General features: G+C 38.8%; 1 long non-coding RNA gene across 1 annotated transcript; it reads left to right on the forward strand.

The window, feature by feature from the left end:
• The first annotated feature begins 9,593 nt into the window (after window positions 1-9,593).
• Window positions 9,594-55,198, forward strand: LOC122451210. Its single transcript, XR_006272337.1, has 4 exons — window positions 9,594-9,801; window positions 28,104-28,327; window positions 38,670-38,778; window positions 55,007-55,198. It is a non-coding gene; the product is annotated as an uncharacterized LOC122451210 (long non-coding RNA).
• The last annotated feature ends 16,891 nt before the right edge of the window (window positions 55,199-72,089 follow it).

The following is a 72,089-nucleotide window of genomic DNA, read 5'->3' on the forward strand; positions in this document are numbered from 1 at the left end:
AATGTGTTATACAACTTTATGAGAAATAGAAAATGTAAGACAAAAACTTGTAACATTATAGTTTACTTCACATTATCAAAGAGCTCCCTGGAATTTTTTAAAGCATATTTTCAACTTAAAACTTTATATCATGGCATGTGTATAATATTTCTTTACCTTATTCCCTTGTGAAAAAGTGGGAGTGTGAGTCACTCAGTCTTGTCTAACTCTTTGTGACCCCATGGTTTGTAGTCCGCCAGGCTCCTCTGTCCATGGGATTCTCCAGACAAGAATGCAGGAGTGGGTAGCCATTCCCCTCTCCACGGGATCTTCTTGACCCAGGGATCGAACCTGGGTCTCTTGCATTGCAGGAAGGTTCTTTACTGTCTGAGTGTAAAGCGTGTTTTAAACTTAAAACCTTGTATTGTAACATGGGTATAATATTCCTTTACCTTATTCACTATTTCCTAATTTACGGATTTAATTATTTCTCTGCATCTTTGATGGTATGTGTATAAATGTGAGGATGTTTATGCATGAAAAGAAGATGCTGGGAATATTTTATTTAAAATTTCATAAAGCTACCTACATGTTTCCACAGGAAAGCTTGTTTTAAAATAAACAGTCTTTGAAACTATGAAAAATATATTGGCCACATACAGCAGTCTGGTTTAAAGAATAACTGATAGATGGTAGAAAAGAGCAGTTCTCTGGGTGAATGTGTTAACAACCAGATCTAAAACAGATTTGGAGACTTCTCAGTTATCATGTTTATAAATGAGTGTATAGTGAGATCTACAAGTTTAGAAGACTGAGGTCTTCTAGACCAAAGAAAGTCATCTTGCTAACCTGCAGGTTGGGTGTGGTGGGTGTGGGGTGGGGTCTTAGATTGTACATTTCTAACCAGTTGATGCAGAGATTGATTATCCCCAGACTATACAATGAAGAGAGGCTTCCCAGGTGGCTCAGTGATAAAGAATCCACTTACAATGCCAGACACATGGGTTCAACCCCCGGGTCAGAAGATCTCTTGGAGGTAGAAACGGCAACCCACTCCAATATTCTTGCCTGAAAATTCCCATGGACAGAGGACCCTCATGTTCTACAGTCCATAGAGTTGCAAAGAGTCAGACCCAACTGAGCAACTGAGCATAGCAATGCGCTTAGGGAAGTATATTCCCAATCACATTGACAAGACGACAGACTCTAGACTATCAATTTTGACTTACGAAAAGGACATCTGCACCCTATGGTTGTGCTACCATAGCATTCACACTGTATCATAATTACATGTTCATCTGTCTCTCTAAGTTCTAGCCCTTTGAGAAGGCAGGAACTGGATCTTGTTGACCACTGAATCCTAGTTCTCAGTAGAGTGCCTAGGACAGGGTAGACACATTGAAGAATTCTTACTATAGTAAGAAGTCAGACAGGATTCTGCTCTAGGGGCATAAGGAAGAAAGAAGCAACAAAGCGCTAAGTAAATAAGCAAGAAGTTACCAGGTATTAAAAAAGTGCTAAGCAGAGAATCCAAATCTGGTGATGAGATAGAAAGTAATCGTGTGGCTACTTTAACTTGACTGAGATCATATTCAAACTGAGAACCAAATGACAAGAAAAAACCCACCCATAGGAGGATCCAGAAAATTCAGTATAAATGCTCATAGACAGGAAGTAGCTTAGTGTTTACTGAATAAAAGTCAATGACTTAGAGAGTAATGACAAAAGATACAGAGTAGAAAATGAGATCAAGGATGTAGGTAGAGAGAGACCCAATCCTGTAGGGTTTTAGAGGATTTTTATTGTAAATGCAATAGAGAACCATTCATTGCAAGGTTTTACTCCAGAGAAGAGCACCATTGATTTATTGAGAAGTCTCATTAGCTGTTGAGGGAGAAATGAATTGAAGAGGAATCCTTATTGGAAGCAAGAGAGCATTTAGGAGACTGTGGCTGCTGTCCAGGTGAGAAGTGGTGTGCCGTTTTCTGAGATGGGAAAACTGGAAGGATAAACCATGTGAGAGAAGGTGAAAAACAAGAATCCTGCTTTAAGTCTGAAAAGTCCATTCAAGAAGCAGAAATACCAAGAAGGAAGTGTCATATACCAGTCTGGTGACCAGGAGACAGCTCAAGGCTGAAGAAAAGTATTGGAGAGAAATTGGCATATATAGGTATTTTATGGGCTTCCCAAGTGGTGCAGTGGTAAAGAATCCACCTGCCAAGCAGGAGAGGCAGAAGACCCCTGGGTAGGGAAGATCCTCTGGAGAAGGGAATGGCAACCCACTCCAGTATTCTTGCCTGGGATATCCCATGGACAAAGGAGCCTGGTGGGCCACAGTCCAGGGGCTCGCATAAGTCAGACGCAACTGAAGTGACTAAGCACACAGGTAATTTATATCATGGGACTGGGTGACAGTGCATAGAGAAGCTATACAGATCAAGAAGAAAAGAGTTCCTAGTGTGATTCTGCTTTGAATATCTGTTGGGCAGAAACGGGAAAGACATGAAAGGATGAACAATAACAAGGAGAAGGGGTTTCATTATAAGCAAAAATTAGCTAAATACTGGGGAAGGGATACAGAATACTGAACAACTTGGGGTATTTTGCTAAATTAAAAGTGTTCCTTACGTGTTCATCACATATTGCTATTTCATCTTTTATTCAAGGTGCCTTTTCATTTATATATAGTTGATACTTTAAATTTTATGAAAGATTCCTTTTGAAACATATTCTCCAAAAATTGCATACACTTGAAAGCAGTTCATATACTTAAACATAAGAAAAGAGGAAACAATTCTAAGAAGAAGCGTGGATGGTTTCCTTTTTTTTTTTTTTTTTACATGAAATGAGAATTGAATCGTGTCCCACTGCACTAATCTTAAAGCAGTCGTTATCTCCTGAGTCAGCAGATGAGTGAAGTACGCAGGATTTTTCCTCTGGAAGCATCTCCAGATCACACAGGAAGTAGATTTCTCTTCCATATGCTTCTCCTACTAAAGACTCAGACACTTCATATCTTGCCCCTCTGCTTATGAACCGCTAAAGTCGCTATTACTCTTTGGAGCATGCCACACCCATCAAGTGGGTTAAGATGGAAAACAGTTGATAACCACTACCTTTAGGCATTAAAAAACAATGAAGCCTCCTTTGGTACCTATTTTTAAATGTACAGAGATGCTCTAGGGGAAATGGATTTAAATTTTTTATAAGAATAACGAAGTTATAATAGAGTCACTATGTTCTTACTTTGTATTTCATTTCAGAATAGAATGTATTTTGAAAACTCTTACCCACCTACTCTGCTTTCGTGGTACACAATATACAACTAAATTTAATAAAGAATCATTGAAATGGAAAATTTTATCTCATGGAAAAAGATATAGCAGAGTGTAGTGTTTAAAATAAACAAACAAATGTGGATGTGGGGGACGTTATGGGTTGAAGGTGTTATGCCCGATGTCTGAATCCCCAAGCGGGAAGAGAGAAGGCCTCCAAGACAATGCAACTCGCAGGAAGGGAAGTTTATTACTGACTCGAGCCAGGACTCTCCGCCCGCAACCAACGCAGTGGTGCGGCTCAGAGAGCCCCGAGCCCAAGCTGTTACACAAATTTATAGGGTGAGAAGCGGATTGGTTGAACGTTCACAAAGCAATTTCATTGGTCAATACTTTCGCGCACGCGGGACTTTCCTGGGGGTTTCCGCCCCGTTCCTAATTTCCTAATTGGCAAACATCGGTCAGTGTTAAGTGAATGCTAATTCGTCCTAATTGGCAAACAGTGGTCACTGTTAAGCGAAAGCTACCTGATAATCTTACCAAGTAGGAAGGCCTACTCCTAATCTAAGTTGCGTTACTTCTGCTCGCCTCACAAAGGGTGTCCCCAAAAAAATGTGTTGAAGTCCGAACTCCCACCATCTCATAAGGAGACCTGATTTGGAAATAGGGTCATTGCAGTTGGAATTAGTCAAGATGAGGTCGTATCAGAGCTGGGTGAGACTTTAATCCAATGTGACTAATGTCCTTATCAAGAAAGAAGAGAGGCAACAGGGAAAAGACAGACATGTGACAATGGAGGCAGGGCTTGAAGTGTTGCCTCCTTAAGCCAAGAAACAACAAGGACTGGAGGCAAACCAGAGGCTAGATGAGATGAGGAAGGATTTTCCCTGCTGGTGTCACAGAGAGCAGGCCCTATAGACACCTTGGTTTTGAACTCCCACCCCTCAGAGCTGTGAGCAATAAATTCATCCTGCTTTACACCATGCAGTTTGTGTTACTTTGTTACAGCAGCCCTGGGCGACTACCACAACCACGGCTCTGGCACTGACTACACTGTGACCCTGGGAAGCCTCTTTACTTCTCTATACCTCAGTCTCTTGTGATGTGGAATGGGGATGATGGAAATGATATTTAATAGGATTGTGCATGCTGAGTCACTCAGTCGTGTCCAACTCTTTGCAACCCCATGGACTGTAGTCTGCCTGGATCTTCTGTCCATGGGGATTCTCCAGACAAGAATACTAGAGTGGGTTGCCATACCCTCCTCCAGGGGATCTTCCCAACACAAGTCTCCTGCATTGCAGGCAGATTCTTTACCATCTGAGCCAACAGGGAAGCCCAAGAATACTGGAGTGGATAGCCTATCCCTTCTCCCGGGGATCTTCCCGACCCGGAAATTGAACTGGGGTCTCCTGCATTGCAGCCAGATTCTTTACCAGCTGAGCTACCAGGGAAGCCCTAATAAGATAGTAGTCAAGATTAAAGAGTGAATACATGTGAAGCAGTTGGAAAAATGTTAGGTGCTTCACCGTGCTACAGTCTATGGGGTCGCAAAGAGTCGGACACAACTGAGCGACTGAACTGAACTGAAAGTTTACATAAACTTTTATTATATGCATGAATATGTAAAAGACCTACCATAGTACCTGACCCATGGATGGCATTCAATACACAGTTATTTCTTTTCTCCTGTTGTAACTTACCAACCATTACTAACATTAAGACTTGTTGTTCAGTCACTTAGTCATGTCCGCTCTTTGTAACCCCATGGACTGCAGCACACCAGGCTTCCCCGTCCTTCACTATCTCCTGGGGTTTGCTCAAACTCATGTCCACTTAGTCGGTGATAAATAATAGATAGGTTTTCATTATATCAGATAAATCTGATCAAAGATGAAAATTTTTTATCTCAGAGAAGTCTTTTGTAAATAAAAGAAATTTTTTTTGCATATTTTGAATCCTGAACTGCCTTCAAGCCCACTCTTTACATCTCAGTTGTTCAGTACAGGGAATTTAAATTTAGCTACTGGACCAAGAAAGCTTTAATTGCTAGATTACTTTTCAGCCCCATGACCACCTCCAAATATTATTATATTAATAACTGAAATCCCTAGAAGCCTGGACATTTGTGTTTTGAATTTTGAGCTCCTGATCCTTTAGTGTAGACATTTGAAAGTTATAGAGTAATTAACTTGAATGAATGCTGACTTAATCTGTGTGACCACATATGAAGAGCTCCATGATTTCTGCAGAAATTAAGTACCTTTTGATAGATTTCAAAAAGTAATTCCATGTTCCACACAATATCAACTACTAGTACATTAACTTTATTTATATGCACTATTTCATGCCCCTAAAATTCATTCATTGTGCATTCATCCAGAAAGTATCTATTGCATTATTTTATACAGATCACTATAGAGGAAAAAGGAAACAGAGAAATGTAAGAAAATAATACATGATATGAGGAAGAATAAAAAGTGTAAAAGGAGCAAATATATGAGCCATCAATTCCTCTTGCGTTGATCAGTGAAGGCCTTACTGTAGATGGAACTCTTGAAGGACATGGATTTTAAAAACCTGAACTTCTCTTTTAACTTTCCAGTTTTCATCATAATTTCACTGGCTTCTAGAACTACAATAAAAAGTGAAAACACTGATAATCTGAAATAGATGAAAATTTGCCCATGGTAAATCTAAAACATTTGTTAGAATCCTATGGAGAGCATTTGACTTCAGAGCACAAAAGCAAAAACCTATTCCTTAAGAGACCAAGTTCCTGAGAATAAAAGATGTGGGGGGCGGGGGAGACATGCTTGCCTGTGCCTGTGACACTGAGGTGGCCACAGAAGAGTCTTCTGACATGTCTTCACACATCACCCAGATGAGTTACAAGATCCAAAGAAATAGGAAAGTTTATCATTCCTGTAATTCTAGCAGTGTTTGAAACCTTGAGGTGACAGACACCATTTTAATACAGTCTTCCTTTTGGAGTTTGGCAGAACAAACCCATAAGAGAGATATTGGGTTTGTTTGCTTTGGCAGAGAGACATGCTCTACACTTCTTTCAACTGAAACTCATTACCATCTTTGGAGGGAGAGTGGCTGAGATCATGGCCCACTTGTGCATTCTCCAAGGGACCCAAAAGGAAGCTGGAACCATCCCTGAAAACACTGATGTTCAGCAGGAAACTCCAAGAGCCATTACTAAAAGAGAAAGAAAGGAAAAAGTATACAAAAATATACATTCAGATGTATTAGTGTATTAATAAAAAGCCTTTTTAGTTCGCAACATCAGTTATCCAAAAATACCCACTCTTGAGTATAAATGGTACCAGGGAGAGCCACTAACCAATTCCAATTAGACACTTCAATTATGAGCTCACAGCTAACCACACACCCTCAAAGACAGCAGAGGCCACTTTCACAGAAACTAAATTTTACACAGGCAGAAATGAGAATGAATTATGATGATTGTATAGATAATTAAACCAACAGAAACCTAGCCACAGAGTCTTCCAATCTGAAAATCCCATCTTGTCTACCTATTTTTATCTAGATATTGATTTCTTTGTTCGATATTCCATCTCATTTGGAGTTTGGGTCAGATAGGAAGCCTTAGAGAAACAAGGTCCTAGAAGAACACAGGCTCCATTACTTAAAGACTGTGGAACCCCAGCTGTGGGTCGCTGGGCCTCAGTTTTCTTGTCTATCAAATGGAGTGTGTGTGGGTGTGTTAAGTTGCTTCCATCATGGCCGACTCTTTGTGACTGTACGGACTGTAGCCTGCCAGGCTCCTCTGTCTATAGGATTCTCCAGGCAAGAATACTGCAGAGGGCTGCCTTAACCTCCTCCAGGTTCAGTCATGTCCGTCTCTGTGCAACCTCTTGGACTGTAATCTGCCAGGCTCCTCGGTCCATGGGATTCTCCAGGCAAGAACACGGGAGTGGGTTGCCATTTCCTCCTCCAAGGGATCTTCCAGATCCAGGGCTGGAACCCGCGTCTCATGTGTCTCCTGCATTGGCAGGCAGGTTCTTTACCACTAGCACCACCTGAGAAGGCCATAAAGTGGAGTAAGCAACACCTAATTCTTTAAGTGCTGGTGAGGAAAAAACAGACTGCTGGACTTAATAGTGAGAGCCTTGATAATCACCACAGGTTTAAGAAGTTTTTCAACTTCTTGATTTAAGTACCACTCAATTGGAGTTGAAATTAATGTCATTTTCTTGTGTTTGAACTGACTTAAATGGGAAACAAAAGAATGTGTTTCAGCTACTTGTCTAATGACCACCTAAAGACCCTTGGAAACGTCTCTCAATTTTAGGTTGAAGAAGGACATTTATGTAAATCATACGAATTGCTTGAAAGGCTATCCCCTTCTCTCAGTCTCACAGGCTTTTGCAGACACTAATGATCCTGGGAATGAACACAAGCTGACACCTGGACTTTGTGCCTTTAGATCCAGCCACTCTCCATCGCTAGCCACAAAGTCTGGGAAGAAATACTCAAGGTCACAGTAAGATAGACACAAGTGCCTTTCAGACATGGTATTTTCTTTGGATGGTACATTAAAAATTGGAGTTCAGCATTTTCATTGGAGAGATTAGAATGCTTGCACAGGTGAAGGTTTTAAATAACCTTCTATACAGATTTTTTACAAGAAAGCTAGACATAGATCTTTCTGTACCAGTTTGAATAAAGTTCCCTGAAAAGATCCAGTAAGAGGACTTCCCTGGTGGTCCAGTGGTTAAGAATCTGCCTTCCAATGCAGGGGACATAGATTCCATCGCTGATCAGGGAACTAAGATCCCACACGCCAAGGGGCAACTAAGCCGGATCACTGCAACTAGAGAAGTTCCACGTGCCACAATGAGACCCAGAGCAGCCAAAATAATTTTTGAAAACTTTTTTTTAATTTAAAAATAAGATTCAGTAAGGACTGTGTTACTCCTTGGTGTCCCCTCCAATACATCACCCCATAAATGTTATCCATGACATCTCCCTTGGCCTGATAGTGCTGCCTTAGATCCCCTATGAATGTCCTTTTCCCAGACCTTTACTGGGCTTCTCTGGTGGTTCAGATGGTAAAGAATCTGCCTGCAAAGCAGGAGACATGGGTTTAATCCCTGGGTCAGGAAGATCCCTTGGAGAAGGAAATGGCAGCCCACTCCAGTATTCTTGCCTGGAAAATTCCATGGACAGAGGAGCCTGGCGGGCTACAGTCCATGGGGTTGCAAAGAGCCAGACACTACTGAGCGACTAACACTTACTGGGAACAGCTAGGGTGTACATAACTGTCTACTCTTCCTTGGTGTTTTTAGACTTAAAAGAACAGTGGGATAGAGACCAATAGAGGGGGCTAGCGTGACACCACCTACCTTGGAGATCATTGTAAATACTGACTTTTGACATTTTCCTACTAATCTTGCAGAAGGTATCAGTTGCCTTTAAATTTCCACATAACCAAGGCATTAGAATAAGCTGTAGGGTTAGAAGAGTGGGCAAAATATTGACCAGCAGACCCAGGTCATGCACTGAAAGAGCAATGAGCCATGCCTAGCTCCACTAGACTAGAGCATGTTCTTGGGTGTTATGGGCACGAGGCTTAGCTTTAATGATGCAACTCTTCATGCATCATTGTGATGGAGAGGGGGAATGTTTGAAAATGAAAATCCTAGCTTCCCCCAACTATGAAAGTTAGACCAAGTGATTACAAGTACTCATATTTCAATACAAAAATACTTTTAAAGTAGGACAGTTCCTAATTAAGATGGATTCTGACTTATGTAGTTAGGCAGTTCTTGATTTGGTTAAGGATGGTGGTTTTCCATTCTACTGTTCTACTATGAAACAAAAAGCAATTCTGCTCAAAAGAAAAAAAGATTTATCAAGTCTTCTTTAATAAGGTTTTATATTCTTACCTCTAAAACCTCTCAGTAAATAAGACAAATAGAAAACAGAATTAGTGATTTCACTGACTTTTTCCCCAGGCTAAGTAATCACAGCAAATGAGATTTCTATATTTCTAAACATCTGCATTTCATTCACATCTTCTCCCAAGTTAAGAGTTTGGGACAGGATAAAGGAATAGCTCTTCATCTACAGAACAAGGGTACCCTGGCTCCAATGGACCAAATGTCTTAGAAAGAATCCATCCACTGAGAGAAAAACTGTATACCACACTTCACATTTGTGTGTAGTCCTGTGTTTCCTCCTGCTCAGCAGATTGTCTCAGGGCATGGCTTAAATTCCTTGGATTTGGTAATAAACAGTTGCCGTTTTGACCACTTCCTTTTGTGTCGACCCACAAACTACAGAATAAATGAATAGCTCCTTTGCTTTGCTAGCCTTGCCCAAGGGCTGTTTTAGCACCCCATAAATCCTGTAATTGTATGGGATCCTTTGGCAGTGTGTGGATTTTTCTGCTAAATCACAGTGGGAAGAAGATCAGGAGGAACCCTGAAAAATAAAGCATTATCGTGGCATTAGAAGATTCACAGTGGGAGTGAATAGCACTGGCACAACCCCAGCCCAGCCTTCATTACTGGTAAGGAGAAAGCAACACTAAGCATTAAGTGTCTTCTGTATTAGCAGCTGAGAGAGAGTAGAACTTCAGCCAGATCCAGTTCTTTTTTGCTCCTACACATTGTGGGTGTCAGTGAGAGTGTGATGAAATTCCAATGTAGGCTTAGCTGTCAATGATATAAACTAAGTGCATGTTCTTTCCTATAGATGTCCTGTAAATAGACTTATTATATGGGGGGGGGGGGGGTGGAACAGGCATAGGAAACAAAGCACTTAACCACTTGGGCATATGTTGTTTTTGTTTTCTGTATGTGTGTGTTTTCCCCCGAGGGTCTCTGTCAAATGAATGTGTGTAAAAGCATTGTAGGATTCTGCCAATTTTTCACAAACTGCATTTTCGTGTCTCAACAAGACATCAGTGCAGGGTTGAGATGGCTAGGGTTTATTAAGTTGCACCGTGCTGGTTCTTGGGTAGATGCTGGTAGTGCTTTGGAAATCCAAGTTATACCTTGTTTTGTTAAACTCTGTGCTATTCTCTGGGTAAAAAACTTCAGTTGCTGTGTTTATAAATGCTTCGAGAACAGGAAAGTGTAAAAAGACATAAAAGTATTTCCCCAATGGTATCCAATTGAAATGTTTTTAGCAAGTTGAAACCAGTATAAAGCTTCAGTAATTAACAGATTAAGATCTATCGACAGACTCTTCACATCAGAAATTAAAAGGAAAATTACAGGTCTCTTAAGAAGTTAAGGCTTCTCATAAAGCAATGGCAAGGAATAACTGCACATCTTAACGGAATTTTTTTTTTGGCGAAATAAGCAGTGCTAAATTATATGGAACACATAATTCTTTTGAACTCTCTGAGAATGGGAATCCTGTAAGACAGAAGCTTTGGGTTTTGGGAAGTGATTACTAATACGAAAAGAAATGCATTGGAAATAACTGATAATAAATACTGCCTGCATTGGAACTTATCCAGGACTAAGTCCTGGACTCTCTCCTCTCTGTCTACACTCTTTCCCCAGGTGAGCTCAAACACACCCAGTCCTCAAAGATCACGTATATGCTAGTGAATTCCAAACCTAATATCCTACCTCTGAGTCGCGAGGAGCTCCAAGTTCAGTTGCCAACTGACATCTCTAATGTCTAATTTATCATGCAGCCCAAGGTTAACTTGTCCAAAACAGAACTTTAAATTTCCAACTTCACTACATGCACGTGCACACACACAAAAATGAAGTAAAATTAGTAAAAAATAAATAAATAAATAAAAACAAAGCTATTTCTATCTCAATCTTCCCTGTCTCACCTTTTTCCCAACTGCTCAGATCAAAACCTAGAAATTCCCCATAATTATTCTCTTTCTCTCACCTCCCATCTATAATCCATTCAGCAAGACCTGTTGGCCCTCCATCTATAACATATACCACTTTGTCCCAGTTCTCTTCCTTCTTATTGCAAAGCATCGTTATTTTTCTTTGGCTCCTTGAAGGATCTCCTGCTTCTGTGCTTGTGCTCAGTGCAAGGAAAAGGACTTGGACAGTATTCCCTAAGACTAAGGAACCAACTGAAGATACTTGAACAGATGTATAAAAATGTATCCATTGTTAAAGTGAATTAGCAGAATAAGAGGATTCCACTTTGATACAGGACAATTTAGAAGGCATGAGGAAAATATGGACGATTGGTAATTCAATCATCGCTAAGGAAGCAAAATAACTTTACTAAAATAAGAGGAGTCAACCAAAGGGAAACAGTCACAGAAATGAAGGCATCTCCCTAACTCTGATTCAGTCTGTCACATGGCAATTGCTTAAAGGGCAGGCTGGGCAAATCCCACTAGAATACTGTGCATTAATATATTCATCGATGTAGTCAGTTAAATTGTCAGTCAACCAATGATTATTGAGCAAGTCTACATCCAGGCACTATGGTCTATCTACCCTAGGTGTACAGAGATGGAAATGGTGGAGGACCCTCTGGAAGCTCCCAGCTTAAAAGATGGAAATGCAAGTCAATAATTACAATTCCACATGACAAGTGCCATGAAAGTGGTAGGAACAAGGATTAGCAGTAGGAATATCCCAGAAGACTTCATTGAGGAAGTGACATTTGAATTGGGATGTGAAGGTTGAATGGGTAGCCAAGGAGGAAAGGAACATTGTGAGCAGAGGGAATAACATTAGAAAACGTAAAAGTCAGAGTCTTGCAAAATTAACTATGACTTAGTGGCCAAAAAGGACTCTTTTAAAACATTTTCTTTTTTAGTGGTAATGGTAGTTTCTGCTTCAAGTTACAGGGGAAAATCAGTCTCTTTCTGAGTGCTCTGAAACTTTTTAGGTCTTGCAGCCCAGGAGCATGGCAATGTAATAACTTCATTATTTGTTGTTGTTTAGTTGCTAAGTCACGTTCAACTCTTTGTAGTCCTGTGGACTGTGGCTGACCAGGCTCCTCTGTCCACAGAATTTTCCAGGCAAGAATACTAGAGAAGGTTGCCGTTTCCTACTGCAGGGGATCTTCCCGACCCAGGGATTAAACCCACATCTCCTGCTTGGTAGGTGGATTCTTCACCACTGAGCCACCTGCGAAGCAGTAACTCCGTAGCTAATTACATATTGCATACTGATTGTCTTATCATGTACAAGACAAGCAGCAGAGATACAAAGACGCATGATACAGCCACTGCCTTCAGTCAAGTCACAATTTAAATAAGCCAGCCACAACCACAAGACAAATTAAAAAGAAACCACCCTTTTCTATGAGAAGTAAAAATATCACCAACTTTTACAGGGGGCTGGTTAATGTGTTAATTTACAATGTTTTTCACAGTGAGTTAGTAAGAAAAACTGATGGATGTTAATATTTTTGCCCCAGGAAAGAAAGATGAACCCTATGATTTTATAGTGGATAAGGGAACAAGATGTCAGTTTTGTAACTCTAACCTGCTGCTTGCAGTTAAGCCTTGTCAGAAGAGACCCCCCACCTACTCAGACAGGCAGGCTGCAGGGAGCACCTAGGAAAGGTTGGTGCAAGGTGTCATGGCCTTTCATCCAAAAACCACCTTTTGCTTAAGCTTTGCATAGCAGAAGCAGACACTCAGGCCCTCAAGAGTCCACATAACCTTGGAAAGTGAACTTAACAGTGGTGATCAGTGTGAACTAATAACACAAGACCAAATGTTTACCAGGTCTTACTATGTTGCAGTATTATTCTAAGCAGTCAACTGACTTATTTATCCTCATTAACCTATGGGGTGAGCACTAATATTATCTTTGTAATATACATGAGGAATAAAATGACACAGAGAAGGTAATTGACTTGCCCAGTTACCCCACTGTGTTAGTTTTCTATGGTTGCTATAATAAATTACCATAGGCTTGGAGGCTTAAAACAACAGAAATTTATTCTCTCACATGGAAACCAGAAGTATGAAATCAAGGTGTTGGCAAGGTCATAATCCCTCTGAAGGTTCTATCAAAGAGTCCTCCTTTGCCTCTCCCAGCTTCTGGGGGCTCCAGGGGTCCCTTGACATGTGGCTGAATTATTCTCAAATCTGCTTTCCAGTATCCAGTATGGCTTTCTCCTCTGTCTGTATCACCCCTCCCCCTTCTTCTAAGGACACCGCCATTGAATTTAGGGCCAGGATGTTCTCATCTCAAGATCCTTCGCTGACTGATACTTGTGAAGATCCTTTTTCCAAATAAGATTACATTCAAAGGGTCAGAGTATTAGGACATGGACAATCCTTTTGCTCCCCAAGAAAAAGAAATGCAAAAAAGCAAAATGGCTGTCTGAGGAGGCCTTACAAATAGCTGAGAAAAGAAGAGAAGTGAAAAGCAAAGAAGAAAAAGATATACCCATTTGAATGCAGAGTTCCAAAGAATAGCAAGGAGAGATAAGAAAGCCTTCCTCAGTGATCAGTGCAAAGAAATAGAGGAAAACAATAGAATGGGAAATACTAGAGATCTCTTCAAGAAAGTTAGAGATACCAAGGGAACACGTCATGCAAAGATGGGGACAATAAAGGACAGAAATGGTATGGATCTAACAAAAGCTGAAGATACTAAGAAGAAGTGGCAAGAATACACAGAAGAACTGTACAAAAAAGATTTTCATGACCCAGATAATCATGATGGTGTGATCATTCACCTAGAGCCAGACATCCTAGAATGCAAAGTCAAGTGGGCCTTAGGACTATGAACATCATTATGAACAAAGCTAGTGGAGGTGATAGAATTCCAGTTGAGCTATTTCAAATCCTACAAGATGATGCTGTGAAAGTTCTGCACTCAATATGCCAGCAAATTTGGAAAACTCAGCAGTGGCCACAGGACTGGAAAAGGTCAGTTTTCATTTCAATCCCAAAGAAAGGCAATGCCAAAGAATCCTCAAACTACCACACAATTGCACTCATCTCACATGCTAGTAAAGTAATGCTCAAAATTCTCCAAGCCAGGCTTCAACAGTACATGAACCACAAACTTCCAGATATTCAAGCTGGATTTAGAAAAGGCAGAGGAACCAGAGATCAAATTGCCAACATCTGTTGAATTATCAAAAAAGCAAGAGAGTTCCAGAAAAACATCTACTTCTGCTTTATTGACTATGCCAAAGCCTTTGACTGTGTGGATCACCACAAACTGTGGAAAATTCTGAAAGAGATGGGAATACCAGACCACCTGAGCTGCCTCTTGAGAAATCTGTATGCAGGTCAGGAAGCAACAGCTAGAACTGAACATGAAACAACAGACTGGTTCCAAATTGGGAAAAGAGTACATCAAGGCTGTATATTGTCACTGTGCTTATTTAACTTATATGCAGAGTACATCATGAGCAATGCTGGGCTGGATGAAGCACAAGCTAGAATCAAGATTGCCAGGAGAAATATCAATGACCTCAGATATGCAGATGACACCACCATCATAAAAGAAAGCGAAGAAGAACTAAAGAGCCTCTTGATGAAAGTGAAAGAAGAGAGTGAAAAACTTGTATTAAAACTCAACATTCAGAAAACTAAGATCACGGCATCTGGTCCCATCACTTCATGGCAAATAGATGGGGAAACAGTGGAAACAGTGACAGACTTTATTTTGGGGGGCACCAAAATCACTCCAGATGGTGAGTGCAACCATGAAATTAAAAGATGCTTACTCCTTGGAAAAAATTATGACCAACCTAGACAGCATATTAAAAAGCAGAGACATTACTTTGCCAACAAATGTTCATCTAGTTAAGGCTGTGGTTTTTCCAGTAGTCATGTATGCATGTGAGAGTTGGACTATAAGGAAAGCTGAGTGCTGAAGATTTGATGCTTTTGAACTATGGTGTTGGAGAAGACTCTTGAGAGTCCCTTGGACCTCAAGAAGATCCAACCAGTCCATCCTAAAGGAAATCAGTCCTGAATATTCACTGGAAGCTGAAGCTGAAACTCCAATACTCTGGCCACCTGATACAAAGAACTGACTCATCTGAAAAGTCCCTGATGCTGTGAAAGATTGAAGGCAGTAGGAGAAGGGGACAACAGAGGATGAGATGGTTGGTTGGCATCATCGACTCAATGGACATGAGTTTGAGTAAACTCTGGGAGTTGGTGATGGACAGGGAAGCCTGGCGTGCTGCAGTCCATGGAGTCGCAAAGAGTTGGACATGACTGAGTGACTGAACTGAACTGACTGAATTGAATCCTTTTGATGGTCACCATTCAACACACTAAAACTATTTTCAAGAAATGCAATTGGAATTCAAGTCCAAGCAGACTGCCTCCAGGATCTTTGGTCTCCAAACCAGCGCAGTATACTGCCTCTCAAAGGCCACGAAGGGGACGGGTTAGTGAGAGGAGTCTTGCAAATTAAGAGAACTTCCATTAACATTCTGCATTACTTAAGATGGTTGAAACCTTCACTTGACGTTGACTATTGGGTAAGTAGCCCAGTAATGACTGATATCTAGTCTTGCCAGCCAAGAGATCAAACCAGTCAATCCTAAAGAAATCAACCCTGAACATTTATTGGAAGGACTGATGCTGAACCTGAAGCCATAATATTTTGACCACCTACTGTGAAAAGCCAACTCATTGGAAAAGACCCTGATCCTGGGAAAGATAGAAGGCAGGAGGGAGAAGGGGGCGAGAGAGGATGAGATGACAGATGGCATCACTGACTCAATGGACATGAGTCTGAGCAAACTCCAGGAGATAGTGAAGGACAGGGAAGCCTGGTTCACTGCAGTTCATGGGGTCTCAAAGTGACTGAACAATAAAAACATACTGAGAGTAAAACACCTCCCCATTTTCTCTGGATACATTCAGAGCTTTAAAACTCAGAGAAATGAGGAAGTATGGGCCAGCAAGAACAGGGAATATTTTCAATCCTAGAAACCACTTCTGAACAAGTGCCTTCATTATGGATGAGAGGGACTTCACCAGCTCAGACTACAAACACTCAGGGTTTCCAACAACAAACAACATTAACAAGGAAAAATAACTTATTTCCCAGGAACAAATTTTTCTATTTATCTCACAAAGAACCTTTATAATTTTATCACCATCCTTTTAAATTTTAATATATTATTTTGTCCAGTGTCTTCCTTGATTGTCCTATGAACTTCCTTCAGGTTAACTTCCTAAAAACCCCTTACCACCCCTTAGGCTCTGCTCCCATCTCCAGAGGAAGCAAGTGGAGTCTTCACTCCCTGTTCACTTTCTTAACAGTTTTGTTGTCTAGCTATACATTCCTACTTACGTCTGCAAAGAGGGAAAAAATAAAATGTTACTCTGATCTATGGTTTAGATACATGATAAAACCTTTGCAGACTGATTCTTGTTTTCTTTTTTTCTTTTTTTTACAGAATATACATCCCCTGGGGTGAGATTCATCTTTTTATGTCTGAAGCAACATCACAAGAATAGGAAGTTAGATCTTATGCCATAACTCAAAGCTTTGTACAGCTATACTTTGAAATGTAATTCTCTGCCTTTGACAACTTACAGTCTCACTGTGGGAGACAGCAAGCCTCCATCCTAAGGAGATGTGCAAGAGTGTGTCTAATACTGGAAGTGAAGGCGACAGAGGGAGCAGAGAGGGTTGGCGTGGTTAGAGAATGCTTCATGCAGAAAAGCAGTGACTCTGGAAGAATAAGTGAGACTCAGATCTGTTCTAGAGAGGTATCTGTCTCTCATGAGACTGGCCAGTAGTGGGGTTTAGTAGGAACAGTATAACCTGTCACACAGATCTAAATTCTAAGCTACCCTTTGCCACTCTCCATGTGACTTTTGCTAAATCACTATATGATTTTTGAGCACCTGTTTCTTCATCTGTCAAGTGTAAAGTACAGTATCAATGCCACCATTTTAAAATATAATGGAATACTACTCGGCCACGATAATGCCATTTGCAGCCACATGGACACAACTAGAAATTATCATACTAAGTGAAGCGGGAAAAAAAAAGACATACCATATGATATCACTTATATATAGAATCTAAAATATGGCAAATATGAAGCTATCTGTAAAACAGAAACAGACTCACAGACATAAACAGAATTGTTGTCACCAAAGCAGAGAGGGAAAGGAGAGGAATGGACTGGGAGTTCGGGGGTGGTAGATGCAAACTATTACTTTTAGAATGGATAAATAACAAAGTCCTACTGTACAGCACAGGGAACTATATCTAATCTGCTGAGATAAGCCATAATGGAAAAGAATATTTTAAAAAAGAATACTTAAAAATAAAACAAAATAAAATCTAGGTGATGCTCTTTATTCCTGGTATTACTTGGTCTTTCTGTGACTTTTGATACTGTTATATCAAAAAGACAAATCTTCTGCTTGAAATATTCTTTACTGTTGGCTTTTGAGAAACCATTGATTTCTTAGTTTCTTTCTGGTTCTTAGATGGTGTCTTCTCTTTCCCTTAAAGGTCAGAGTTTCCCAAAATTATTCTTTTAACTTCCTTTAAAAAAAGAAATTCCCAGAGTAATCTTGTCCTTAACTGTGGATTTAAATAGCATCTCTAGCTATGGTTCCCAGGTTCTTAGCTCTGTCTTAGTCCTCTCTCCTCTACCCACATTTATACATAATTCTTACTGGACATTTCCACCTCTATATTGCCCAAGAACTTTCAGTTCAGTTCAGTTGCTCAGTCATGTCCAACTCTTTGCGACCCCATGGACTGCAGCATGCCAGGCTTCCCTGTCCATCACCAACTCCCAGAGTTTACTCAAACTCATGTCCATTGAGTTGGTGATGCCATCCAACCATCTCATCCTCTGTCATCCCCTTCTCCTCCTGCCTATAATCTTTCCTGGCATCAGGGTGTTTTCCAGTGAGTTAATTCTTTGCATCAGGTGGACAAAGTATTGGAGTTTCAGCTTCAGCATCAGTCCTTCCAATGAACATTCAGGACTGATTTCCTTTAGGATGGACTGGTTGGATCTCCTTGCAGTCCAACGGACTCTCAAGAGTCTTCTCCAACACCACAGTTCAAAAGCATCAATTCTTCCATGCTCATCTTTCTTTATAGTCCAACCCTCCCATCCATACAAGACTACTGGAAAAACCACAGCTTTGACTAGACAGACCTTTGTTGGCAAAGTAATGTCTCTGCTTTTTAATATGCTATCTAGGTTGGTCATAACTTTTCTTCCAAGGAGCAAGCATCTTTTAGTTTCATGGATACAGTCTTTAACTCAATGAGCACTTTAACACAAGCACTTTAACTCAGCATATTCAAAACTGAATTTATATTTTCAAATCTCTTTCTCCTCATGTATTCCTTAACTCTTTAAGTCATGCCATTGTTTATTCAGTTGATTTCATGCTTTCAGATGTGTGCAAAACCACCCTCAGCTTCAACAGTTCTCTAGAATGACTCATAGAACTCAGAAAAGCTGTTAGTTACTTTTACTATTATAGTTTATGGTAGTGAAAGGATATGGATTAAAATCCTCAGAGGTAAAAAACACAGAGCAGAGACCAAGAGAGACCAGGCAACGAGCTTCCTATTGTTCTTTACCAGGGAATTCTTCCAGACAGCACTTAATTCTCCTAGTGATGCTATGTGACAACACACACAAAATATTATCCTCCAGAGAGGCATCCAAGCCTACCTGTCCAGGGTTTTTGTAGGAGATTGGTCACATAGGCATGCTGAACGCCCACATGGCTGATCTTAGTTACTTAATGTCCATTCCTTCCAGAGCTCAAACTGATCCTACCTGCCCCAAGGTTCCCACCATATATCAAGTTGTCATCATACAATACCTAGCATGGCCCAAGGCCTCAGGTAAAGAAAGAGACTCGTAACAGTCAAGATTATCCAAGCGTTTAGAGGTTATCTCCCAGGAGGTGAACAAGAGCCAAGCTTTTGTTTGGAATATACAGTGTTTGAACAATTCAGATCCACTGAGTTAATCCTTTACTTCACACTTGCGCTCATGTTTAGTCACTCAGTCGTGTCTGACTCTTTGCAACCCCATAGACTGTAGCCCACCAGGCTCCTCTGTCCATGGGACTCTCCAGGAGAGAATACTAGAGTGAGTAGCCATTCCTTTTTCTAGTGGATTTTCTCAACCCAGGGATCAAACTCGGGTCTCCTGCATTACAGAAGGATTTTTTACCTTCTGAGCCATCAGGGAAGCCCTTACTGGACATTATTCCAACCCCAAATTTGCTTTCCCTCTTCCCTCCTCCCCAGCACCCATATCCAGTTGGTCTCTAAGTTCTGTTTATTCAATCCAAGTATATACATCCATATCTCCATACAGTTATCTTCATCCCCAAGAGTTTCTACCCCATCCTCAAACTAACCAATTGCCAAAACTTATGCATTTTTTGCACAGAGGTCACTCAGCTTAATCACTTTTTTCTTTCTTGTCTCTATGGCCTTAGTTTTGTATTTCATCATATCTTACATTGCCCCTGCTCAGCATCCTGTCAATCATCTTGCATATTGCTTTCAGAATGATTCCTATAAAATAGAAATTGTGCTGTGTCATACTCAAAGCCCATGAAGTGAGTATTTTGTCCACATTCCTTAGCATAGTTCTGGATAATATAGCTGCCAATTACCTCTCCAGACTCACTGCTTATTGTGTTCTGGACTAACCACAGTGTTTCTTTGTCTGCATACCTTTACATATACTGTTCTCTCCATTGGAATTTGCTTTCCCTCCTACAGTCCACTCAACATCCAGTTAACTATTCTCCAGGAGAAATTGCAGTTTTCTACAGGAATCAACTCAAGTGACAGTTGCTTTAGAATGTCTTCCCTGCCTCCAGTTGGGTCAGGTGTCTTTTCTCTGGACTTTGGAAACATCATTACATATCTCATCTTATTTCATTCATCTATATACCTCTCTGCCTCCCCCACCGGACAGGGAGAACTTCAGCGGCATTGACTGATGTGTGTTTAAGTTAGCATCCCCTAAACTCAGTGGATGACCCTCGTAATCCATGAAAGAGATTTCTGAAGAGCACAAATCAAAACTGGCTTAAAAGCCAAAGTAATCTTAACAAAGGATGACAGATATTTTTATTTCCAGACAAGGTGTCAATAGCCTAAATACAGTTGCCCTACCCTTAAATTTTATAAGTATACAATATTTTAAAGAATTTTTGATTTGGGAGAATTTACATCATTTCAACTTTGCATAAATTGGAAATCGAATATGTGTATCATGGCATTTCAAATTTACATAATTCAAATTCACAGTAAATGCAATGCCCACATCTAGCACCTTATTTATAGTCTGTTCTTAATGTGTATTTCCTTCCCAACCAGTCCTTCCATCATTATATTTTGTTTACTTTCTTAATCATTTTCTTATTCATTGCCATAGTCACCACCAAGTATTATTTCCTGAGATCACATGAAAAATATATCCCTTCTCTCCTCTCTGCCAAGTTATTATATTTTTTTCAAAAAATATAATGGCAGGAATACAGGCAAAAACATTCTGTATTTCACACTTTTAAGAAACCAGGTATGTGTCTCTCATTTTATTCTGTATGGTTTAGTTTGGAATAATAATCAGAGACCACGCTTTCAAATTCTATAATGAGCCATGTTTATCTGGAATATAAGATAGATATGAAATATAAGCTTACTAAGACCACGTGAGTGAGTTATCTAATCCAGATAAAGCCATATCTGAAAAGTGGGTTTAAAGAGCTTTCAGATTCCTGCTAGTACTTGCATTATTTCTACTGGTTGTGGTGCTTAGAGTTGTAGCAATGTCCTGTAGCAATGTTAGTATTTTAAAAACAACCTTTTATCATCAGGAACCTAAAAATGTAAAGATCTCTTCAGCCAAAGTCTGAAAACTTTCATTTGCAATATAACTTCTTTTTAAAAAATGAAGGATTCTGTTTTAACTTTTCTAGCAGTGCAGCAGTAGAAAAATTGGAACAAAGGAAAAAGGTTTGGGTTTTTTCTTTTTTTTTTAACTTTTTTTTAGCATATAGATTAGTATTAATTACCACGTAATGAGCTGAAAATTCCTGCCAAGAAGCTGAGGTTTGCGGTTCTTTAATGAGTATTTTCTTCCCACTGGGTGAAGTGAAATTTTTTAAGTGTTAGGGATTTGCACTTGGAAAACATCTCTAAGCTATTTATACAAGCAAGTCAATAGGAAAAGCACATTTTCTACTTTTAGCCTTTGTAATACATTCATGGGCCTGACGTTTCTGGCAGTGTGTTCCTATAAGTGGTGGCTCTGCACTGTGGCACTGAATGGACTTTAATGCAGCAAGAGACCGGGGTCCTCCACCATCCAGATTCAAGCTTCCCCCGCCAGTCGTGGGCTGGCTGTGTCCTCATCTAGGTGAAGAGTTCTCAGATCTCATTTGTTTTCCAAACTGGGAGAAACCACCAATGTCTGCTTTGATACTCTCCCCTCAGAAATGGATTCAGCCCCAAGATGTACACCAACCATCAAGGGACACTAGAAACAAGATACCACCAAGGACATTGTTCTTGGTTTTGTTGTTCGTTGCTGTTCAGATGCTAATTTGTGTCCAGCTCTTTTCGACCCCATGGACTGCAGCATGCCAGGCTTCCCTGTCCTTCATTATCTCCCAGAGCTTGCTCAAACTCATGCCATTCAACCATCTCATCCTCTGTCACCCTCTTCTCCTCCTGCCTTCCATCTTTAACAGCATCAGCATCTTTTCCAATGAGTCAGCTCTTCACATCAGGTGGTCACAGTATTGGAGCCTCAGCTTCAGCATCAATCCTTCCAGTGAATATTCAAGGTTGATCTCATTTAGAATTGAATGATGTGTTCTCAGTGCAGTACAAGGGGCTCTCTAGAGTCTTCTCCAGCATCACAATTCAAAAGATCTCAGTGTTTAAAGGGAAATAAAAGTTTACACGATCCAGTCAACTTGGTGTAGTAGCGAAAGCACTGACATTAGTTCCATCTCTACAATCCTGAGTTAATTATTAAATGGTTTTAGATTTCTGGTTTCTCATCTGTCACAAGAAAGTGATGTTTAATGACATGAAAAGTTGATTTATTCAGTTAGAATAAACTTAGCAGGGAAAAAAGAATTTTCTGAATCTTTCCATAAATTACAATGGCACTGTCTCACTAAAACTAAAGATGAGTATGGGCTGGACCTCTGGTCTGTGGCCCACGTGAAGAACTGTAACAAGAATGAAGCCCTGGTTTATTTTTAATGGAATAGGACTCCACTGAAAGACAAGTTAGTGTTGTCGGCTTCTCAGCATCAAATTCTCCTGCTGAGAGCAGTCTTCCTTTTGAAAGAGCAGGAAAGCAAACCAAAGCAGAGTACAGAACTAAACCTGGGAAGACAAGGCCATTATATGCACAGATCTGCTACTTCTGGGTATAGGAACACATTAACATCTATCAAAATGTAAATGTCATCCCTCTTAGATAACTTCTGGGTTAAAAGGATCTCATGTGGAGGGTGGGATTTTAGATTTTTGTCCACTCTTCCTTGATTTTCCAATGATCTTTTTGTAGTTTTTACGAAATTGATGTTTTCTGTAGCCATTGTTTCTGTAGACAGGAGTCACCAATAGTAAATGCAGTACAAAATGTTGGTTTATATATAACAGTGAAACTACTATTTTTCAATCAGCTAGGCTTCTAAATGGCATTTTAATATAAGAATATTGTCATCAACTAATGCAGGGTGATTTCTTTCTACTTAGGTGCCCTTTGCAATCATGAGAATTTAACCCATCTTGAAAATTGCCAGGTAATAGAAAATAGTCTCATTCACCAGCTTAATAAGGCAAATGCCTTTACTTAAGATTTCAACAACATTCACTGATCACCTTATCTATCCTCTGCCCTAGGTTAGAGAAGAGAAATACAAAGATAACTACTACATAGATTGTGATTTCAAGAATCCTGAAGTCTATTAGGAAAAAAGTAAAAATAAGTAAAATAACAATAATCACTATCACTGTTATTATTATTATGCAAGGGAAAGCTGCTATCATAATAGTATCTATGCAATGCAAAGATAGCTCATGAATAGAGACAGGGAAATACAAGGGTGTGAGGAAAGGTTCATAGAAGTGGGCATTTATATAAGTAAGTTGCAGAGCATAGGACACAACTGAGTGAGCGTGAGTGCAAGACAGTGAAAGGGGTGATGTCTGGGGAGCTCTGATGGGAACACAACGCTAGCTGCCCTTGGTAAAGTCCTCCCAAAGTCCCTGGTCTCTAGACCAAGTAATTTCCAGCAAAAACTGAGCCCATACATGGAAGCCTGAATAAATATGCATTGGAAAAAAAGCTTGGGTAAATAGGCATTATTAAGTTTATAGCTAAATAGTCTCTTGCATTCTTCTACACCAGAAAGCAAGGAACAAACGCACATTCTGTTATGTTTCTTAGCATCTGTATTCCTCCTAGGTTGCCCTGCTTCTCATAGAATAGCAATAACTTCCAGCTCAACTATGAAAACAAATCCCCAATTCAAAACTGAGAAAATGCTTACTTCATATCCAATTTTTAAATATAAAGCACAATTTTATCCAAGCTTATTTTTATAAACAAAAATATGCATAGAAAAGCATTCTGAAACTAAATTAATTTATATATGTAAACCCTGCAATATATTAAACATATTTAATCAACCAAGCTGAATTCATTCTAAGAGGAAAAGATACAGTACCTGGCTTTGATAGTCAACAGATGGCAGGATATTTTCATGATAGCATTTTCATAAAGCCCAAGTATGAATGACTAATCTATTTGCCTTGGAGGGAAATGGATGAATAGTTGAGTATGTTATAAGGGTTGACAGGGCTCTGGTCTAAGCATACTTATCATATAAAGAGCAAGATGGAAATAATTCTATATTGGAAGATCTGCTTTGTATTGGGTAGTTACATGAATTACTCTCTGCATTATATATCAGCTTCTTAATTACCATGCTGAATTCCTGGCAACCCAAGATATTTTGTCTTTTTTATGTTATCTAGAACAATAATTATATGGTGAACTTTTTCACTTTTTTTTTTTTTTTTTTAACTTTTTCACTTTTTTAATGTACTACATTGGTGTTATTTTACAAAATTAATCTAAGTCCTATTTTTCCTAGAATGTTCCATCTTTTTATTGATATCTTTCTTCTCACTAACCAAGATTTTTTTCAAGTTTAAATCTGTCTTTCTAAGAGGTAAACAATTAATGTCACTTTAGTAACAACATACACATTCACATACATACACAACTTCCTTAGGTATTTTTATCCAGAAATGTTTCATTTTCTTAACTAGATCAATGCTTATAACATAAAATTTGCTCTAGGAACCATGCAAAAGAAGAAACAGATTGAGAGCATTATGTCAGTTTGGACTAAGAAAAGAGATACTTGTTTTACAATGTGGTGCCCAATCAATACTTTATAACTTCATTTAGTTACAAGGTAAGTATCAAATGTAGTCTCCTTTGAGGAGAAAAAAAGTCAAGATCTCTCAAAGTTATTTTTGGTTTAGAAAATGTCAGCTTCAAAAAGAACAACCCAGGGAAATCAGAGCTGCTCTTAGACCCAAATGAGAGAAATGGGAGTATTTTAGAGGACCCTGTATATCACAAACTGAGGCACAAAATAAATTTATTAATGGGCACATGCACATCTCTGTCACTCACAAACCAGTGTTCAGAGCTAACATAACCAGTTCTGTAAGATATTTAAGAACCAGCTCACGGTGGTAGGAAGAACCTTATCTGTAGTATGCTCTGATCCCCAAGGTGTAAATTCTCCAACCACGGCAGGTTTCAGACTCCCAACGTGATGTCACCGATTTCAGAACTGGGAAAGATGCAGTGAATGGATTCTCTCAAATCATATGTGCTGGCTCTAGCCCAGCAGTGGCTGTGCCTCTGACCATACCCTCTTGTGACTAATAAAATACAGCCAGGTTATCTCCATATCTCTTGCCCTCTGTCTGCTAAACAAAAGATGACTGTGTCCAAATGCCATGAAGTTTTCTGTGTTGGGTTTCTGATGGCATCAGAGATAGACCTTGACTTTAGACTGTGGGCAAGATTTGAGAGGCAGAAACTTTTAGGAAAGAAAAAGGACAAGTTAATTCGTTTCTCAAATTCTTCCTCTCTGATAACTTAAATGTAATAGATTCTTGCATAAGGGAATTTCATAGTTGGAGCAAAAAATAAAATAAATCAGTGATTTTGCTCAAAAAATAAATCATGGATTAAATTTTAAAACTTTATGAATTGTGTATCTTTTTATTTGATCACTGAGCCAGAAACCACTAGCCTATCAATAGAATATTTAGTCAAGTATAAGAATAAATGTCATCATTTACAACATGACAAAATAAGTGTATTTTGCCAAATTTCATATTAATAAGGTAACATCCCACATAGTTTATTTTGTCATGTTAAGTCCTATTTGTCAAGGTAGAAAGGTAGAATATACTTAACAGCTTAACAACTTGATTTATAACTCTAAGTATTTGGACATTACTAATTAATTATGTTATTTGTGAAAATTGCTTTTCAGTATTATCACATTCAATATTATACTTGCTATGCAAATGGACAAGTTAATTCTTACCAAGTAGTGTGGAAATATGAGTTAAAATTTTGGATTTGAATTTTTAAAGCAAGCTTCCCCCCACACACAAAAAGTAAGCACAGTTATTGACTATAAATGCAGTTATTTAAGCATTTACATGGATAACATTCTGCTGCCTGTGCTGTGCTTAGTCGTTCAGTCGTGTCCAATTCTTTGAGACCCCATGGACTATAACCCGCCAGGCTCCTCTGTCCATGGGGATTCTCCAGGCAAGACTACTGGAGTGGGTTGACATGCCTTCCTCCAGGGGATTTTCCCAATCCAGGGATCGAACCCAGGTCTCCCACATAGCAGGCAGATTCTTTACCATCTGAACCACCAGGGAAGTCCAAGAATACTGAAGTGGGTAGCCCGTCTCTTCTCCAGGGGATCTTTCTAACCCAGGAATCAAACCAGGGTCTCCTGCATTGCAGGTGGATTCTTTACCAGCTGAGCTCCCAGGGAAGCCCTCTGCTTTCTGGAACCAGATTAAAAATTTTGAAGGCAGTAAGCAGTATTTTTATTTTCTTCAAAAGTTTTCTGAAAGCCCAACATTTTTTTGCCCAAAGACTATGGATTTTCTTATTTGAACCTAAGTAATTCTTGAAAGTGAAAGTCACTCAGTCGTGTCCGACTCTTTGTGACCCCATGGACTATACAGTCCATGGAATTCTCCAGGCCAAAATACTGGAGCGGGTAGCCTTTCCCTTCTCCAGGGTATCTTCCCAACCCAGGGATCAAGCCCAGGTCTCCTGCATTGCAGGCAGATTCTTTACCAGTAGAGCCACAAGGGAAGCCCAAGTCATTCATGAGTGTGCTATAAAACTCTAACTAAAAATCAAATTTCCTTGAGTCTTAAGTATCTCAAGTAAGAATTAAGGACAGTACATACATATCATATGTACCTTGCAGTTTTGGGTGTTTTGCAAGAAGACACACTGCAGAATGTAACACAAGCTGAACTGTCACTAAATGTTTCTTGCATTCCCCTCTCTAAAATATAGTTTCTATGGCAATCATTTAACATGTTTATAGTCCCATGTTACTATTTAATTAGATTTTGATCCTTGGAAGACAGAGACTATGCCTCATTCATTTTTAAATCTCTAACCCTGGGCTTGGGACCAGGTACATTTCTCAGCACTGGACAATGTCAACAACTTAAACATAAATGCTATGCTACATGCTTTTGGTGTGGAACTTGAAACACCTGAACTACGTGCAGCGAGAATAAATGTTTACCCATGTGATGTGATGTGATTGAAGTAATCCAGTTTTTTACAGAATCCCAGTTCCACAATGTCTCACATTTTATCAGTAGAATTTAATTACTTTGAGATTTTCTCTCTATGGTCTTCTTTTATTACAAAAGTAATCCTAAGATCTTTGCAAAACAAAAAACTTTTTCTTTGTGGGGATCTGAGGGCAGTAGTACCAGAGGCTGGTAGAAACTAAAATTGAGGCAAAGAAAAGATTTTTGCTAACATTTTGGGAAAACTAGCTCTATGATATTTATACACAACAACTGCAAATAACTTATTGTACAGAATTTGCACATTTGGTAACATTGAAATTTTTTTTTTTTAATTGCACTTTGGAAGTCATAGTATTTACCAGTGAGTGTGTGTTCAGTCATGTACAACAATTTGGGACCCTAAGGACTGTAGCTTCAGGCTCTTCTGTCCATGGGATTCTCCAGGTAAGAATACTGGAGTGGTTTCCCATGCCCTTCTCGAGAGGATCTGACCCAGATATCAAACATGGGCCTCCAGCATTGCAGACAGATTCTTTACCTCTGAGCCACCAGGAAGCCCAGTATTTACCTGTATCCCAAACCCAAATGACTCTCTCGTACTCTTTATTTTTTTGTCTCATGCTACAAACACTACAACTCAGTTCCTTCCTTCCAGAGTCATAAAAAGAAGTTATAGGAAATAAGTCTTCATCCTCACTCATCACACTCACTCTCATTCTGGAATGAAATGCAAATCAAACAGGAAAATGACAAATATGAGCTATAGAATATCTGCGAGGATCTGGAAAATCACAAAAGTGGAAAATGATAAAAATAAATGAGGTCAAGGCAAAGCATCTTTGTCTTGGTGAGGAAGATGTGGGCGGAACGGAAAGCAGGGAAGCTGTGGTGTGGGGGAGGCTCCGTCCATTAGACACATATGTTACAGAAAAAGCCAACATGTTTAAAATCAGTTAATTTAAACTCAAATATTAAATCCTGCTTTGTATTTTCTTTTATGTAGCTTTTTCAAGTTATTTAAGGAAGTCATTGAAGACAATCTCTGGTTTACTCTGCACAAGTAGCCACAAAATTTTGGCAAGGAATTGACCCATTAATGTCATGGGGAGTAGAGCGTCTTCTAACAGAACCACACTGAGTCCTCTGAATAGAGCTCTCATCTGGAATGAAAATACTGTGTTCGCCATCTAGACTGTGGCTCGTCTGTACACACAACCGATTTACCAGGTTAGTGGTCTGCCCCAGGAACAATTCTTTGTTTGGCTTCCCTGTTATAGCCTAGTTTTTAGAGACTGCTTCAAATCCCTAGGCACAGAAAACTTTTAAAAAGTTCCCCTCTGGTGATAACCAGGAACAGAAATGGGAACTTGGTGGAATACTTACTCTCAACCTCCTTGCTTCACTTATAAAAATAAATAATCTAGAAGGACCTCTAGGGAATCCTCAGAGGTGGTCATGTCATTACTTCATGTAAAATGTTAGATAAAATTGCAACTACTGATGTTGCACCTATGTGCAACAATGCATTTCCACCTACATTGCTTATTCAGTCCTCACAACAACCCTATGAGCTATCAAGGTTCTACTTCACAGAGAAGAAAAGAGAGGCTTGAAGAAGTGATTTGGCTAAAGCAGTGCAACTAATAGAATTCAAGCCTAGTTTCTGGGTTTCCCAGTTTGCACACTTTCTGCCATATTGTGATACCACATGTAAAAAACCCAAGTCATCCTTTAATTTGGGCACTCCCGAGAGCTTTGGCTCCTAGCACTGTTTTCCATTTTTTAAATCAACTTTAAAACTTCTCTTTTTTACAAATGAACTTATCTATGAAACAGAAACAGAACCACAGACGTAGAGAGCAGACCTGTGGTTGCCAAGGAGGAATGGGGGCGGTGTGAGGGGGATAGATTGGAAGTTTGGAATTAACATATGCAAACTGCTATTTATAGAATGGATAAACAACAAAGTCCTACTGTATAGCCCAAGGAACTCTTATTCAATATCCTGAGATAAACCATCATGGAAAATAATATTTTAAAAGAATGTATGTGCTTGGTGGCTCAGTTGTATGTGTATAACTGGATCACTTTGTTGTAGAGCAGAAATAAGTACAGCATTGAAAATGAACTATACATCCATTAGTTTAAAAAAAAAAAAAAAACTTCTGCTTTATTATTCCAGTAGTTGTTCATCTTTTCACTTTCCTGTTCTCATTCCACGTTCACATTCTTCATCTAAAATGTTGTCACTGTATCAAAGAAATCTCTGTGGAAACTATAAATTTTAGTGAACTGAGAAGGGGCAGGCAATTGTAAATGTTCCTTTCATAGTTTATTCTTTGACTTTTCTTTCATTAATACACTTACAGAACTAAAGAACAGGAGCATCTTGAATCTTTTAATTGCCTGAGGGGACCAGGAAAGGGGTGGTCCTTCTATGTAGCCCACATGTACAGAGAGGAGTGTGGCTATGCTTGCATTGGGCAGTCCTGGGTCTGTGCAAATAGTAACAGTGCTCCTCTCCCTCTCCAAACTGCCCATTTGATCTCTAAATTGTTCCCTCAAGACCAAGCATATGCTAAGTTGCTTCAGAATCTGACTCTTTGGACTGTAGCCTGCCAGGCTTCTCTGTCCATGGGATTCTCCAGGCAAGCATAGCAAAACACCTTCTGGATAGACATTCTCAGTCATTTACAAAATCCCGCAAAGAACTTTCCTTTGGTAGGGTTCTACCAGCCTCCTGTAATACAGATACCTACTCCTTGGTCTGAAGTTACAGTACTTTTTCCTGAAATGAGCTTCTTTAAATTTGATTAACTGCAACCATGAAGGGCAGGAGTGCCCATATGACAGAATGACATGTTAGCCAAAGGTCATTTATATTTGACTTTGCAGCACAGCTGTTTTTGTACTGATTTTCTTTTCCAAGAGTATCTGGATTCTATTCCACAAAAGCTTAGAGTCCAATAATACTTTAATAGCTGTTCTTTGAAAGCTGTTTCTTTATTAAGCTTGGGAAACCCCAAGCTAAACAAGTTTTTGAAGTAAATATTTATAAAAGCATTTAATATTTTAACATGCACTGCACATCTTCAGGGCTGGAGAGATAGGTTATGGAGGATGTTTACCAGTTGACTTGACAGTGGAAGACAGTTGAGAAACCAGTGGAGTAGGTTTAGGCTAGGACAATGTGAAAATTGTCTTAATAGTGCTTGGCATATCAAAGTAATTCATAAACAGTTTAAATGATTTTAATTTCCCAACCACCACTAGCTTAGTGATGAGGAATAACAAATTAGGTTGAGTAATAGTGCACTCAACTAAAGTAGAAAACCTGCCCTCTGAATCCCACCTAGAAAATCTTAGGAAATATTAAGAAATCTTCCCAGAAAGAGAACTCATCTGTAGTTACCACATGAAGAATTAATTGTTTAGCTTTGTATTTAAAAAGATTCTCCTCACAAATTATTCTGCTAATATTAACACCTATATGTAGGACAGTAATTGACCGAAAGTATTAAGATGTGAAATTCACAAAGGAAGTCAGAGTCAGACCTGATATTATTTATCGTATGTATATGCACGTGTGTGTGTGTGTGTGTGTGTGTGAGCTGCCTGTAACTGGTTTAGTTTTGTAGCACTTACCACACTGATTGTTCCTATTTTGTTTCCAACAAATCTAGGATATATTTTTTTTTCATCTTGGCATCCCACAGAACTTGCAACAGCATCTTCTGAAAAAGCACATATAGTTGTTTCTCTGTATCCATGAAGAATTGGTTCCAAGACCCCCCACAGTCACCAGAATCTGAGGATGCTCAAGTCCCTTATATAAAATGGCTAGCATTTGCATATAGCCTAGCCCATCCTCCTTTATACTTTAAATTATCTCTAGATTACTTCTGATACAATGCAAATGATATGCATATAGTCATAAGTATAATGTTTTTTTAACTATTTTTGGCAGCACTGTGTGGCATGTGGGATCTCAGTTCCCCCACCAGGAATGGAACGGTGCCAGAAGTGTGAGTCTCAACCACTGGATAGCCAGCGAAGTCCAATAAGTACAATGCAAATACAATGTAATCAGTTGCCAGCATGTGGCAAATTCAGATTCTGCTTTCTGGAATTTTTTTCCAATATTTTCCCACCACAGTTGGTTGAATCCACAGATTTGGAACGCTTGAGTACAAAGCCTGGCTGTACATTAGATGGATATGCCTAGAATCTCATGAACATTTCCTTTCTTCTTCTTTTTTTTTTCATTTATTTTTATTAGTTGGAGGCTAATTACTTTACAATATTGTAGTGGTTTTTGCCATACATTGACATGAATCAGCAACAGAAAAATAAAATGAACCAAAATCTGGCAACAATCTAAATATGTAACAAGTACATGGACATGTGATACATCTATATTATATAAAAGAAAAAAATACTAATGTACATAAAACAAGAATGAAGCTCAAAAATATGCTGAGCAAAGGAGACAAGAAACTAAAGATGGCATGCTGCATCATTCATTTGATACTCAAAGAAGACAAATCTTATCTATAGAACAGAAAGCATATCAAAGTTCAAAAGGGTGTACCCATAAATTATACCTAATAAAGGTGATTCTTTTTTTTCTCATTTATTTTTATTAGTTGGAGGCTAATTACTTTACAATATTGTAGTGGTTTTTGCCATACATTGACATGAATCAGCCATGGATTTACTTGTGTTCCCCATCCGGATCACCCCTCCCACCTCCCTCCCCATCCCATCCCTCTGGGTCTTCCCAGTGCACCAGCCCTGAGCACTTGTCTCATGCGTCCAACCTGGGCTGGTGATCTGTTTCACCCTTGATAGTATACTTGTTTCAATTGCTGTTCTCTCAGAACATCCCACCCTCGCCTTCTCCCACAGAGTCCAAAAGTCTGTTCTGTACATCTGTGTCTCTTTTCTGTTTTGCATATTAGGGTTATCGTTACCATCTTTCTAAATTCCATATATATGCATTAGTATACTGTATTGTTCTTTATCTTTCTGGCTTACTTCACTCTGTATAGTGGGCTCCAGTTTCATCCATCTCATTAGAACTGATTCAAATGAATTCTTTTTAATGGCTGAGTAATATTCCATGGTGTATATGTACACAGCTTCCTTATCCATTCATCTGCTGATGGGCATCTAGGTTGCTTCCATGTCCTGGCTATTATAAACAGTGCTGCGATGAACATTGGGGTGCACGTGTCTCTTTCAGATCTGGTTTCCTCGGTGTGTATGCCCAGAAGTGGGATTGCTGGGTCATATGGCAGTTCTATTTCCAGTTTTTTTAAGGAATCTCCACACTGTTCTCCATAGTGGCTGTACTAGTTTGCATTCCCACCAACAGTGTAAGAGGGTTCCCTTTTCTCCACACCCTCTCCAGCATTTATTGCTTGTAGACTTTTGGATAGCAGCCATCCTGACTGGCATGTAATGGTACGTCATTGTGGTTTTGATTTGCATTTCTCTGATAATGAGTGATGTTGAGCATCTTTTCATGTGTTTGTTAGCCATCTGTATGTCTTCTTTGGAGAAATGTCTGTTTAGTTCTTTGGCCCATTTTTTGATTGGGTCATTTATTTTTCTGGAATTGAACTGCAGGAGTTTCTTGTATATTTTTGAGATTAATCCTTTGTCTGTTTCTTCATTTGCTATTATTTTCTCCAATTCTGAGGGCTGTCTTTTCAACTTGCTTATAGTTTCCTTTGTTGTGCGAAAGCTTTTAAGTTTAATTAGGTCCCATTTGTTTGTTTTTGCTTTTATTTCCAGTATTCTGAGAGGTGGGTCATAGAGGATCCTGCTGTGATTTATGTCGGAGAGTGTTTTGCCTATGTTCTCCTCTAGCAGTATTATAGTTTCTGGTCTTACATTTAGATCTTTAATCCATTTGAGTTTATTTTTGTGTATGGTGTTAGAAGGTGTTCTAGTTTCATTCTTTTACAAGTGGTTGACCAGTGTTCCCAGCACCACTTGTTAAAGAGGTTGTCTTTTTTCCATTGTATATCCTTGCCTCCTTTGTTGAAGATAAGGTGTCCATAGGTTCATGGATTTATCTCTGGGCTTTCTATTCTGTTCCTTTGATCTGTATTTCTGTCTTTGTGCCAGTACCATACTGTCTTGATGACTGTCTCACGAGCATATTTAAGGCAAATAAAGTCCTTAATCCTTATTGGTTGGTTGTTTTTTAAAAAATAGTACCATTTGGTACAGTTAAAGATGACACAAATCTTCACTAAATATACAACTAAGTTTGCCTTCTTGTTAGATCTGTTTTTAGTCATCTGGTAAGGAAAACTTGTTTTTCAGAAATATTTATCATATTGCCATCTCACTTATCAGAGGGTCTTTGCTATTGTGCACTTTATAGGGAGGTATTTTGCTGAATTTCCTTGGTACCCAGAAAAACTGTCTTGTTTCAAATTAATCTTTATAGCTGCAAAGCTAAGAGAACTTTAGTAAGACATATTCTTCAGATTTTAAGTTTTGTTTTTCCATAGAGTAATTCAACATATTTTATCCTAAGTAATTTAGAACTCTTCATGTGTAAATGTATATTTTATTTTCCCTATATAATTTTTTGGAGCAACATCTAATTTCTATTTCCATTGGTTATTAAGTTTAACTAGCCAAATTTTAATCTTCTAATGACTACCTCACATTATTTTTAGAATGAGGCTAGACATAAATAGGTATATAAATAAATAGAAGAACAGGTACATATTCTTAAATATTTTCTTATTAAAACATTTCCCAACCAATTATGAAACCACACTTGTTTCTCTAGCCAAGATATGTGATACATCTTTTCAAATGTTCTCTAGAAATTCACAAGAATATAGTGACAAATATAATAAGAAATTTAAAAGTGAAACATTTATTCATCTGTGACCATTCCAGATATTTTAAAAGGAAAAAAAAGCAAACAAACTACTGTGTCTAGTGTATGTTCAATTCAGTTTGAAGAGATTGTTTTGAGTTTTGACTTTCTGGATTTTATAATGTTCCTTATTAATTTTCTGCTTATGTAAGATAGTATTAATAGTAACAATTTCATGAGAGTATCACTAGAGAGGTATTTTTATGCCAATTGCATACATGTATTCTGTTAACTTCACTTTCACTTTTTTTTTCATTTATTTTTATTAGTTGGAAGCTAATTACTTTACAATATTGTAGTGGGTTTTGTCACACATTGACATGAATCAGCCATGGATTTACATGTATTCCCCATCCCGATCCCCCCTCCCACCTCCCTCTCTACCCGATCCCTCTGGGTCTTCCCAGTGCACCAGGCCCGAGCACTTGTCTCATGCATCCAACCTGGGCTGGTGATCTGTTTCACCACAGATAATATACATGTTTCAATTCTGTTCTCTCGAATCATCCCACCCTCGCCTTCTCCCACAGAGTCCAAAAGACTGTTCTGTACATCTGTGTCTCTTTTTCTGTTTTGCATATAGGGTTATCGATACCATCTTTCTAAATTCCATATCACTTTTCACCTTCATGCATTGGAGAAGGAAATGGCAACTCAGTCCAGTGTTCTTGCCTGGAGAATCCCAGGGACGGGGGAGCCTGGTGGGCTGCCGTCTACGGGGTCGCACAGAGTCGGACATGACTGAAGTGACTTAGCAGCAGCAGCAACAGCATTCTGTCAACAAGCTGATGAGATAGATGCTATTTTTCTTATTTTATACACAGGAAAAATGGGACCATGAGAATTTAAGTAACTTTCCCTGTCACCCAACTTTAAAGTTCCTGGAGCCAGGATTTGAATCTCTGACTCCAAAGTACATAATAATAACATTAAAAGAAGGGTTGGGATAAATTAGGAGCTTGGGACTAGCAGCTACAAATTACTATATATAAAATAGATAAATAATGCTATATAGAAAGCATACTGTACTGTAGTGTTTACTACTGTGTAGCACAGGAAATTATATTCATTATCCCGTAATAAATCATAATGGAAAACAATATGGAAAATAATACATTTGTGTGCAATTGAATCACTTTGATGTACATCAGAAACTAATACAACTTTGTAAATCAAGTATACTTCAATTAAAAAATTTTTCCCACAAAAAAGGAATATTTTATATAGATTCAGGCTATACTTTTCAAATAGTGCTTTAAAGGAGAATCTGATAAGTTTAATTTTTACTGTCTCAAAAGTAGGACTCTTGTCTCCTAAAAAAAATGAATAAAACCATTTAATATTTAAAAATGTTAAGGAAACCAACTGCTTTAATTAGCAAGATTCTTTCACTAAACAGAGAAACCAAAGTCAAATTTCTCTTCACAAATAAAAAAGTAACTAAATTGAAAAATTACCCTTCCATGAAAGATTAAAAATAAAATGACTCTTAAGAACTTTATTAATACATTGTTAAATAGGGTGCTAGCAAGACTTTTTTTTTCATTCAGCTGAGGAAAAAATTCATTTTTCCGTCAAACACCAATGTTAAGTAGGTTTGAATTTCTTTCCTTTGGTAAGGGAATTGGATTAATGTGTCAGAGCCCTAGGCTTAGGGAGTAGGTAGATTCAGTGTTATGTTTACACACTAGGCCTTTGAATATCATTTTGAAACAGAGGGAAAAAAGCCAGAGCACTTAGATCTGGAAAACTCCTGCAAACAGAGACAGTCTAGCAAAATCAAATCCATTCATATGAAAATAAAATCCTCTAGAGTCAAAAGACATTAAGTTTTCAACGGTACTATTGTGACAAACTGCCTCCCACCTACAACCTTCTGCGATATCTCCAAGTGGGGACAGTACTCTATATACAGAAAAGATGTCTTCCTTCTTTATTTTTGCACTTGGAAAATTATGTCTGCCCATCTGAGACTTAGGCATCTTAAAGTTGGGAAGCAAATGACAGAAGAAAAATTTACCAGACTATAAAACTTAATTGTTTCATTCAATTCTAATGGAGCATACCACATTATTTGTTATGCAGATACTTTTAGTGACAAGATCATCAGTGTTTTTATGGTACTCTAATTTTGAAGTGTGGGGAGTGGATGGATAGAATGTCTGTATTTGACAATTTTTAAAAAAATTTTTGACTGTGCTGGGTCTCCACTGTGACTGTGGGCTTTTCTTGAGCTGTGACACAGAGGCTTAGTTGCCCCAAAGCATGTGGGACCTTAGTTCCCCAAACAAGGATCAAACCTGTGTCCTCTGCATTGGCAGGCAGATTTTCAACCACTGGACCATGAGGGAAATCCTTGTATTTGACAATTGTAACCAATATTTTATTCTTGAAACTCTCCCACACTTTCTAACTGGGAACATCAAATCTTCACGCCCTAAGAGAATGAGAATTCCTCATGTCCAGCTCCATGGACTTGGGAGAAAATTTCCTAATGATAGCCTAAGAGAACTGCCCAAAAAAGGGCAGAATCGGGATTAACCCAAAATCCAATCCTCTTTTCACTATGCTGTCTTTCTCTGATTACTCTATTTCTTTTTCCATCGTTGGCTTCTCTTGATCATTATAGCATCTGAGGCTGGCCAAGCAATTCTGTTTCCAAGTCTTTTCTTCAAAGATGATTAGATAAGGCTGGGTGTTTTCATGCACCACAAACCTGTATTTATCATGCTTTTTTGCACCTGCATCACACTTTAAATGAATGGTATATACCAATATATGGAGCCCAGCAGGTGGAAAACTCAAAACACCATTATACTTCCCTAGTCAGCATTCTTTCTCACCACTATTTACTGCTGATTTTTTCACTTAAATTCATAATTTGGAGATCTTGAAAAAAATATGCTCAATATTGCTACTAATTTGGGAAAAGAAAACCAAAACCACTTGAGGTATCACTTCAAACCAGTCAGAATGGCTATCATCAAAAGGTGCACCAATAACAAATGTTGGCAAGGATGTAGTGAAAAGGGAACCCTCATACAGTGTTGGTGGGAATGTAATTGGTATAGCCACTGTGGAAAACAGCTCAGAGGTTTCTCAAAAATCTGAAAAAAGAACTACCATATGACCCGCAATTCCACTTCTGGGTGTATATCTGAAAAAATACCAAAAACGCTATTTCAAAAAGATATAGGCACCCCAAGGTTCACAGCAGCATTATTACAGTTGTCAAGGTAAGGAAGCAAACTAAGTGTCCATCAACAGACAAATGAATGATGAAGATATGGTATGTATATATATATACAATTGAATATTACTTAGTCATAAAAAGAATGAGATTCTGCATTGGCAATGACATGAATGAACATGGAAGGTATTATGCTAAGTGACATTAGACAGAGAAAATGATATCACAAAAATACTGCATGATATCACTTATATCTGAAATCTAAAATAATACAACAAACTACTGAATGCAACAGCAGCAAAAAAAAGCAGACTGACATATAGAGAACAAACCAGTGGTTACCAATGGGGAGAGGGGATGCGGGTAGCAAGGAAAAAAAGAGTTATTACTGGATTGTTTGAAATCTTGTGTGTGAAACTTGAAATTTGTAAAGCACCATAGAATTTAAAGGATCTTTCATTCAAGTTAAAAAAAAAAGAAAAAAGTGATACTATTTGGGGAATCATAGCACAAGTTAATTTTCAAAGAGAAGCAAAAATATAACCTTTAAAACGTTATGTTAGAGATAGTATCACAGTAAAATTGAAAATGGTTTCCCACATACTTCCAAATCATTCTGTAATAAAGTCTTTTCAAGTATTTTTCCATAAGGTTTCTCAAATTCAACCAAAATGTTCCGTTTTTTTTTTTTTTCCCATTCTCAGTCATTTCCCTTCCCTTTTCAGATTTTCAAGCCTAGTTTATGACAAAAACTCAGCTGTTTTTCTTTCCGTCAGAGATAACTATCCTTAAAACCTTCCACTTCATCACTTCTTCATTCAAGAACTTCCCCTTACTACATCGTGTCCACCAGCTCAAACCTAAATTTTTAAACTTCCCAATTATATACAAAATAGATAAGCAACATGATCCTACTATATAGCACAAGAAACTATTCAATATCTTGTAATAGCCTATACCATTATAGGTATCTGAAGAATAAGAATCTGAAAAATAATATATATATATAAACTGAATCACTTTGCTATATACCTGAATCTAATACATTTTAAATCAACTATACTTCAATTTTTTAAAAATTACAGGTGAATTATTTTATCTCTTTTTTTCAAAGAAACCACAACTAATAGCAGTTCTGCGCTGCTCTAATTAAGCATGACCTTTTATTGCTAGAAGTCCCCTGTGGTGCAATTTATGGTACCTAGGAGAAATTTAAAACATGTTTACTCACACTTTGAAGCAGGAAAGGCGCATTAGGATAGAATCCCCTGAGTTACAAGAGGAGCTATGTGATTTTCCTCTGAAGAACTCTTCAAATAGAGTTCCAGCTGGTCCATGGGTCACATATGGTCCTGAGAGGATAGGTTATCCAATTTTCCTTCTTGCTCCTAAAATGATTTGAACATAATATGTTCTCTGGAGACAACTTGCATAATATCTGCTCCCTTCATAATTTTTTTTTTATCCTTTAGGAAACCAACTACCCAAAAAGAAAAAATAAAGAATTAAAGCAAGAGTGTTTATTTTGACCATTCAAGTGCCCAAGGAGTAACCTCTTTCTCAATTTTCGAGAGACTCCAGGTAAAAATTAACTATATCTCTCTCTTTTATATTTTAATGCCAGGTTGAAAAGTTTACCTGCAATACAGGAGACCCTGGGTTCAACCCCTGGGTTGGGAAGATCCCCTGGAAAAGGGAATGGCAACCCACTCCCAGTGCCTGGGAAATTCCATGGACAGAGGAGCTTGTCAGGCTACAGTCCATGGGGTTGTAAGAGAGTCGGACACAACTTAGTGACTAAACCACTACCACCACCATAGAGGACAGGAAGGCACCAAAGTGTTTTAGGTAAAGATGACATAATCTAATTTCTCTTTTAAAAAGTTATTCTCATGGGATGGGGAGAGGCAAGAGTGGAAGAGGAAAACCAGAGCTGAGAATTTCAGTTTCTCAGTTAAGGGATGATAGTGGCTTTAATTAAAATGGTGACAGTGAAAATGGAAAGAAAGGGGAGGATTTTTAAAACAACAAATGAGAGGAAAAAGAAAGAGGAAAGCTAGATCTGTAGCCACCATTAGTTTTTGTGAAGACCACTGGAAGAGAGGGTGTGGGCTTCCCATGTGGCATTTGTGATAAAGAACTCGCCTCCCAGTGCAAGAGACATAAATACAGGGATTTGATCCCTGGGTTGGGAAGATCCCCTGGAGGAGGGCATGGCAACCTACTCCAGTATTCTTGCCTGGAGAATCCCAGGGCCTGGAAGGCTATGGTCCATAAGTTCACACAGAGTCAGACACAGCTTAAGAGACTTAGCACACATGCACGGGAAGAGAGAGAGATGAGGACAGGGATGGAAGGCAGAGTGACACACAAGCGGCTCACCCATTATCAGTCAGATATCAGGGATGGAGCCCACGCTGTAGATACAGAACTTGGAGGTCATCAGCTTTAGATGTCATTCAAAGCCCTTGTACTATCTGAAACCATCTAGAGGAGGAAACCAAAAGGGGAAGAAAGGAGAGGGGAAGAGAGCAGGGGGAGAGGAGGGAAGATGAGAGGGCTCAGGACCAGAAGCCTTAAACTTTAAAGGCCAGTAGAGGAGAACAAGCCACCATCAAAGGATACTGATAAGGGATGCTGGGTCAAGAGAGGACTTTCTTTGTTTGTCTTGAGTTTGTGTCTGCTTTCTGAAATGGAAGCACTAGAATGTATATACATGCTTATGGGAATGATCCAGTATAAAGAACACCATTGATGACTTAGAAGAGAAGGTTAAATCAATCAACATACTTAGAAAGGCAAGAGAGTTTGGATCCAGAGTGAAAGAGGTAAGATTTACTGTTTATCTGAATCAAGTTTGAGAAAAAGTTTCTCTGATAGTCCCAACACAAGAAGAGATGTTAGACCTTTTCTTTTACCTACTCCTTCCATTAACTTCCAAATCTTCATTAATATATGACTTTATACCTAATATTGCAATATTTAACATGATACATATTTGCTTTTAAGGGAGGTTTTTTTTCTATTTACGTTAATTCTTATTGACTAGACCCAAGCCCAAAATAGTTTTAGTTATCATCAATTTTATCTAGACACTGAAGGAAGTATTTTTATATTTACTATCTCATTGAATGCTTAATATTAACAAAACAATGCATGCATGTTATTGTGTATGTGTTAATTAAGGTATTGTTGCTCTACAATGTTGTGTTAATTTCTGCTGTACAAGGAAGTGAATTGGCTGTATGTTTACATATATCCCCTCCATCTTGGACCTCCTCCACCACCCACCCCCGCCACACACACCCATCCCACCACTCCAGGTCACCACGCAGCACTGAGCTGAGCTCCCCGTGCTATAGAGCAGATTCCCACTAGCTATCTATTTTACACACGATAGTGTATATATATCAAAACACTGGAAGTGCAGCACAAAATGACCTCCGCTGTTTTCTTTCACTCTTTGATTCATGCACATTCAACTAGCACTTTCTCCTTTTGACTTCTCAATGAGTTAAAAAGAACTTAAAGGAAAAGGAACTATGGGTTGCTTTATCTTCCCCTTTCATCTATGTCATCATTTTCACATAAGTGACTGGCTAATACAGGGAAGTAACATGGTAAATATATCAGTTTGCCAGGGCCAACATAACAAAATGCCACAGATGAGGTGGCTTAAGCAATTGATACTTTTTTTCCCACAGTTCTAGAAGTTCAAGACCAAGATGGCAGTGCTGACTTCTTCTCAGTACTCTTTCCTTGGCTCAGAGGTGCTTTCTCTCTTTATTTTTAGATGGTATTCCCTATGTCTTTTGATGTTTGCATTAAATGTTTTCTTCTTGTAATGTTTTTGGAGGATGGCCCACTCTAACGACCTCATCTAACTTAATTATCTCTTCAAAGAACCTATTTCCAAATATAGTCACATTTTGCAGTACTGGGGATTAGGACTTCAACATATGAATTTGGAAGGGCCACAGCGCAGCCCATTAACAGTCAGAAGGGATATGACCATGGTCACTAGGTGTTCACGCTTCTTAGACCACCACGGCCTTCTCTCTGAAGTCAAACCAAGTTTCAGTTGGAGGGTGTGGCTCCTGGGGCTGCTGTCCTCTCCACTTACTCAGTGTAACATATTGTGCTCTTTGAGTCTCACTGAGCTCTTATACACCAAGCCCCCTGGGGTTCTGTGCTCCTGAAGCATGAAGAAGGCTATATGAGGATGTTGTTGCTATTGTTTCGTAGCTGAGCTGTGTCCAACTCTTTGTGACTCCATGGACTGCAGCACACCAGGCTTTCCTGTCCTTCACTATCTCCCAGTTTCCTCAAATTCATTGTCCACTGACTCATGATGCCATCCAACCATCTCATTCTCTTTTGCTCTCTTCTCTTCCTGCACTCAATCTTTTCCAGCATCAGGGTCTTTTCGAATGAGTCGACTCTTGGCATCAGGTAGCCAAAGTATTGGAGCTTCAACTTCAGCTTTCCTTTAGGATCAACTGGTTTGATCTCCTTGCAGTCCAAGGGACTTTCAAGAGTCTTCTCCAGTCTACGGCCATACCACCCTGAACGCGCCCAATCTTGTCAAGAGTCTTCTCCAGCACCACAATTTGAAAGCATCAATTCTTCAGTGCTTGGCCTTCTTTATGGTCCAACTCTCACATCTGTACATGACTACTGGAAAAGCCATAGCTTTGACTACACATACTCTGGCTGGTAAAGTGATGTCTCTGCTATTTAATACACTGTCTAAGTTTGTCATTGTTTTTTTTCCAAGGAGAAAGTGTCTTTTAATTTCACGGCTGCAGTCACCATCCACAGTGATTTTGGATGAGGATGTGATTTTGTATATAGATGGCATGGCAGTAAATAGCAGACATACCACTTGAATCTCCTCTCTTCACATACATGCTTGCTCCATTGTTTTATATATATATATATATATATATATATATATATATATATATATATATATATATTTAAAATCATTTATTGCCTATACTGGTTCTTAGTTGCAGCATGTGGGATCTTTGATCTTCTTTGCAGCATGTAGGATCTTGCATAGTTGTGGCATGCAAACTCTTAGTTGCAGCATGTGGGATCTAATTCCCTAACTAGGGATTGAACCCATGCACCCTGCATAGGGAGTGTTTAGTCTTAGTCACTGGACCACCAGGGAAGTTCCACTCCATTGTTTCTTATAAAACTCAAGTTTAAATGTAAAATCTCAAATGTTAAAGTATTAAGAATTTCAAGATGGCAACAGCAGAGGAGCAAACCAAGAGCTTCTGAGCAAGACTTCCCATGCAACAGTACAGGTTGTATTCTCATGAAGCTGGCCTTGAACACAGATGCGGCCACCCACGGAAGGCGCTGTGATGTGGTACTGTGTAGTTGTCTCTGCTTTGTTTCACCTCTGAATTGGCCCAAGACATGCCAGGGCTGGCAATCTTTTCTCATCTTTCTTAGAATTGCCATGTGGTTTTGGCAGAAATACCGACACACCTGATAAAAATATGTATGCTGAAATGCATTCATAAAAATGTATAGATCAAAACTACACAATCTGAAAATGATTTTAAGAGAAGCCCATATCACAGCTTATGCATAAAATATTACATATTACACATTATAAATATATCTTCTGTACTTATAAATATTAGACAAAATAAAACAACATGCTGGATGGCACTGAATGTAAGTCAGGTTATAATGAAATAGTCTTAATTTTTTAAATGTGCATTTTTATATCTCCTTTTTAATCCATCAGCAGAAAGAGCATATGGACTGTCAGCTTCCAAGCTGGACACCTGGGTGTCCTGACCTTTTCCTGCTTGACTCTGCTGTTCTGTTTCAGCAATTTCAAAGTATGGTGGTCATACTTTGATGGTGGTCAATCCAGCCCCATCTCTGTTGTGGTTACTGAAATTCTTCCCAGTATCTGGCAATTCATTATTTGATATTCCTAGGTTCCAGCACTGCCGGAACTCTACATCAATTTTTATGCTTCCAAGAGTATTCAGGGTGCATGGCAGGAAGGGCAGATCAGCTATCTGCCTTCAGAGCCAAGAAATCCACCTGCTGTACTGTCACTGCAAAACCAAGAATGAGCCGTGGATTTTCTGGGGTCAAATGAAGCACCTGCTGCATACTACCTTTTAATATTGCACATGTGTGCACATGCACACACACACACACACAAATTAGATGTGGGAGACACTGACACTGACTCAATGACACAACCAGGATTATACTCAACTTGCCAACCTCACTCACTGCTATTATGCTATTACGTTCTGCTTTGGGAGGTTAAGTGTTAGTCGCTCAGTTGTGTCTGACTCTTTGTGACCCCATAGACTGTAGCCCACCAGGCTCCTCTGTCCATGGGATTCTCCAGGCAAGAATACTGGAGTAGGTTGCCTTTCACTACTCCAGGGGATCTTCCCAACCCAGGGATCAAACCTGGGTCTTGCGCATTGCAGGCAGATTCTTTACTGTCTGAGCCACAAGGGAAGTTCCATAAGAGGTAATGTCTCTGTCTAATGGGATAAGACATAAATACATAAAAATGTAACATGTCAGGTAGAGAGGGAAATGGCAACCCACTCTAATATTCTTGCCTAGGAAATCCTTTGGACAGAGGAGCCTAGCGAGTTACAGTCCATGGGGTCACAGCGTCAGACATGACTAAGCAACTAAACAATATCAACAAACCTGTGAGGAGTTGGAAGCGTTATAAAAAAATTAAACAGTGGTGGGAGTTAGAGGGAACAATGGGAGGGGGTGCTACTTTAGGTAGAGTCACCATGGACACCCATTCTGATGGTGTGAAAATTGTTAAGAGACTGGAAGGAGGGAAGGAAGCAGTCACACAGACATCTTGCAGGGACATATTCACGGGGAGAAAGAGCAAAGGGTCTGAGGCAGGAGCTTCATGTGTTTCAGGAAGCATAAGGAAGCCAGTCTTGCTAGAGAACAGTAAGAGGGGATGAGGTTTGAGATTTCTTTGAATTGCGAATCCAATGGAGTAGTCACAGCAAGGAGTCTTGTGATTTATTCACCCAGGAGAAAAACCTCGAGGAGATCAAAGGCTGGGGTAGGGGCACTCCTAGGGGAAGACTGCTGCAATAGCCCTCAAGAAAGATGATGGCAGCTTGCACCATGGCAGCTTGCACCATGACGGCCATGGTGAGGTGTGGTCAGATTTGGGATATAATCTGATAAATTTTCTAATGAATTAGATTTGAGGTATGGGAGGAATAGAACTGTCAAGGATGACTCCACCTTTTTAGCCTAAAGAGCTAGAAGAACAGAATTGCCAATGACTGTAATTCTGCAACTTCTCCTCCTTTATAAAGAGATGACATTTCATGACAGACTCTAGGTCCATCCACAACATGACAAATGACCCGATTCCATTCCTTTTCATGGCTGAGTACTATTTCATTGTATATATGTACCACACCTTCTTTATCCATTCATCTGTCAATGGACATTTAGGTTGCTTCTATGACCTGGCTATTATAAATAGTGCTGCAATGAACATTAGAATACCAAGTGTAAAATACATAGCTAGTGGGAAGCTGTTGTATAGCACAGGGAGCTCAGCTCAGTGCTCTGTGATGACCTAGAGGGGTGGGTGGGAGTGAGGTTCAAGAGGAAGGGGATATATGTATACATATAGCTGATTCATGTTGTTGTACGGCAGAAACTAACATAACATTGTAACGCAATTATACTCCAACAAAAAAATAACACTGTAATCCAAGTGAGTATTTGCTATGATGATAATTAACTTGAAGTTAATTCTAATTTATAAAATTACATTTTAAAATTATTTCTTGACTATAAAACACTACTATAGTATGTGTAACATTCCTCACCACTGATCATTGTAATTCCAGTGTACATAATACCACATTTAGATTTTTCTGCATGCTCTTTATTTGGAGACCTAAAGAATAAATGAGCATTCTGCATTCCCCAAATGCAAGCTTACTTTCAGCTATTGTTTTAACTGGAATCTACTTTGGAGAACACTGAGTGTGTTTTGGTAAAGATGCTTCATAAGCCAAGACTTGTGAATTGAGCGATCATATAATTCATCATCCAAACTAAGACATTTTAAGGGGGTGGTCTAATAACAATGTTGTAATAATGAACATAAACAAGGAGGGTCCAGGTAGCCTAGTCATGGAATGTGATAAGAATAGACTCAGGAACTAACAAGGTGGCAAGAAGCTTCCAAAAGTACGACCTGCTGCAGAGGGCTGAGGTGTGTGACAAATGAGACCTGATCCTGGCTGGTGTTGGAGCAGAAGATGGCCCACCTTAATGGTGGGGCAGAAGGGTTTCTTAGTAGAGGCAGTCATGATGATGCAATGACAGGAGAGCTGTCTGGTTTTCTGTAATACAGTGAGGAGCAGGGGGAACAGACACTGCAGCATCAGGGTTGGGCCCCAAAAGCTGGATTCAGGACAAGGCTTCCATCCCAGAAATAGTCAGGGAACCAGAGAAGAGTGCAGTCCCAGCCACTAGACACCCAAGTGTCACAGTCCCGTGAGGAGCCCTCATATGGCTTAAGACAGTCAAATGGTCCCAAACCTCACCAAGTTATGGGAGGTGGTGAGATTCTTAGTGCTCTCTTTGTCTCATTCTCAAGCTGGAGGTTCAGTAAGGAATAATGTCTGAAAGGGACTCACAATCTACATCATTCTATGCACAAAAAAATAACAAGACAGGGTTATGTCCTATAAAACATCAAAGGCTACCATCAAAGGACAATTAAAATTGGTATTATGAATGATTTTCACACCAACAAAAAATCATAGAGAAAAATAGCACTAAGAAATAGCACTAGTATGTTGCCAAATATAGAAAGATATGTTTTGCGGTATTTTCTTTATACATCTTATTTGCTAAGAATAGAGAGTGCAGCTAAATTCCACTGCTTATCCGCCCATCACATCTCTCTTCCTCCCTCCCCAGATGTAACCACTACCCAGAACTGGATGTTTCTAATTCTCATACACATTTTTTATGGTTTTGCTCAATATAGAGGATACATTAAAAACCACTATTGTTACATATGTTTTAAAACTCTATTTAAATGGTGTCATATTATTTGCAGTACTCTGCAACCTGTTTTTTCTTACCACATTGTATTTTGGAGCTATATCCATTTTGCTAATGAAACTCTAATTTATTATTTCAGTATCTGATATTTCATTATATGAGTATACCAAAGTATACACACACCCATGCAGATAGATAGAAAGATGATAGATAAATAGACACATACATACATATAGAAACTATTGTTGTGTTGACAGTTGTTTGCAATTATTCGCTATTACAAAGAATGTAGCAATGAAAATGCCTTCCCATTTTTCCCTGTGCCCACATAAGAGGTTTTCTCAAGCAGTGGCTCCCAGTGGGGCAGGATCAGCTCTTAGGAGACAATTGAACATTTTGTGGGGGAGGATTTGGCTCCCACAGTGATCGGCTGGCACTCCCGGCATTTCCTGTGCTGAAGTCAAAAGCAGTGACTTGTCCTGTATCCTCCAGTAGGGCTTCTGTGTAATTGAAAAACCTGTTTGAAAGTAACCCAAGCCTAGAACCTTACTCCATTTTATACATATAAACACAAACTATTGCCATATACTCTGGATGTTAAATATAACTGTAAATTGAGCAAAGATCATATTTTGTTCACAACTTTATTAATTTGGGAGAACTTGCCATTTTGGAAAATTACATCACCAACAGTAACTTAACTTTTGAGTGGCTAAAACAACAGTCTGTTTTTAGAAGTCCCATTCACGTAATCTATGAAGGTATGTGTATGTGCGCTCAGTCGCTAAATCACCTCCAACCGTTTGTGACCCCATAGACTACAGCCCACCAGGCTCCTCTGTCCATGGGATTTTCCAGGCAAGAATACTAAACTGGGTTGCCATTTCCTCCTCCAGGGGTTCTTCCCTACCCAGGGACAGAACCAGCATCCCCTGTGTCTCCTGCATTGACGGGCGGATTCATTGACGCCATCTGGGAAGCCCTACGCAGGTATGTACTTCTTCATTATTCCCAAACATCTATATATTGAAATACATATTTTATGATGATATTTCTCTTTTATATTTAGATAATGGCATTATACTGACTTTTGTCTGAAATTAAAAAGAGGGTGATTTTGTTGTAAAAAGAGAGTTTAGATCTGACAAACAAGAGAATCATTACCTCTGTGTGTGTGTGTGTGGGTGTGTGTCTGTGTGCACATGTGTGTGTGTGCATACTGTATACACACAGAAACTACCAAGTACATCCTTAACATTACAGTCCTTTATCAGTTTTCCTTCTAGGGAAGTTGTGCTAGTTTTTTTTAATTTTTTTAAGCTTTGTTTTATTCTAGTTGTATTGAGATTAGTTGACATACAGCACTGCATAAGTATAAGGTGTACAGCATGATGAAGTTTAGTGAAGATTCATCTTCTCATATAGATACAAAATAAAAGGAAAAAGGTATTTTTAACTTGTATGAGAACTCTGAGGATTTACTCTCTTAATAACTTTCATACATAACATACAGCAGTGTTCACTGTATTGATCATGTTGTATGTCACTTCCCTAGTATTAATACTTATTTATTGTATAACTATAAATGTATACCTTTTGACCACCTTCATCCAATTCCCCATCTCTCTACCCCCTGCCTCTGGTGACCACAAATCTGATCTCTTTCTCTATGAATCTGTTTGTTGAGATATAGTTGACCGACAATCTTATTTTAGCTCCTGGTGCACAACACAGGGGTTCGGTATTTCTATACATTACAAAGTGATCACCACCGTTAGTTGTGCTAGTTTATAAACCCACCAGCAGTGACTGAGAACTTTGTTCCACGTGCTTGCCAGTTTCTGAACTGTCACTTTTTTTAAATGACTGCCTATCTAACAGGTATGACATAAACTTTGATTGTTGCTTAATTTCCATTTCCCTGATACTAGCAAGACCAAGAATCAATTTCACATGTTTGTGGGCCTCTCAGGGTCCTTCTTCTGAGAATTTCTGGTTCATATTCACAGGCCTTTCTCCAATTGCTTTTATGTGTTCCAGACTAAACTATTTTTTCATTCTGTGCTATATAATGTCCACTACTCCCTGGAATGTCTTTTTACTTTGATTCTGATGTCTTTTATTTTATGAAAATTTTTCATGTTAATAAAAACAGATTCATCAAAAAATTCCTTTCCTGTCCTATCTTTTTAAATCTCTCTTTTTTTTTAACTTCAAGTTTTAAATTTCTACTCAAATATTAATATTTTGCTTTTCACATATGTCTTTAAGTGACCTGGAGTTTATTTTTGTGATTAGGATGAGATAAGAATCTAATTTTTTTCTGAGGAAATAACTCTTTCTCCCCAGCATTTTGTATTGAATTCTCCATCCTTTCCCCATTTGAAATGCTTTCCTCCACAAAATATGCACATATCTGTTCCTGAACACTCTCTTCTGCTGATGACTTTGTTTTCATAATCCAGAAACAATATTACTATCTTGATTAGTTCAGCTTTATAACAAGTATCAAAATTTGGTAGGCCAAATTCCCCTGTGTTTCTATTTGTGATTGTTGTTCAGCCATTAAGTTGTGTCCAACTCTTTGTGACCCTATGGACTGCAGCACGCCAGGCCTCCCTGTCCCTCACTATCTCCCAGATTTTCCCAAATTCATGTCCATTGAGTCAGTGTTTCTATTATCAATTTTCAAAAATGTACAGGCTATTCTTAATCCTTTGTTTTTTTCCATTTGAATTTTAAAGGGTCAACTGGCACAGTCCATAAAAAATCTCTGGGAATTTTAATTGGAATCACATGATATTAATGGATAAATTTCAGGAAAAGTGAATCTTTATAATATTAAATATTTATGTCTATGTATTTGTAACATTGAATCAATTCTTGTTTATATTGTAGCAGATTCTGCTTCTTGTCTTCCCAACAAACTTCTTTATCTTCCTTGATAACAAAATATAAATATTTTTAGAGATGGCAACAAGCCTAGCCTCAGGTGATGAATGGTAGACATTCGATAAGTGGCACCTGTTTACTGGCATCACCCCGTGGTCCATGACTTAGTAACCAAAGCAAAATAAAGCTCTATGTTGCTGTTGTTCAGTCAGTTTGACTCTTTGCAGCCCCAGGGACTGCAGCACGCCAGGCTTCCCTGTCCTCCACCATCTCGCAGAGCTTGCTCAAACTCATGTCCATTGAATCAGTGATGCCGTCCAACCATCTTGTCCTCTGTCATCCCCTTCTCCTCCTGCCTTCAATCTTTCCCAGCATCAGAGTCTTTTCTAATGAGTCAGTTCTTCATATCAGCTGGTCAAAGTATTGGAGCTTCAGCTTCAGCATCAGTCCTTCCAATGAATATTTCAGGTTTATTTCCTTTGGTATCAACTGGTTTGATCTCCTTATAGTCCAAGGGACCCTCAAGAGTCTTCTCCAACACCACGGTTCAAAAGCATCAGTTCTACAATGTTCAGCCTTCTTTATTGTCCAACTCTCACATCCATACATGACTACTGGAAAAACTATAGCTTTGCTAAACAGACCTTTGTCAGCAAAGTAATGTCTCTGCTTTTTAATATGCTGCCTAGGTTGGTCATAGCTTTTCTTCCAAGGAGCAACCATCTTTTAATTTCATGGCTTCAGTCACAATCTGCAATGATTTTGAGAGCCCAAAAAAAAAAGTGTGCTACTGTTTCCATTGTTTCCCCATCTACATAAGAGTCTAAGTAAGAGTAAGGAAATTACAGCCCATTGGTCAGATCTGTCCACTTCCTGTTTTTGTAAAGAGTTTTTCTTGGAACACTGCCATGCCCATTCATTTGCATGTTGTCTATATCTACATGTACACTACAGCAGCAAACTCTTGCATCAAGCATCTGACCCAAAAAAAAAACCAAAGATTGTATATTAATGCATATATATATATATGTGTGTATATATATATATATATATATATATATATACAGCATCTAGAAAAAATGGTACTGATGAACCTATCTGCTATCTGCAGGGCGGGAATAGAGACACAGACATAGAGAAAGGACCTGTGGACACAGCGTGGGGAGGAGAAGGTGAGACGAAGTGAGAGGGTAGCGCTGATATATATGCACTGAGTAAGTAAGTGTTAGTCGCTTAGTCATATTTGACTCTTTGAGACCCCCTGGAGTATAGACCACCAGGCTCCTCTGTCCATAGAATCCTCCGGGCAAGAATACTGGAGTGGGTTGCCATTCCCTTCTCCAAGGGATCTTCCCGACCCAGGGATAGAACCTGGGTCTTCTGCATTGCAGGCAGATTCTCTAACACCTGGGCCACCAGGGAAGCCTGATACATGCACTACCATGCGTAAAACAGATAGTTAGTGGGAAGCTGCTATATAACATGGGGAGCCCAGCCCAGTGCTCTGTGATGACCTACAGGTGGGATGGGGGTGGGAAAGGAAGGAGGCTCAAGAAGGAGGGGATGTGTGTATATAAATATATACACATATGTGTATATATATACACATATGTGTATATATATATATATATATATATATATATATATATATGCTATGGCTGACTTGAGTTGCTGCAGGGCAGAAACCAACACAACATTGTAAAACAATTGCCCTCTGATTATAATAAATAAATAAATAAGAGCCTGACCAGATAGCCAATTAGGCTTTTTATAGAAAAGCCTACCAACTTCTGACTTGGACAGTATTTGTAGCCAGACATTGCCTTGGCTGGGTCTATTTTCCAGATGCTTACTGTTCCATTATTTTGCAACTGTAAGTATCCATGGGGCCCAAACTTTTCTGAAAAGACTTTTAGATTCCCAATAAAGGCAAAGACCATAAAAGAAAAGCTTGCTGTCACCAACTCTTCTACTTTTTTTCTGATTCCACTGTAGACTGGATGCCTGATATCTTGCAAATATGGGGCAACTATTACGGGGGGTGGGGGAGGGCAAGAGATAAGCCAAAGACAACAGACAGAGCCAGCTATATAATTTGCAGGGTCTAGTACAAAAATAAAAATGTGGGGCCCCTTGTCTAAAAAGCAGGGATAAAATACTATTAAAGGTACTAAAATATAAAGCTTTTCCCTTTCTTCCATGTCTTTTTCTTGATTTGCCATGGTAATTTTTATTTGCAGTTTAATAGAGTTCTCAGTAAAGAAAACTTAAAACCTCAAATGGTTAGCATGAATTTTACCATTTTCTCTATATCATGCAATGTCAGTTTGAAATGCAAATATAAGAACCTTCAACTCATTTGCAGAATCCCCAAATTACATAATTTATAGTTCATAGCTTGGACACACATATGTATTTCACTCTTAGCAGAACAGTAGAAATGCTGTACAAGATTAACTCAATTGTCTTTATTTCATGTCTCTAATTGCACACATTCAACCAACACTCTCTACCTGGGATTTACAGATAAGTAAGGCGGGTCAGTGGTAAAGAATCTGCTTGCCAATGCAGGAGGCGTGTTTGATCCCTGGGTTGGGAAGATCCCCTGAAGGAGCAAATAGCAACCCACTCCAGCATTCTTGCCTGGAAAATCCCATGGACAGAAAAGCCTGGTGGGCTACAGTCCATGGGGTTGCAAAGAGGTGGACAGACTGAGCATGCATGCAAGGAAAGACTGAAAGAAAAAGATACAATGAGTTGCCCTATCTTTCCCTTTTCTCTTGTCATCACTTTCATTATAAATGAAATGTCTAATATATAGAGAAGTGATGTAAGACAGGATACAATTGGGACCCTTAGTTGTCTGTGTCTCTCAGAATGCCATTGCCTCCATTCTGTATCTGAAGCAAGTCCTGGTTTGAATGGAAAATTAGCCTCTCTGGGCTGTTATCTCCCTGCCTTTGTCAGATGGAACATGCCTAATCAACACTAACTTTAAATCTCACTGAATTCCCGTGCATCCTGGAAATGTGTGCTCAAGTTCAGTCATGTCCAACTCTTTACCACCCCATAGACTGTAGCCTGCCAGCCTCCTCTGTCCATGAAATTCTCCAGGCAACAATTCTGAAGTGGGTTGCCATTTCCTTTGCCAGGGGATCTTCCCGATCCAGGAATCGAACCCAGGTCTCTTGTGTCTCCTGCATTGCAGGCAGATTCTTTACCAACTGTGCCACCCCTAGTTCAACAGAAATTCTGTGCTCATGGGTCATCACAGAGATGATGCAAGGAATGAAACACAATTTCCACATATCTCCTCTGCTTACACATATGTCCTACTGGATGTCATTTACTAAATACAAATTCAAATATAAAATTATCAAGACTTTCCAAACAGAACAGCAGAGCACTAACCCAAGCACAGAACCCTTGAGTGTGGAGGCTCAAGTGACTTTACAGGTCATATGCCCACGAAACCAGCCCTGATGGCCAAGCAAAACCAGCACAAAGGTCCCACAACAGGACTGATGTATTAAGCTGCCAAAACAAACTATCTTCAAACATTTTCTTCAATAAACAATAAATGTCCTCATGATTTAGTTCAGCTTTTCTTTTCCTAACAGCTGAAACCACTCCATGTCTTTTGTTAGATTTATACTTAGGCCCATCAGAGTTTTTATTACTATTATAAAATATAACATTATAAATTATGTTATCTGGTTATTTGTGGCTGTGGCATGTTAATACAGTTGATTTTTGTAGGCTGCTATTTTATTCAGGATCTGTCAAATTTGCTTACTAGTTCTAGTAAGAGTCTCTTGAATTCTCTTAAAACCTCCTGAGTTTTAATCACAAATATATACATGCAATGTGTAAATGTTGAAAATGTTGCTTTGCTTTTTCAACCTTTATGCCTTTTTCCCCCTGGTTTTACTACAACTAGATTGTACTTCAGGTGTGATGATGAGCAAAATTCTTGCTCTTGTTCCTGACTTCAAAGGAAATTCTTTTTCTCATCACTAAGTATGCTATGTGCTATAGAATTTTGATGAATTCTTTTTATCAAGTAAAAGAAATACAATCTATTTCTATTTTGTGAAGAGTTTTTATAATGAAAGAAAGCAGAGATTTATCAGAAGATTTTTCTGCATCTATTGAAATAATCCAAGTGTTTAGTGTCATCAAATATTTAATGTAGAGAATTACTTCAATAAATTCTTTCATTTTAAGCCTCTTTTATATTCCTAAGCTAAACTTGAGTATGAAGCATTATAATGTTCACATTAAAATGTTCACACATACTCAATACACAACCATACACAAACATACATATGAATCTAATATGAACATCTATTTCATAAATATAATGGATCATAATTTTCCTTCTTGTTCTGTTCCTGTCTGGTTTTGTTATCAAATTTATATTACTCTCATTAAAAAAATGGGAAAAATTCCTTTTTTGCTTATTTGCTTTATTTAATCACTAATGCATATATATATAAAAGACAAATATGTATATATATAAAATAAATATTTTTTTTAATATGCTGCAAAATACACAAATTATCTGTTCCTTAAATGTTTGGGCAAATGTGCCTATAAATGACCTGAATCTTGGACAAGCAACCCCAAAATGCTTTTTTTTCCCTTTATTTGTTTTTCTTGTTGTTTTTGCTATATTTTAAAACTACTAATACAATACAGTTTATTTCTTCTTGATTTAATAATAGTACATTTTATTTTTTCCCAGAAATTTTCCATTTTTCCACACTGAAGTTTTTAACTGTGTAAATAAAACTACTCGTGACTCCACCATAAAAATGACTATATTTCAAATATTTATCAGTTTATAAATTCACATTCCCACTAGATTATAGATGCTCTTAGCGCAGGCACTAGATCTGTCTCCTCTACATGTCTAGAATCTAGTACATAAGAGATACTCATGTACCATTTGTTGAGTAAGATAATGAATGAATGAATATCTACTTGAAAACTGTGGGAAGCCTTTTTTATTTCCAATTCACATGCTGTTCTATACTTTTCTATTTCTGTTACTTACTGTGTTGTATGACAATGCAGGAATTACAGCATCTAATTTGAGTAGCAAATTTAGGAAGATTTTGCTACATTTCAAGAATAATTCAAACTCATGTTAAATAATCACTTTATCACTATGTAATTTTTAATATCTTTAATAACAACTCAGTGCTCCAAAACTACATTTCACTGTAACATGTTCCAAAAGTTTTCTTCCTTTCATGAAAATTAAACCTTTCCAACCAAGTAACAGTTGCTAAGGGATTTGGAATGGAGATTAGCATAGATTTGGGTAGCACAAATGATCTTTTGTGCATGGTTAACAGTCTACTTTTCATCTGAAAAATTAATATCTTTGTCTGTGATGCCCACTAAGCCTAGTCTGAAAATAAGCTAAATATAATCCCCCTCCCTTTAATTTCCATGAGGCCAGCACCACTTGATCTGATTATGTAATGTCAAAAACTGAAGTTTACTGTCTAAATGCATCACACCTCCATGTCCTGGCCTAAATGCATCACACCTCCATGTCCTGGTGCTGACAGTCTTCGGCAATAACTCAACTTCTATTTCTTAAAGGAGATTCTGAAAACATGTTTAGGGAAAGGCTGCCCAAAAGATCTTAACAGAGAAACATTTTAATTTTGTTGCCTCAAAATTTTGGAAATTATTCATATATATACATATATTAGTCTATCATTTTGTTTGATAGATTCCCGTACTTCCTACCAATTTCCTTCACTTTGATTCTCATCACCTTTTCCCAGAGAAGCGGCTTCACTATTCTCATTCTCATTGACTTCAGGTCTACTGAAGCAGGCCCAGGCCCAGATGCAGCAGTGGACAGTCCTACCAGCCTGTTTGTGCTCCAGTCTTCCTAACAAGGGGTCAGCTCTGGACAAGGTCACAGCCCACGACTTCTCCCTGGGACAACATTCTTAGGGTTCATTGTATATGACTGACTCTCCTCTTCTGAGACCCTGCAAGCTCACCACAAATCCCCAAATAAACAGATTGATTTTACCAATAAGATTTTTAAAAAATTCTCCTCAGTGTTCTGGGCTCCCCTGGTGGCTCAGTGGTAAAGAATCTGCCTGCCAATGCAGGAGACGCGGGTTCAATCCCTGGGTGAGGAAGATCCCTTGGAAAAGGAAATGGCAGCCCACTCCAGTGTTCTTGCCTGGGAAATCCCATGGACAGAAGGAGCTTGGTGGGCTACAGTCCTTTGGGTTGCAAAAGAGCACAACTTAGCAACTAAACAACATTAACAACAGTTATGTATTAGTAAAGAATAAGAGGAGAAAAAATGTTCATGGGAATGTAGAAAGGAAAGTCATTAAATTTCAATTCCAGGAACATTATCTATATCCCCACACTCGTTTTCCACAGATTGTGAAAAACATCATTTCCATTGTTTATGATTTAGTTTCCCCATCTGAAAAATAGAAATGATGATTCATATCTCTTACTTTTCAGGTATAAGTGAAAATAGTCTGTATTGTCCAGAGACTAAATATGAATTCAAGCTATTATCATTACAAATATTGAGTGTAACTCTCAGCTTTCAAATAACATACTAATAATTAAAATATAAAACATACCAAACTCATGCAGGATTCCTGATTTGTTATCAGATAAAACTAAAGTCATACTTCTTGGGCAAAGGCCACCATCCAAGACCTCATGATTTATTATTGAAAGATGCAGGGAGTTGATATTTTAAGATAGTTAACATGGAACAGTCTCACTCAAGTCTTGCTATTGTTCCCAGAGATGTCCTTATTCCTTCAGAAAAAGATAAATGGTTGCAATTGTCCCTATTAAGATGGAGAATAATCAAAAGGAAAGCACTTCCTCACTAATTCCCATCTCCATAGAAACCACTCAGCTCCCAAGCCTCTTGTCTACAGACATCAGTCCACAGTTTGCTGATATTAGGCAGTCTGAACCCAAAGCCTGCGTTCTCTCACACTGTGATACCTTGAAGGGCAAGCTGAAAGAACAAAAAGGCTTGTGCCAAATTTTTAAAGACCCCACTACATCAAATTTAAATCCTTCCTGTATTTCATTTTCCAGTCTCTAAGAACCTATCCCAAACACAAGTTAAAAGGGCCCTGCAAAATGTGCCTGTTATCAGAATGCCCTTAATCCTGAATATCCCTTTCTGTTATTTACACTCAAATGGTGCATTGATAAGAATTTCCTCTCTTCTCTCTCTCTCTTTTTTTAATATGTATATTCTCAGAAGAGTGAGCAGGCTGTGGGAATTTTTACCTGCTGTGTGAACAAGTCACTTTCCTGTGTCAGTGACCAATGAGTGGCATTCATTGCCCAGGTCCTTTTGTTCCTATTCAGATTTCAGGTTGGGGGATGTTATAGTAAATAGCCTAAGGCTGATTGAAAATAATTTAACTCAGTGGCTAATTGGATTTAATAATTACACTGGAGCCTTAAGTGAATTGAAGTCCATTGACCTGAAAAAGACTTATCAAACTAGAATTCTGGGGGTGAGTTTGGATTGATAGAATTTTAGAGATATTTAAGTCAGGATTCTAAAACCCTAGCTAATTGCAGGCATAAACTGCAGAACTTTGAAAAAAAAAATCAGAGACCCCCTTAACTCCTATTCTATATCCACTGAGTCAGAATCTACATGGGTTGAACCCAAGAATTTGTATTTTTTTGAGATGCCAATCATCAACTAAATTTGGACATTTTTTTCTAGCATCACCCTCTGTGCTACCCGTTTTACAGATAGTAATATTGACACATGATGTCTAGTTCAGAGATCTCAGTGCCTTCCAGATACAGATAATGAATGAAAGGAGTGGGCCAGGAAAAGAGTAGAGAGTGGAGAGGATAGTGGCAACCAAGACAGCACAAAACTCAAAGAGATGATACTACTCAGCTCTGGACAAGTGTCATAGAAAATGCAAACCCCAAAGCAACTGACCGTCACCTTCTCTCCTGCCCCACTTACCGTTTTCTGTCCAAGAGAAACTGAATATCCAGATTTTTAGGAGGAAATGCTGTAGGAAAAAAGCTAAACATAGGTTTAGACTGAATCTATAACTACCAGTTTACCACCCTTTACAGAAAATATAAGCAACTTGCCTAACATCACACAAAGAGGACTGTGACACAGAATAAATGAGGTTTTATGGATTCCAAGACAAAATTATGAACGTCACCCTCTTCTCCCATTTCTTTAACTTGTAAAAGTCAAAGGGTGGATGATCTTTAAATTGCCTCCCAACACAAGATTTCAGGATTTTATCCTAGTCAATGTGTTGAGGTCTTTTTACAGTGATTTTGTTTTCCTCTTTAAGACACTTGCTTGGCATTTAAAAAGGCATAGTTTACATGCCAGATAAAATAAAAACTAATGGCTCAAGGAGAACATAGGACCATTCCCCTGCTTATGTCCTCTGCTTTAGAGTAACAATCAGAACCTGACTGCTCAGTGGCTTTGTTTTCACTAAACCTGAATTTTCATTAAAATTTTAACAGTAAATTTCTAAACTGTGTATTTCTAAACTATGACTGACCAGGTGGCACTAGTGGTAAAGAAGGTGCCTATCAATGCAGGAAACACAAGCAATGGGGGTCCGGTCCCTGGGTCGGGAAGATTTCCTGGAGAAGGAAATGGCAACCCACTCCAGTATCCTTGCCTGGAAAATTCATGGACAGAGGAGCCTGGCAGGCTATAGTCTATGGGATCATAGAGGGTCAGACATGACTGAGCCATTGAGAAGTGTATTGACAGCCTTAAAAATTCACTTCAGAGTTTACTGCAAAAAGCCCAGAACTGGTAGATCTGAGGTCTTTCCACTTCCCTCCCACAATCACCCCATCCTCATCCCTGCTACCAATAACAGAGATCAAGTCCTGAGCCTTTGGAGTGGGAGTACTCACTCCAAGACCCTAGACAACAAGAGAACTAACCCTCAGTTCAGTTCAGTAGCTCAGTGGTGTCCGACTCTTTGTGACCCCATGAATCGCAGCACACCAGGCCTCCCTGTCCATCACCAACTCCCGGAGTTTACTCAAACTCATGCCCATCGAGTCGGTGATGCCATCCCGCCATCTCATCCGCTGTCGTCCCCTTCTCCTCCTGCCCCCAATCCCTCCCAGCATCAGGGTCTTCTCCAATGAGTCAACTCTTTGCATGAGGTGGCCAAAGTACTGGAGTTTCAGCTTCAGCATCAGTCCTTCCAATGAACACCCAGGACTGATCTCCTTTAGGATGGACTGGTTGGATCTCCTTGCAGTCCAAGGGACTCTCAAGAGTCTTCTCCAACACCACAGTTCAAAAAGCATCAATTCTTCGGCGCTCAGCTTTCTTCACAGTACAACTCTCACATCCATACATGACCACTGGAAAAACCATAACCTTGACTAGATGGACCTTTGTTGACAAAGTAATGTCTCTGCTTTTTAATATGCTATCTAGGTTAGTCATAACTTTCCTTCCAAGGAGTAAGTGTCTTTTAATTTCATGGCTGCAGTCACCATCTGCAGTGATTTTGGAGCCCAAAAAAATAAAGTCTGACACTGCTTCCATTGTTTCCCCATCTATGTCCCATGAAGTGATGGGGCCAGATGCCATGATCTTAGTTTTATCAATGTTGAGCTTTAAGCTAACTTTTTCACTCTCCTCTTTCACTTTCATCAAGAGGCTCTTTAGTTCTTCTTCACTTTCTGCCATAAGGGTGGTGTCATCTGCATATCTGAGGTTATTGATATTTCTCCCAGCAATCTTGATTCCAGCTTGTGTTTCTTCCAGCCCAGCGTTTCTCTGCATATATACTGCATATATACTCTGCATATAAGTTAAATAAGCAGGGTGACAATATAAAGCCTTGACGTACCCCTTTTCCTATTTGGAACCAGTCTGCTGTTCCATGTCCAATTATAACTGTTGCTTCCTGACCTGCATACAGGTTTCTCAAGAGGCAGGTCAGGTGGTATGGTATTCCCATCTCTTTCAGAATTTTCCACAGTTTACTGTGATCCACACAGTCAAAAGCTTTGGCATAGTCAATAAAGCAGAAGTAGATGTTTTTCTGGAACTCTCTTGCTTTTTTGATGATCCAGCAGATGTTGGCAATTTGATCTCTGGTTCATCTGCTTTTTCTAGAACCAGTTTGAACATCTGGAAGTTCACGGTTCACATATTGATGAAGCCTGGCTTGGAGAATTTTGAGCATTACTTTACTAGTATGTGAGATGAGTGCAACTATGTGGTAGTTTGAGCATTCTTTGGCATTGCCTTTCTTAGGGATTGGAATGAAAACTGAATTTTCCAGTCCTGTGGCCACTGCTGAGTTTTCCAAATTTCCTGGCATATTGAGTGTAGCACTTTCACAGCATCATCTTTCAGGATTTGAAATAGCTCAACTGGAATTCCATCACTTCCACTAGCTTTGTTCATAGTGATGCTTTCTAAGGCCCACTTGACTCCACATTTCAGGATGTCTGGCTCTAGGTGAGTGATCACACCATCATGATTATCTCAGTTGTGAAGATCTTTTTTGCACAGTTCTTCTGTGTATTCTTGCCACCTCTTCTTAATATCTTCTACTTCTGTTAGGTCCATACCATTTCTGTCCTTTATTAAACCTATCTTTGCATGAAATGTTCCCTTGGTATCTCTAATTTTCTTGAAGAGATCTCTAATCTTTCCCATTCTGTTGTTTTCCTCTATTTCTTTACATTGATCACTGAGGAAGGCTTTCTTATCTCTCCTCGCTATTCTTTGGACCTCTGCATTCAAATGGGAATATCTTTCCTTTTCTCCTTTGCTTTTCACTTCTCTTTTCACAGCTATTTGTAAGGCCTCTTCAGACAACCATTTTGCCTTTTTGCATTTCTTTTCCATGAGGATGGTCTTGATCCCTGTCTCCTGTACAATGTCACGAACCTCCATCCATAGTTCATCAGGCACTCTGTCTATCAGATCTAGTCCCTTAAATCTATTTCTCGCTCCACTGTAGAGTCATAAGGGATTTGATTTAGGTCATACCTGAATGGTCTAGTGGTTTTCCCTACTTTCTTCATTTTAAGTCTGAATTTGGCAATAAGGAGTTCATGATCCAAGCCACAGACAGCTCCCGGTCTTGTCTTTGCTGACTGTATAGAGCTTCTCCATCTTTGCCTGCAAAGAATATAATCAATCTGATTTCAGTGTCGACCATCTGGTGATGTCCATGTGTAGAGTCTTCTCTTGTGTTGTTGGAAGAGGGTGTTTGCTATGACCAGTGGGTCCTCTTGGCAAAACTCTATTAGCCTTTGCCCTGCTTCATTCCATACTCCAAGGCCAAATTTGCCTGATATTCCAGGTGTTTCTTGACTTCCTACTTTTGCATTCCAGTCCCCTGTAATGAAAAGGACATCTTTTTTTGGTGTTAGTTCTAAAAGGTGTTGTAGGTCTTCATAGAACTGTTCAACTTCAGCTTCTTCAGCATTACTGTTTGGGGCATAGGCTTGGATTACCGTGATATTGAATGGTTTGCCTTGGAAACGAACAGAGATCATTCTGTCATTTTTGAGATTGCATCCAAATACTGCATTTCGGACTCTCTTGTTGACCATGATAGCTACTGCATTTCTTCTAAAGGATTCCTGCCCACAGTAGTAGATATAATGGTCATCTGAGTTAAATTCACCCATTCCAGTCCATCTTAGTTCACTGATTCCTAGAATGTTGACATTCACTCTTGTTATCTCCTGTTTGACCACTTACAATTTGCCTTGATTCATGGACCTAACATTCTAGGTTCCTATGCAATATTATTCTTTACAGCATCAGACCTTGCTTCTATCACCAGTCACATCCACAACTGGGTATTGTTTTTGCTTTGGCTCCATATCCTCATTCTTTCTGGAGTTATTTCTCCACTGATCTCCAGTAGCATATTGGACACCTACTGACCTGGGGAGTTCCTCTTTCAGTGTCCTGTCATTTTGCCTTTTCATATTGTTCATGGGGTTCTCAAGACAAGAATACTGAAGTGGTTTGCCATTCCCTTCTCCAGTGGACCACATTCTGTCAGACCTCTCCACCATGACCCGTCTGTCTTGAGTGGCCCCACACTGCATGGCTTAGTTTCATTGAGTTAGACAAGGCTGTGGTCCTGCGATCAGATTGGCTAGTTTTCTGTGATTATGGTTTCAGTGTGCCTGCCGTCTGATGCCCTCTCGCAATACCTACCGTCTTACTTGGGTTTCTCTTACCTTGGATGTGGGGTATTTCTTCACGGCTGCTCCAGCAAAGCACAGCCGCTGCTCCTTACCTTGGACGAGGGGTATCTCCTCATGGCTGCACCTCCTGACCTTGAACTTGGAGTAGCTCCTCTCAGCCCTCCTGCACCCAGGCAGCTGCCACTCCTTGGCGGGAGTATCAAATAATGAGAACTCACACAATGGAAACCACTGGAATATAAGACCTGGCATCACCCAACCACCAGTAGCACCCTGTGCAGTCATCAGCAGACAGGATTATCACCTCACTCAGACTTGCCCATCAGAGGAAAAACAAACAAACAAAAACTCAGCACAAATCTCACCCTATAAGATGCTTACACAAACCACTAGACCAACCTTGAAGGTGAAGTCGCTCAGTCATGTCTGACTCTTTGCGACCCCATGGACTGCAGCCTACCAGGCTCTTCCATCCATGAGATTTTCCAGGCAAGAGTACTGGAGTGGGTTGCCATTTCCTTCTCCAAGACCAACCTTAGGAGGGCAGAAATCAAAGGAAGAAAGAATTCAACTTTGAAGCCTGGGAAAAGGAGACCTCAAACACAATAAGTTAAATAATAATGATGATGATGATGATAATGAAAAGGCAGAGAAATACTACACAAATGAAGGAATGAACTAGAAACATAGAAATCCAAGTAAATGAAGAGGAAACAGGCAAACTACCTGAAAAAGAATTCAGAATAATCATAGCAAAGATGATCAAAAATCTTAAAAACAAAATGGAGAAAATACAAGAATCAATTAACAAAGACCTAGAAGAATTAAAGAATAAACATGCCGAGACAAACAACACAATTACTGAAATTAAAAATACTCTAGAAGGAATCAATAGCGGAATATCTGAAGCAGAAGAATGAATCAGTGAGCTGGAAGATAAAATGGTGGAAATAACTTCTGAAGAGCAGAATAAAGTAAAAAGAATGAAAAGAGCTGAGGATAGTCTCAGAGACCTCTGGGACAATATCAAATACACCAACATTCAAATTAAAGGGGTCTCAGAAGAAGAAGAGAAAAAGAAAGGATATGAGAAAATTTTTGAAGAGATTTTAGTTGAAAATTTTCCCAACATGGAAAAGGAAATAGTCAATCAAGTCCAAGAGGTTCAAAGAGTCCCATACAGGATAAACCCAAGGAGAAACATGCCAAGATACATACTAATCAAACTAACAAAGACTAAACACGAAGAAAGAATATTAAAAACAGCAAGGGAGACGCAACAAGTAACATACAAGGGAAACTCCATATACTTAACATCTGATCTTTCAGCAGAAACTCTGCAGGCCAGGAGGGAATGGCAGGATATATTTAAAGTACTGAAAGTGAAAAATCTACAACCAAGATTACTGTACCCAGCAAGGATCTTATTCAAAACTGATGGAGAAATAAAAAGCTTTTCAGACAAGCAAAAGTTAAGAGAATTCAGTACCACCAAACCAGCTTTATGACAAATGTCAAAGGGACTTGTACAGTCAAGAAATACAAAAGAAGAAAAAAGATCTACAAAATCAACCCAAACAATTAAGAAAATGGCAATAGGAACATATATATGAATAATTACTTTAAATGTAAATGGATTAAATGCTCCAACCAAAAGACACATACTGGCTGAATGGATACAAAAACAAGAACCATATATATGCTGTCTACAAGGAACCCAATTCAGACCTAAAGACACATATAGACTGAAAGTGAGGGGATGGAAAAATATATTCCATGCAAATGGGAAGCAAAAGAAAGCTGGAGTAGCAATCCGCATATCAGACAAAATAGATCTTAAAATAAAGAATATTATAAGAGATAAGGAGGGACTCTACATAATGATCGAGGGATCAATCCAAGAGGGAGACATTACAAGTGTAAACATCTATGCACCCAACATAGCAGCACCTTAATACATAATACAAACACTAACAGCCATAAAAGGAGAAAATGACAGTAACACAACAATAGTAGGAGACTTTAACACCCCACTCACACCAATGGACAGATTATCAAAACAGAAAATTAAAAGGAAACACAAGTCTTAAATGATACATTAGATGAGATGGATCTCATTGATATCTTCAGAACATTCCACACAAATGCAAAAGAAAACACCTTCTTCTCAAGTGTACATGGAACATTCTCAAGGATAGACCACATCTTGGGTCACAAATCAAACCTCAGCAAATTTAAGAAAATTGAAATCATATAAAGCATCTTCTCTAATCACAGCACTATAAAACTAGGTATCAATTACAAGAAAAAAAACTGTAAGAAACAAAAACACATGGAGATTAAACAGCATGTTTCTAAATAACCAACAGGTTACTGAAGAAATCAAAAGGGAAGTAAAAAAATTTCTATAAACAGATGGCAATGAAAACACAATAACTCAAAATCTATGGGATGCAGCAAAGGCAGTTGTAAGAGGGATGTTTATAGCAATACAATCCTACCTCAAGAAGCAAGAAAAACATCAAATAAACAACCTAACTCTACACCTAAAACAACTGGAAAAAGAAGAACAAAAAACCCCTAAAATTAGTAGAAGGAAAGAAATCATAAAGATCCGAGCACAAATAAATGAAAAAGAAATGAAAGAAACAATAGTAAAGATTAATAAAACTAAAAACTGGTTCTTTGAGAAGAGAAATAAAATTGACAAACCTTAGCCAGACTTAGCAAGAAAAAAAGAGAGAAGAGTCAGATCAACAAAATTAGAAATGAAAAAGGAGAGATTACAATAGACAATGCAAAAATACAAAGGATTATAAGAGACTATTATGAACAACTATAAGGCAATAAAATGGATAACCTGGGAAAAATGAACAGATTCTTAGAAAAGTTCAATCTTCCAAGACTGAGCCAGGAAAAAACAGAAATTATGAAGAGCCCCACTACAAGCTCTGAAATTGAAGCTGTGATCAAAAATCTCCCAAAAAACAAAAGTCCAGGACCAGATGGCTTCACAGGAGAATTCTATCAAACATTTAGAGAAGAGCTAATGCCTATCCTTCTAAAACTCTTTCAAAAATTTACAGAGGAAGGAACACTTTCAAACTCATTCTACAAGACTATCATCATCTTGATACCAAAACCAGACAAAGACAACACACAAAAAGAAAACTACAGGCCAATATCACTGATGAAGTGAAGTCACTCAGTCATGTCCGACTCTTTGCAACCCCATGGACTGTAGCCTACCAGGCTCCTCTGTCCATGGGATTTTCCAGGGAAGAGTACTGGAGTGGGTTGCCAATGAACATAGATGCAAAAATCCTCAACAAAATGTTAGCAAACAGAATTTAGCAACACATCAAAAAGCTCATATACCATGATCAAGTTGGGTTGATTCTAGGAATGCAAGGTTTCTTCAATATACACAAATCAATCAATGTGATACACCACATTAACAAATTGAAAGATAAAAATCATATGATAATCTCAATAGATGCAGAAAAAGCCGTTGACAAAATTCAGCACCCGTTTATGATTAAAACTCTTCAAAAAATGGGCATAGAAGGAACCTACCTCAACATAGTAAAGGTCATATATGATAAGCCAACAGCAAATATTATTCTCAATGGTGAAAAACTGAAAGCATTCCCCCTAAGATCAGGAATAAGGCAAGGGTGTCCACTTTCATCACAATTATTCAACATAGTTTTGGGAGTCCTAGATACAGCAATCAGAGAAGAAAAAGAAATAAAAGGAATCCAAATCAGAAAAGAAGTAAAGCTCTCACTGTTTGAGGTGACATGATACTGTACATAGAAAACCATAAAGATAGTATCAGAAAATGACTACAGCTAATCAGTGAATATAGTAAAGTCACAGGATACAAAATCAATACACAGAAATCACTTGCAGTTTTATATACTACAATGAAAAATCAGAAAGAGAAAGTAAGGAATCAATCCCATTCACCATTGCGACAAATAGAATTAAATATCTAGGAATAAACTTACCTAAGTAAAAAAGCTGGCTTAAAGCTAAACATTCAGAAAACTAAGATCATGGCATCTGGCCCCATCACTTCATGGGACATAGATGGGGAAACAATGGAAGCACTGTTAGACTTTTTTTTTGTGGGGGGGGGTTCCAAAATCACTGCAGATGGTGATTGCAGCCATGAAATTAAAAGACGCTTACTCCTTGGAAGGAAAGTTATGACCAACCTGGATAGCATATTAAAAAGCAGAGACATTACTTTGCCAGCAAAGGTCCGTCTAGTCAAGGCTATGGTTTTTCCAGTAGTCACGTATGGATGTGAGAGTTGTACTGTGAAGAAAGCTGAGCGCCGAAGAATTGATGCTTTTGAACTGTGGTGTTGGAGAAGACTCTTGAGAGTCCCTTGGACTGCAAGGAGATCCAACCAGTCCATCCTAAAGGAGATCAGTCCTGGGTGTTCATTGGAAGGACTGATGCTGAAGCTGAAACTCCAGTACTTTGGCCACCTCATGCAAAGAGTTGACTCATTGGAGAAGACCCTGATGCTGGGAGGGATTGGGGGCAGGAGGAGAAGGGGACGACAGCGGATGAGATGGCGGGATGGCATCACCGACTCGATGGGCATGAGTTTGAGTAAACTCCGGGAGTTGGTGATGGACAGGGAGGCCTGGTGTGCTGCGATTCATGGGGTGGCAAAGAATCAGACATGACTGAGCGACTGGACTGAACTGAACTGAAGGAGACAAAAGAACTGTGCACAGAAAATTATAAGACACTAATGAAAGAAATCAAAGACAACATAAACAGATATTCCATGTTCCTGGGTAGGAAGAATCAATATTGTGAAAATGACTATACTACAAAACTCAATCTACAGATTCAATGCAATCCCTATCAAATTACCAATGGCATTTTTCACAGAACTAGAACAAAAATGTCACAATTCATGTGGAAACACAAATGACCCCAAATAGCCAAAGAAGTCTTAAGAAAGAAGAATGGAGTTGGAGGAATCAACCTTTCTAACTTCAGATTATACTACAAAGCTACAGTCATCAAGACAGTATGGTAGTGGCACAAAAACAGAAATATAGACCAATGGAATAATATAGAAAGCCCAGAAATAAACCCATGCACCTATGGGTACCTTATTTTTGACAAAGGAGGCAAGAATATACAATGAGGCAAAGACAGCCTCTTCAATAAATGGTGCTGGGAAAACTGGACAGCTACATGTAAAATAATGAAATTATAACCCTTCCTAACACCATACACAAAGATAAACTCAAAATGGATTAAAGACCTAAACATAAGACCAGAAACTATAAAACTCTTAGAGGAAAACATAGGCAGAACACTCGATGACATAAATCAAAGCAAGATCCTCTATGATCCACCTCCTAGAGTAATGGAAATAAAAACAAAAATAAACAAGTGGGACCTGATAAAATTTAAAAGCTTTTTGCATAACAAAGGAAACTATAAGCAAGGTGAAAAGACAACCCTCAGAATGGGAGAAAATAATTTAAAAAATGAAACAACTGACAAAGGATTAATTTCCAAAATATACAAGCAGCTCATACAACTCAATGCCAGATAAACAAACAACCTAGTCAAAAAGTGGGGGAAAGACCTAAACAAACATTTCTCCAAAGAAGACATACAGATGGCTAACAAACACATGAAAAGATGTTCAACATCACCCATTATTAAAGAAATGCAAATCAAAACTGACATATCACCTCACACCAGTCAGAACGGCCATCTTCAGAAAGTCTACAAACAATAAATGCTGGGGGGTGTGTGGCAAAAAGAGAACGCTTTTGTACTTTTGTTGGGAATGTAAATTGATACAGCCACTATGGAAGTCAGTACAGAGATTCCTTAAAAGACTAGGAATGAAACCACCATATAAGCCAGCAATCCCACTCCTAGGCATATACCCTGAGGAAACCAAAATTGAAAAAGACACATGTATCCCATTGTTCATTGCAGCACTATTTACAATAGCTAGAACAAGGAAGCAACATAGATGTCCATCGACAGATGAATGGATAAAGTTGTAGTACATATACACAATGGAATATTACTCAGCCATAAAAAGGAATGCATTTGAGTGAGTTCTGATGAGATGATGAACCTAGAACCTATTATACAGAGTGAAGTGAGTCAGAAAGAGAAAGGTAAGTATCATATTCTAACACATATATACAGAATCTAGAAGAATGGTACTGAAGAACTTATTTACAGGGCAGCAACAGAGAAACAGACATAGAGAATAGACTTATGGACATGGGGAGAGGGAAGGAGAGGGTGAGATGTATGGAAAGAATGACATGGAAACATAAAGGAATTTGCTGTGTGGCTCAGGAAACTCAAACAGGGGCTCTGTATCAACCTAGAGGGGCGGGATGGGGAGGGAGATGGGAGGGAGGTTCAAAAGGGAGGGGATATATGTGTACCTGTGGCTGATTCATGTTGAGGTTTGACAGAAAACAACAAAATTCTGTAAGGTAATTATTCTTCAATAAAAAAATAAATTAAAAACAAACAAAAATGGACTTCAGGGAACATTATTTACAACTGTAGATGAAAAGCTTAGATGCCAACACTGAGTAGGTTTCAGTGCTGCAGCCTTCACTGGTGTGATCCCATTTTTTATCACGTATATGTAATCATCTGCTACCAGCTCTTGCCTCAGCAGCAGTATTTCCTCCAGGCCCTTCCATTTCGAGTGAGAGAAAACCCAATGGCCACAACCCCTGGCTGAGAATTGACTGAATGATGAGGAACTGAGATGACTTCCAAGGCTAACATTTACTTCCTCCAGAAACATCAGATTTTACACTTTTCTTTCTCACAGCTCTTGAAATTCTATTCTTTAGAAATGCATTTTGGTTACCTTGCTGACCTCTTTTCAAATGTGAAACCCCCTAGGAGGGCTGCACCCTAGGGTGGATTTGCTTTAGCTGAGAGCTTCTGAAAGACCATGGGGTTGTAATGCAGAAAGAAGGAAAATTAGAGCCCTGGGTCACTTCACAGGCTCACAGACCTGTTGAGACCAAGGTAGTGTGAAGAGACCAACAGCAAAAATACTTAGATGCTTGGATGTTGAAAAGATAAGAAAGGGAACTAGACAGAGTCCCAAAGCACACTTACCCACAAACTTAGTGATATCTCATGAAACCAAGAAATCGTCCTAGATAGAGCTGCCCGCTGTATTGAGAAAGCTTCAAAGCTCCCAAGTCTTTCTTTTTTTTCTTATATTTATCCATTTTCCTCCCCTCCTGCCATATCTTTTTTTCTGCTTCGAGTTGGTAATTACTTTTTAGTCATGTATGTTGAAATTTTAGGACACCTGACTAGGATTTGTTTTTAATTCCTATAAAGACCAGTTTTCATTTTTCTATGAAGACTCAAACCAAATCAAACCATTATATGGATCACATTTTTGAATTAGTTAATTATTTTTCCTCACAAAGAACTCTGTATTATTGATGTGAACTAGAAGAAAGAAAAGGTTGACCCTTTTGTTATTTTAATACCAAGAAATATTGAAATTACAATTGTTGAAAGTAGCTGAGAGATCCCTCTTGCCTGGAGTGCCAATTCAACTCAGACTGACTCTTTGGAGCAATGTGTTCCAAATGCCTATGGTCTTTTCCTTTTTTAACTTAAAAAATTATGGGCTTGCCTGTTACAGTAAAAATGAATTAAACAATAATGGCTTTAACACTTTCTTTCCTTCTTTTGTTTAAAAATAATTTATTGAATGCCAAAGACATGTCAGGCATTGTCCCAGCCTCTTGGGATGCAAAGGTGAGTAAAACACTGCCTTATTCTTAAGAAAATAGATGTGTTGATAAAAAACGAAGGCCATTTGTTTGTTCCAGAATGAAGGCATCATTTTTTATAGCAAATACATTTATTTTATCAGTTCAGTTCAGCCGCTCAGTCATGTCTGACTCTTTGCAACCCCATGGACTGCAGCACACCAGGCTTCCCTGTCTATCACCAACTGTAATTACAATATTTTACATTTTTTTCATTACACATAAGATGCTTATTCTATTTTTTAAAATTTTTATTGGAGTATAGTTGCTTTACAATGTTATGCTAATTTCTACTGTACAGCAAAGTGAATCAGCTGTATGTCTACATATACCCCCTATGTTTTGGATTTCCTTCTCATTTAGATCCCCATAGAGAACTAAGTAGAGTTCCCTTTGCTATACACTATGCTCTCATTAGTTATCTACTTTATACGTAGAATTAATAGTGTATAAATATCAATCCCAATCCATCCAACCACCCCCTCTTTCCCTCTTTGGTGTCCATATTTTTGTTTTCTATGTCTGTATCTCTATTTCTGTTTTGCAAATAAGATCTCTATACCACTTTTCTAGATTCCGCATATATGTGTTAACATAAAATATTTAAGTAGAAGGAATAGTCTGTACAAAGGCCAAGTGTGATCAAGGAAACGGGCTTTTGTTCCATGTGGTTAGAGATTATTAATAGTCAGAGACAATGGAAAGGTGGAATGGGATGGCAACTGTAGCCTAAGAAAGACTGGGGTGCCCAGCTTAGAATGCCATGCTCATAAATGCCATGGACTTAATTCTGGAGGAAATTGAAAGCCCTTGACAAATGTTAAGTAAGACCAAAGGTGTGTTGTGTAACATTCCTTCTAGGTACTGAGGGATGGGGAGTAGAGAGAGACTAAAGGCAGTGCTTTCACACTCGTCTATTTTAATCCTCTAAATGACCCTGAGACAGGCAAGACCCCCTTGTCTTCTCTGCACAGATATGGCCTCCAGCTGAAAAAGTTTATGTTATTTGCCCAAGGCCAAGTGGTAAACCAAGGACTCAAGTCAGAACTTCCGATTCTCATTTCAGTGAGAATCCACTGCCCCTACCATCTTCTCCTTTTCAGTGTGACAGTAACAGCTGCTATTTGCAGGACACTTACAGATGGCCAGGTGTTTTAGCAGGCACTTTGCCTTCAGTGTCTCTTCTGTGAATAGCTGCATGCACTAAGTCACTACAGTCGTGTCCGACACTCTGAGACCCCAAGGACTGTAGCCCACCAGGCTCCTCTCTCCATGGGATTCTCCAGGGAAGAATACTGCAGTGGGTTGCCATAACCTCCTCCAGGGGATCTTCCCTACCCAGGGATCGAGCCCATGTCTCTCAGGTCTCCTGCATTGGCAGGCAGGTTCTTTACCACTAGCATCACCTGGGAAGTGTCTCTTCTGCATCCCAATCAAATATGTGAAATATAAATTATTATCTCCCTTTTATAAATAAGGAAACTGAGGCCTGGAGAAAGAAAGCAAATGCACAGGGACACATTAGTCGCAAAACTGGGGCTATCTGAGTCCAGAGACCTTCCTGACATTGAAGAAGAAAACTGACCATATACCACCAGTTGGCCTTCACAAAGGTTGAATAAATATTGAATGACAGTATGAGTCAAGTAACAAATTAACAGCAGAGCAAGACTTAGAGAGAAAGCAGGTCTCTCCACCAATCTTCTTCCCATGACCACACTTGGCAACAATCTACTCTGGACCTAATTTAGACAGACGACGTTGTCAAACCCACACGGAGAAAAGTTACAGAATGTCTGACATTGGGTTGAAATCTCTGGCCTCTGAGATAAATCTTTCAAAACCTCATCTCCTTTCCAGTATGCAGCCAGCCCAGTGGGGAGGCCCAGGCAGGAGATGACCCTTCAAAGGGCCTAATGATCAGATCTTGAAAAGTTTTCACAGTAGCCTCGGAAAGTTGGATGACATGAGAATAAGATCTCGTGGTTTTCAAATAAAGAGCCTTAGCCAATTATTAATTTTTCACGTAAAATGAGCTTAGCTATAGACTAGACAGTGAAAACTCTTTGCAAAGAGAGCTCTCATTTCAAACAGTACCAAAAACCCACTTTCTCATGCAAACCATTCAGAAAAAATGTGATTACATCAGAAAGTAAAAGAAGGTAGATAACTGGAGAGATATTTGTCTTTTAGGAATTTAACTACAAAATAATTAAATTCAATGGGGTGTGTAATTACACAAAAATGAAACCTGATCTCCCCAGAAATTTCCCCTCTATTACCTCAGGGAGATGAGACAGAGCCAGTGATTTTTCTCCCTTGCATTTTCTGTATTAATCTGGTTGTGATTTGTTTAAAAAAAAAAACAGTATTTTTTTCTAAACCTACTTGACGTAGGTTTCACTCTTCCTGGAATTCCCACAGAAGGAAAGAGTCCATCCTGCCATTGCCACATGGAGCTTTTGGGCACCTAGCAGCAAGCAAACGTGGCTGGACCCACAGCTTCCTTGGCTGTAAACCATCTCTGTGCCTCAGACTGTGGCTTTTTACAGAACAAAGGCCTTTCTCATTACAGGTGCAGAACTGATAAGAATGGCCTTTTTTCTTTTAACTATAAAATTCAGATAAATCTCTCTAAAGTGCTCATGGGCTCAATACTTTAACTGACACAGAATATGTCCTTTGAAAAATATATTTTGAGATAACCATATTTTATTAACATGTAGTGGCTTATTAAAACTGTAAAGAGATAAGGGGAGAAGCATTTTTCAGATGCCAGTTTTCATGCTTCTGTAAACTCTGTGGCCCACATATATTTAGTTTTAATTTTTTTTAATTGAAACATGGTTGTTGTAC

The sequence above is a fragment of the Cervus canadensis genome, chromosome 12, assembly GCF_019320065.1.
Source record: "Cervus canadensis isolate Bull #8, Minnesota chromosome 12, ASM1932006v1, whole genome shotgun sequence".
NCBI classification, from domain to species: Eukaryota; Metazoa; Chordata; class Mammalia; order Artiodactyla; family Cervidae; genus Cervus; species Cervus canadensis.